Source organism: Populus alba, chromosome 1 (genome assembly GCF_005239225.2).
Source record: "Populus alba chromosome 1, ASM523922v2, whole genome shotgun sequence".
NCBI lineage: Eukaryota > Viridiplantae > Streptophyta > Magnoliopsida > Malpighiales > Salicaceae > Populus > Populus alba.
This window is the reverse complement of record NC_133284.1, coordinates 1,357,051-1,429,139: the sequence shown is the minus strand read 5'-3', so window position 1 is coordinate 1,429,139 and position 72,089 is coordinate 1,357,051. Positions and strand designations below refer to the sequence as shown.

Here is a 72,089-nt window from a genome sequence, read left to right as displayed (position 1 = left end):
AATCTGCCATTGCCCACAATGAACTTGCAATGTTTTGTGAAGACATGATGATCATCGATTTAAAGAATGTTCATAATATCCCTCTAAATTTTGGAGGGGTGCTTGTTGAAGATCAGAATCTCATTCTCAAAAGTTGGATTATACAAAGTAACAATAATGGTTTTCCATAAACCTGAACCCGAAAAGGAAAGTCTCCAAATTCATTTTAGCAACAAGGCTCTATTTTTTGACATAGGGGAGTCTACACTAAGGCCTTCTTGTTTCTTATCGCGCATCATCAGTCTCCATTGGATCTTACAAAAATATCTCTACTTGGTGCAGCCACACCATAAGAATCATCATTGGATGGAGGAAAGTAATCTACATACCCCTTTCAATATCATGAATACTAACATAAAATCAATAGATAGGGAGTTGAGAAAACTTTTGATGAGACATAGTCGCCCAACCATACTTAACAGCCTCCCTTTCCACTAATTAAGCCTTTTATAAATTTTGTCTATAACTAGTTTCCAGGTGGAGATGCGAGATGGATTGGCCCTTAGTGGCATGTTAAGATAATTGCATGGAAGAGAGTTAGGCCTTCAGAAAATAATCCTAGACAAACTCAAACATAAATGATCTTCTACATTGATGCCAATATTAGAGCTTTTATGGAAATTAATGTGAAGGCCTGAACTTAGAGCAAATCATCTCAGAATTATTTTGACTTGAATTAAATGGTCACTATCTATCGGGATGAAGATTAATGTGTCATCTTCATATTGCAACTGACTGAGGAAAGGTCTTGAAACAAACTATAGCCCTCTAAAAAAGTTTCCCATAAATGCCCTATGAAAAAGGACTAAGAGGCCTTCAGTAACTATGTCAAAAATAAAAGGAGATATCAGGTCTCCTTGATGTTGTCCTCGCAGAATAGAAAATTCTTTTGAATGAGATCCATTTATGAGAACCAAGAGTTTTGAGGAAGATAGAAATTCATAAATCATGTTCCTCTATTTCTTGCCAAACCCTATATAGCCCGTGATATCATCCAAGTAATACTAGGAGACTAAGTCGAAGGCTTTATGGAAATCAATCTTGAATATCAAACTTGAGCTTTTTGTTTATTCAAATCACAAACTAGCTCATTTGTTATTATGAAGCCATTTATCATATTGTGGTATGGTATGAAAGCTAATTAATTGGTTGATGCTATTGATGTCTTGCATAACTAACTTCAATCTGGACGCAAGAATTTTGGCAATGATTTTATAGATGCCATGAATCATATTGATAGGCCGAAATTCTTTAAACTCATAAGGTTTTTTTATCACTGATTAGCAGCCCTCCTCTTATATTTATATGTAGGGTTGTATATAGTAACATGCATATAATGCACTGCACAAAATTAGGATCTTATACAAGGTAATCCTATAATTCCTATAAAGCTCTCCATAATTAATAGGCAACTCTTCATGAAATATTAATTGATTTCTAGCCATCCAATTCCATCATTGATGTTTGAACTTACCTTTTACCATCACACTTCACGGTATAAAAGCTTTCCTACAGTTCTCGGCATGCATAATTGTAAGCCCAACCAACTGCATAATTTGTTGTTTTGTACCTATTTGTTATCCATGCTGGTCTAGTTACCAAGATGTCCTTGTGTTTCAATTGCATTATTGCTCGTGAAAAGTCAGGAAAATAATTTCATGATTGCGTGAAACAATTAAGGATGTCGGTAGATAATTAATATATATAGAATTGTGGGGGACAAAGCCTTTAACTCAACAAAATTATTATGTACTTATCATTTTTTTTTTTTTTTCTATTTGTCTCGAACTCCTTCCTATATTACGTATGCATTCAATGGATCTCTGGTGTGTTGTCAACAATTTTTTTTCTTTTTTTTTTCTTTTTTTTCCTCCTAGAAATTCATGTTTGACCCTCCAAATTGGTAAATCATCCCTTTAAATTATTTTTCTTTTGATTTTGTCCCTCATTTTTTTATTCCTAATTTTTTTATTTTAATTAATTTCTCAAATTTGATTTTGTTTTGAATTTCATCCTTCTTCAATTAAAAATTAAAAAAATTGATATTTTAATTTAAAAAAAATAAATTATTTCGATTTCATCTTTTAATGTTGGATTTTTTATGAAATAGACTTCTCAAGTGGTTTTTTTGCTTTGTATAGGGTTTTATAGTCTCGAATAAACATTTATTGTTTAGGTTGATGCTTGAAATTGCAAGTATCTATTTTTTATCATATAATTAAGTAAATAATAAAGTTATTAAACCAAATTGAGTCCATAAACCAAGTTGTGGGATGATCGAGGTCATCCAATATGTCATCATCTCAATACTTAAAAAAAAAACTTTCATCGTAATGTTTTTTTATATACTAAGTCATGCTTTCAACGGTCATTCAGATTGCCTTTAAACCTACAAAAATCAATTGATTCACATTGAGTTGGTCATAGTGCGATTTAATTGAAAACTTATGCTAGGTAAAAATTTGGGTCAAGGGGTTTCCAAATTTACTCGATTGCCCAGGTTTAATGAAATTGCTAAAAAAATCCCCCGCTCTTTATATTTTTTTTTATGTTTAAAAAACTTTGATCTGGCCGTAGCGGAGCATGGGCCAATGATACCCAAGAAAGAAGGAAATTTGTGGGTTTTGTTTTCTTTTAAAACTCAAAGATGCATCTTAATTCAAAATTGTAAATGGTTAGATAAAGTTTTACATATGATTTTATATTACTCTTTAACTCCCTTCTTCAATTGAAATTTCTTCATAGTTGAACCTTGTACAAATTAATCATTATCTTATACATAATTTTTAATTTAATTAGATAGAATGAAGATAATAATATTTAAATTAGTTTTTGGTTGATCAACTAAATTTTGATATCATATCAATAAATATTTCAATCAAAAACTTAAATTATTAAGTAATGTTATATAATGGTTCTATGTTAAATACTATAAAACAGTAAGAATGAGTCATTCATTTTAAAACTTAAATCTTTTAGATGAAATCTAATGTCAACTATCTCATTTAAGATGTTATTAGAACCACAAGAAATTTTTACTGTTTGCAAATATCTTGAAATTCAGACATTAAAGAACACCAAAAAAATGAATTGCAATTGAAAGGGACTATCATTCAATGAAAAATGACTTTTTTACTGTTGCATCTTGGTGGATGTCGCGGCAAGCTGGTTTTGTGTACAAAGGTAAAATATATGAATAAAAAGGTATTGCCAGCTAGTTTTATGTATTTGTACATTCATGAATTATCGAGTTTTTATACATTTATCTTATTTATTTGAAGTCTAGCTTAAGTGTCTTTTAGTCTATTAATAAATGAGTTTCATGTGTGGGTTAAATTCATGTATCGTGTTTTGATAAATGTATATGATTTGACTTGCGAATTTTTTTATTTTTTCCAAGATTCGATTAGCAATTGAATCATCGTGAAATGCCAAGAGGTGGAATGATGGGGGCTAAACTGTAAGGCACGATGTTTGTTGAGTGGTGGTGCTAATATTTAGTGACGGCGACATTATATTGCATTTCTTCTATATATTATTAATATAAAAGGTGCATATATCTTTTTTTTTTTTAAATCGTTATAGTAAGAGGAACTTGTGTTATACATGTCCTTATTATTTTTTTAATTACACCCTTCTAAATTAGAATTATAAAATCATGTAATACAATTTGGTAATTATATATATCGATTATTATAATTCATAAGCAAGTTCATAATTAAAGATATTGATATGGTTTTTTTTTTTTTTTAAATACCTACCCCACAGATCGCATTCAACTAGCTTAGTAATAACATCTAGCCCGATTTTGAAATTGAATATATATATATATATAAAGTCTGACAAGCAAAATTAATATGATTAAGACTGGAAATGAAAATGAACACTGAATGAAGCAGGGAAGTACAGCTGGGGATAAGCTTTTTGAAAAGTAAGGGGGAACAGATAGTTGTCCTTCTTAATCAGAACACAACTTGTGGTAAGCAATGGCTGGCCAGTTTCTAAACAATTTTCATGAATAATGCGTTTGTGTGTATTTACACGGACGTCGAATAATGCACTCTAGTCAAAAGTAGAGTACAGGTGGGCACCTTATTAGGCTACTTTTCAGAATACGGGTTGCGTCGCAGCAACGTACACGTTAGCATTTGCTCTCATTTAACTGTCCTGCGTTTATTGAAAACATATATATATTTTTTTGTGATTGATAAATATTAATATTTTTTTAGATTACATGTTAAATTTTTTATTTTATTTTTGAAAAAACAAAAAAAACACAAAAAAAAAACCCAAAAAATATGTTCTCGATGTAGTTGCATCATTTTCAGCATCTTTTCCAAAAAAATTTAAAAACAAAAACTAAAAAAAATTCATTTATTATTTTAGTGACCTATTTGTAATTGTGGAAAAGAGAAGATTAATTCTAAAATTTAAAACTCTCTCACCAAGCAACTCAATTTCTAATCAAATGGTCACCAATTAATTCTTTTAATCCGAGTGTTATTTTTTTCTTTGCTCTGCTTTCAAGTTATCAAATGAGTGATAGAGATTTATTAGAAGAAATAAATAATTATTAGAAGAAAACCAAAAAAATATATTAGTGAGAAGAGGATACCAGAACGCCAAGAAAATAGTCAATGATTGGTTGAGAAAGATCAAAAATATAAAGATTGAAATTTGACAGTCGATTTTCAACTAATAAAGATTTTATTGTTAAAGAAAATTCAATTTGAGAAAAAGAAGTTCAAAATTAGATATTTAAAGACATAATTAGATTTTGTTGAAGGTTTAATTGAATATGGAGGGCTTAATTGCAAGAAATAATGATTTTTTAAGTCAATTTAGGTTTTAATTAGAAGAAATTAAAGTTTAGGGGTCGAAATTGTAATTTGTAAGAGTTAATTTGATCAAATCAGGGGCTTAATTGCATAAATATTGAAATTCGATAGACAATTAAAGACTTGATCAAAGAAATCTAAAACCAAAGACCAAACTGAAAGGGCACATGAATGTAAGGATTGAAATTAATCGCTCAGGGACCAAAATGAAGAAATTGAATGTTGGTTGATTAATTAAGGATCAAAATACACAAATTCAAAACCAATGACAAAAAAAAAAAAAAACAGCCAACTTTAGGGCTGACATTTGAGTTGGTAGGGATGAAATTGAATTGATTCTTAAAATCAAAATCTCAATTAAAAACTTAATTGAATAAATCAAAAATTAAGAATTGATTTAGAGATAAAGACTTGTAAGGTTATTTTTAAAATACTAAAATGACATCATTTCATTTGGAACAACATGTTTTGTGTGAAACCACATCGTTTTATTTATAAAAATTAAAAAAAAAAGAGAGAGAGAGAGAAAACGAAACAACACCGTTTTGATGGTACTGTGTACCATCTTCTTCCCCTGCACTGGTTTTAGAAGCGGGGAGGATCGTTTTTCTTCCCTCCTTTGCAATCCCTCCCTATCTCCTCTACATCCCCACTCCACGACACAACTCATGTTCTTCTCATGGCCTACTCGAAAGGAGTAGAGAAACAGGTCCTTTGGGCGGCCTTCAAGCAGTTGTAAAGTGACCACCCAGCCACCCTACCCTTCGGTGTGCTTTGGACAAGCTCCATTTTAGCCTTATATATACCCCCCCCCTCACCAAGGAGGGGGGGTTAGGGAAAAAAAAAAAGAAAACAGAGAAAAGAAGGAAGAAGCAGAAAAGAAAAGAAAGAAGAGAGCAAAAAAAATATAAATAAATAAATAAAAGAAAAGGGAAAACAGAAGCCCTTGGCTCTGCCCAGAGAAGAACAATGCCCTCCCCTTAGCTATAAAATCAGCTTCTCTCCTTCAATGTTTTGGCAATGTCAGACACCCTCCAACGACCGCCAGTACTAGTTTTCTTTCCGCCAACAGCAGCAACTCATTCCTCCAAGTCACCACCATAGGCAACGCCATCGTGAGCCTTCGCCAGTGTTAGTGACCATCGACCTCTCATTCCAAGTAATCTTCTTCTTCCTTCTGTTGAGTCTGCATTTGTCTTTTGCTTCCTTTGGCTTGCATGCAGAACGTGATTAATTCACGTTTTGCAATAATTAAGTTAATTTTAATTGACTGATTACTGTGTTCAGCATACTAACTAGATAATCGGTATTTTGGGCTATGTTGGGTCCATCCCTACCCCTGAAAAAATAAGGTTTTGTTGGGCCTTTAGTTTGCCCAATTAGCTAGGCCAGATTTGGGCCCAAGCCCAACCAACCCAGCACCTTGGCTAATGGCGTGTTTAGCATACCTTTATATTTTTCCTTTAGTTTTAAAATTGCTTTTATCTTAAGATCTGGCCACACAAGCCCTTAAAAAACCTCAGAAAATTCCAAAAACATCCATGGACCATTTTAAATCTATTTGTAGGCCCCTCGAATGTTTTCTTTAATTTTATACTTCATATTAGGGTTATAAACTTATATTGTAAAATACTAACTTAATATTGAAGTATCTGCTTTTTGCTGAAATTTCAAGAAATTCCAAAAAACTTCACTAGAATTTTTCTCACTTCAAAAAAAATAAAAAATTTTGTTTTATGGGTGTGCATATGGCCAAGTCTCTCAAAAATATATATATATATAAAAATCATATTGTAGGTCCATACAAAAACTCAAAAATACGAATTTGCATGCATTTTGGATTTAGTAACCAGTTTATTATAGCCATGAGAACTAGGCCTATATTTCAAAAATACAAAAAAAAAAAATGTTTGCTATTAGTATTCAGGATTAAGAACTTATATGTAAGACGTATTCCCGATAATAAATGAAAATATAGGTTGTTTTATTTTTATATTTGTCACAAGTATGCGGCGTCGCAGCGATCGTCCTTCCTCAGGTAATATTGTGCAGGCAAATATCGAGAGACAAGGAATTCTTGTCTTTTATCAGTGAAAAATAGGAATGGGAGTCGCCACCTAGTATTACGGTCATTAGAAACCATAACTAGTCTCAGAGATCGAGCACGGGGACTGTTTGCGTAAAGGAAAGGTAAAAACAACCCAAATACGCCCTACATAAGGTAAGCTGCATTGTTTAATTGTCTGATTGAAATCTAAAGTCTTGTTGTATTTCTAATTACTGGTCCTTCTACAGTTTAAGAAAAGTTCTTATCGGCAAGGAGATTCTTATCTTGCCAGGTAAAACCAAACCGCTCTAAAGTCTATACATAAAAGAACTACATTTTTAATATCAAGATTACGTCTTATGTGTAAGTTCATAATCCTTAATATTAAAAGGAAACATAATATTTTAAAAAAATTGAAATATTGATCAAGTTCTCGTGATTTTAATAAACTGGTTATTAACACCAAAATACATGATAAAACATGTTTTTTAATTATAATTATTTTGAAAATATAATGCAATTTTTTTTTTCCTTTGAAAGACTTGGTCTATGTGTCATAACCCAATTCTGGGTTATTCCCTAAAAATCAATTTTTTTTTCAAAATTAAAATAAAAAAATAAAATAAAAGGCTGGCAATGTAGAGAAAGTAGGCCGGGAGACCAAACTGTAATTTTTGAAAAAAATACAAAGCTTAATTGTACCCCATTATGCCCAAGAATGGAGAAAAAAATGATAATTCAAGGTCAAATTAAATGATTGTTGGACGAATTTGCATAAAAATTAAGTCCAATGACATATTTAAATTTTTAATAAGCCAATTTTATTTAATCATGGGCCAAATTGAATTTTAATTATGTTTAAGAATTAATTTGGGTCCAATTGAATGATTTAATTAAGAGCAATGACTTAATTATACTTTAAATGGGTCAAATTAATTTTATTTAGGGCTTAATTGGTGAAAAATTAAGTTTGGGAGCCTAATTTAGGCTTAATTGAGAAGATTGAGATTTTAAGAGACCAAATTTAATTTTTTTTTTCCAAGTTAATTGATTCAAATCAGGGGCAAAATTATAAGAAAATTGAAGTTTTGGGGTGAATTAGAGGTTAAATTGAAGAAATTGACAGCCAAGAATGCTTTTTGTAAAATGTGCCAAACAATAGGGGTGAAATTGACAAAAACCGGGGGTGAAATTGAATAAATTGAAAGTTTAATGGTCAATTAAGGGTTAAATTGACAAAACCCGAGACCAAGGACCATATTGCAAAAGGAGCGTAAATACGAGGCTGCAATTGAAGTTCATCAGGGGCTTAATTGCATTAAATCAAACGCTTATGGTTAATTAGGGGTTTAATTAAAATAAATTGAAAGCCAGAGGACTAAGTTGCAAAACAATTAAAATCCCTGACGCCGTTTGGAAAAAGAAAAGAAAAAAGAGAGAGAGAGAGGACCCAACGACGCGTCGTTTGGTCACTGTTCATTGTCTTCCCTGTTTTACCCGAAAGAAACAGCGTGGGAGCCTTATTTACAGGTGCATTTAATGCTTGATTATTCCATCAAATCGAACAAAACTTGCACGAAACCGATCCCCTGCAATTCCTCTATAATCCCATGTGAACGATTCAGGATGAATGATAGTACGGCGACGCCGGCGACGGCATGAAGAGGCCAACTCAGGCAACCTTTTCCTGCAAATTTGACAACTCAGGGAGGCTACTTTGAACCAACGGTTGGGATCCTTCCCAACATAATCAAGGGCTTAAATTTTACCTCGATGAAGACAATATTACCCTCTCCCACCGCTTATAAATAGAGGTGGAGTTGATGGCCTAAGGGAGGAGAAAATCAAGTCTAAAGTTGACAAAAAACCAACCCCCACTAGCCTGTTTCTGTAGTTTTTCTCTCCCTCTCTCTCCCCGCCGTTCCAGCCACCAACCAGAGCCACCACCAGCTTCTCCACCATCAGCTCCACCATAGAAACCTTCCTCCTGCACCAACAGACAATTTACCAGTGGTGGAGCAGTCACCGTGAACGTCTTTCTCTCCCCAACAACGTTTTCTACTTCCCGCTATGACCAACGCCGGCTTCCACCACTGCAGCCACCAGCAAAGACACCATCCTCTCCACCAGCACAACCACAGACCCTCACCAGCTCAGGTGGTCCTCCATCCCTGCCTTGTCCCCATTGTCCACTCCTGCAGTCGATGCATGCAGAATGAACTCTGCGTGTAGCGGAAGAATAATTAACATGTCTTTGAGCTGGGCCAAAATTGGCTAGGTCTGGCCCGGCCCCCATTTTTTTTTAAAAAAAATCCAAAAAAAATCAAAAAATCATTTTAAAAAAATCATGATTTTCTCAAATATTTTTCTATCTATTTTGCATAATATTGGGTTGTATGTTTACATTGTAAAATACAAATCCGGTATTAAAATATCCAGTTTTCTCTGAAATATTTAAAAAAAAATCAAAACATTTTCAAAAAGAAAAAAATATTTATTGCATACGGCCAAATCCTAAAATTTTTCCAAGTATATTTTTCAAAAAAAATTTGCATCTTTTTCATGTTTAAAAAAAATCCAAAAATAGATATCATAACCAGTTTATGATTATCCATTAAGATTTGGCCAACATGTCAAAAAACAAAATTCAATCTTTTTTTAGGGTCTAGATGTAAATTTTAATATTTGTGGGGTGTAAAATTACAAGATAAAGTACAACCTCAAGTATTAAAGATACAAGATGTAAATAAATGCGATGTTAATATTCAGACTTTAGAACGGTTAGGATTTAACCCAATAAGGTAGAGACTTTCTCATGAAGAGAGATCTGCCTTGAACCTTAGAAAAGACCAACCTGACTTAGAAAAAAACAATCAAACAACAATGCAGCTTACTTTAGGTAAGGTGCACCGGGGGTGATGCATCTTCCCCTTGCACAACTAGTCCCTTACTCAAACTCTCGCAGACCACAGGTTCCTAGTGACCATATATAATATTAGGTGGTGACTCCTTAACCTTAATCATAATTTTACGATTAAATCCAAAAAAACATTCCCAACACACCACACCTCACACAGGAGGCATGACAAAGAGCCTTCATCGTCGCCCGATGACATCGTGACCCCCACGACGATATGCATGAAAATATAACATCTTTTTATATAATTTTTTTTGTTTTTTTCTTTTGCAATGTTTTAATGAAAACGAGTATTTTAATATTGAAGTTGTATCTTTACAGTATAAAAATGCAATCCAACATTAAGAAAAATTGATAGAAAAACACGCGGGAAAAAAAAAACACAAATTTTTCAAAAGGATTTTTTAAAAGAGAAAAAAACATTTTGGGCTAGGCCGGACCCGACCAAGTAATTTTAGGCTGGGTCGGCCTTGTCCGGCCTAGTGGATAGTGGAGCAACTCTCCACTGTTCATGCAAAACAATGGAGAACAAAGGTGATGAAGAAAAATAAGAAAGGGAAGGGGGGAAGGCTGACCTGCTGACTCTTACGGTGATGCTGGTGGCGGTGAAGAGGAAGCCAACGATGGTCCACAGTGGTTATTGATGTGGCAGGTAGTGTTTGCTGCAGTTTTTTCTTCTTCTTCCTCGTGCAAAGACACCAGCCTCTGTTTTTTTCCTTCCTCATCTGCTTTTGTTTGGTTCTTCTCCTTTTGATCTCTGGTTGGGGTGGAGTTGTTGGTCGCTTTCAGACAGTGCGGTGGAGGTGATGGTGGGGCATTGTGGTTACGAACTGGGAGCTGCTTGGCCGGTGGTTCTTCTTCCTTTCTCTATGCTTTCTGTATTTTTTTCTTCTCCCACTTCTGTGTTTCTTCTTCTATTTTTTATGATGATGGTACTGTTGTTGATGGTTGCTCACAGTGGCAGCATTGCTTCCAACGGCAGACAAAGAGATATCAAAAAAGAGGGAGGTTCTTTTCCTCTGTTTCCGCCCCGTTTTTTTCCTTCCTAGGCAACTCAAACCATTCTCTCCCTCTGTTTGCTCTCTTTCCCCTGCTATTTATAAGGTTGAAAAAATGGAGAGATGGCTACTACCCATGTCCAATCATGGCATAGGTGTAGGCTAGCCAGGCGGCCACTAGCTGTTGCCCAGAGCCATTCGCAGACTTGTCTCCTCTACATTTTCATCTTGGTAGTTCAATGGATGTGGGTCTTGTTAGGATTTAGGCAAGTGGGGAGAAAGGGAGAAAGCGAGAAAACTACAAGGGAATAAACCCCTTCTTCTCATGCCTCTGCATATGTAGGGGAAGAAGGAGAACAATGCAGTTCAAAACGGCATTGTTTCATTTTTATTTATTTATTTGGAGGTTGAGAAAAAATTGAATTTGGGGAATAACCCAAAAATGGGTTATGACAATATTGACATTAGAACGGTTAGGTTTTTAACCTCATGAGATAAAAATCTTCTTATTGAGAAAATTTTTAAACCTTAGACAAACCAACGATTAAAAAACACAACAATACTTTAATTACATCAAACAGATAAACAATGCAAATTACCTCAGGTAAGGCGTATTAAGGGTGTTAATACCTTCTTTTTATACAATTAGTCGCTTTCTCCATACTCTGAAACCAGTTAGAGTTCCTAGTAACCAAAATATTAGGTGACGAGTCTCATCCCCTCTTTCTACTAATAAAAGACAAGAATTCCTTGTCATTTCTTCCCACGGCATTCTTGACCATTCTCGATCAAGGAGGACAATCCTCGCAACGCTGCACACATACGACACCTTCCATAAAAATAACAACAAAAATCTTTCTTTTAAAAAATACTATTTTTGTATTTAAATTGTATATAGCCTAGTCTCTCAAAAATAAATTATATTTGCATATTTTATCATATTAAAAAATCATAAAAAAATAGTCTTTTATTTTCGCATGCATTTTTTTAGATTTGATAACTAGTTTATTAAAGCCATCAGAACATGGCCTACATTTCAAAAATAACAAAAAAATTATTTTGTTTATTTTTAACGTATTCCCTATATTAAATTAAAAAATATTAAAAAACATTATATTGTTTTCTGTTAGTATCTAGGATTATGAACTTATATGTAAAATGTATTTACGATATTAAATAAAAAAAATAGTTTATTTTATTGTTATATTAGCATTAAAACAGTTAGGTTTTTAACCTAATAAATAAGGATCTCCTTGCTGAGGAGGAGTTTTCTTCGACCCTGAACAAGCCAACAATTAGAAAACATAATATTTTCTTAGTTTATATCAGACAAACATATAATACAACTTACCTTATGTAAGATTTACTAAGAGTGATACGTCTTTCTATATACAATCAATCATCTTATCTGGACTCTAAGACAAAAATATTAGATGACAACTCTCATTCCTTTTTTTTATTATTATTGAGAAAGGACAAATATTCCAACTATATCATTCCCGACCATCCCGATCTGAAATAATGATCGTCGCAACACCACACACATGCGACATTGAAAATGGTAATTGTCCCATTCTTGTGATCAGAAGGATATTTAGTTTCATTAAAATCCTCGATAAAACACCATGGCTTAGAAATACTAACTTTAAATGACTTAAGATAGCTCCTAAATCTTTCTTTAAAGAATTCTAATTAGGGACATACACCACTGTCTCCATACAATCGAAATCATATTGTGCAAAATTACCTTAAACAGTAATTGCCCTGCCATTCATGGCGATAGAAGCATTATGAACATTAAAAGTAGATAAATTCTAGACACAGAACAAACCCCCAGATAAATCCTCAGAAGGAACAACATACCATAATCTAGAATTACCACTCCAAATGGGATTGACAATCTCCTCATCAACTACCACCTCACGTAATAAACCAAGTTTATTATATCTCACCGATTGTCTCAGAGCTCTCTTCTTATCTCTATTCCCAATACCACATACATTTCATGCAATAATACTACCCATAAAAAGGATATGAACACTCATACCTTAACATAAGCATCACAGATGCTCCCTCCTAAGAACACTCATACCTATAGGAAGTAGTAGTTGTCCAACCCATTCTGATTTTTTTTTCTTTTTTGGTTATTGGAGTTATGATGAGTCATGTGTTATATAATGAGAATGATTCTTCCTTCATCGCTAAATCACATCTCTTTCTACTTAAGATTTGAGTCAGAAATCTTCTAGGTTGGAGTTGTCACTTTATAGATACAGATTTGTGTAGTTGGAAAGAGTACATGTATAAATAAGGAAAAAGTAGGGTTCGGGAAATAACATCAATTTTTTATTGAAGAAAAACTATTAAGATAATTATTCGAATTATGTAGTCATAGGATGTAGCAGAGATAATAATACAGCGAATAGCTAAAGGCCTCTCTGCCTACAAAACTTATTCTTGGAAAATAAATTAAAGGAAAAAATAAGCAAACAAGCTTCTTAAACCAGCGAGAAATTTTATTGCTCATTCTTGTAAAGAACAAGTGATCATGCCTTCTTTTTCTCGAGGAAGTTCTTGAACCACCGAGCTGAGAGTTTTGGGATTCTCTTCAATCCATTTTTATAATCAATGTAGATGGTGCCAAATCTTACGGTGTAACCAGAACTCCATTCGAAGTCATCCAAAAACGACCATGCGAAGTATCCCTTCACCTTGACACCCTCACTATAAAAAAAAAAAAAAAAAAAAAAAAAAAAGATAATTTAATTAACACTGTAATGTTTACTAATTATGAACTTGGAAAAGAGACACAAATATTAATTAAGAAGTACTTACGCTATTGCTAATCTCAAGAAAGAGAGATGGCTACGGTAGTAATCGATCCTCATGGTGTCATTTAGTTGTTGCTTAAGCGTTAAATTGCCTTCATTATTTACCTCACTTATGCCTAAAACAAGAGATATATTAATTTCGTACGAAATGGGCTTTTAACAAAGATTGGATTAATGGCACATCAAGTAGTTAATTATGATAATTAAGAAGTTTAATTGATCACCATTCTCAGTGATGTAAATAACTGGATCATTGTATTTCCTCTTGGTGTAGAGCAAAAGTTTACGAATTCCTTTAGGATAAACATGGAGCCAAGTTGATCCTGCCTGCATTATTTTATAATTAAAGAAAAATATTGAATTAAGTTGTGACTTTAGAGAATTCGACTTCATTATAAGTAAATAAACGTTGTTTTATTTAGTTGATACACACCTGTGGACCAATAAGAACACCGTCACGATCACCTATAATCACAAGAAAGAAGAACAAAGATGATTGTTAACATTGAGCAATTAATCTACTCAAAAGAAGCATCAATCCTCAATCGTCTTCAAGTTTTTATTCTGTGCTTACTCCTAGAGGTGGCAAGACTATCCGTCAAGTAGCTTGGATGTGAAATATTTGATTTAGGCAGATTTTCCGCATAGAAAGCAGTGTAGTAATTCAACCCAATAAAATCAAATGATCCCTTTATAAATGCAGATTCCTCCTTGGTGAATTTGGGTAATCTTTTCCCAACAATAGACCTCATTGAGCTTGGATAATCACCGAAAACTACTGGATCCATGTACCTGTAAAAATACCATAAAAAAGTTTGGTCATTTCTTCAACAATGGGATTAAAATTTGATTTCTTAAATTTCTTATTTCTTTTTTATAATAAAAAATGTTAGAACCCTAAACTTCTTAATAGAAGAAAGGTATAGGCATTAGTTGAGCTTGTTAGGTGGTCTTGGGCCTATCTCCTTCTCAAAAACTAGCTTGTCCTCGAACTTTTGAAACTTTTCATTATCCCCTTCTACACAATAGATGTGTGATATTTTTTATCAAAACCTTTCTTGTTACTAGCTTGTGATAAATTCTTAGATGTTCTTGGACCTATCTCCCCCTCAAAAGCTAACTAGTGATAAATTCTTCACGTTCCTCCCACAACCATTGTGTGGTAACCTCAACAGAGCTATGAGCAATAAATCTAGGGAGACCTACGTCAAGAGAAAACAACCGCAACACATACCATCCATACATGAAATCCAGGGACCGTTGTGCAGCAGCTCTGTCCTGTGTAGAATTAGAGTACGGCAAAAACCATTGGGATGCTACTGTGATCCCTATTATGCCCTTTTGAGTTGCCTGCAAGCACAAAATACTTGGTAACCTCTATCATGCTCGAAAATCATTTTTGTGAAAATTAAGTTCGATCTTTTGAGTTTATAATCCAAGTTATTAGTCAACCTTCTTTGTTTGAAGATTTTAATGATTGACAAGTAGTCTTAAGTTTGTCCTTGCTTTGTTCCTAGTATTTAATTCACTCATTAATAATAACAAAAAACATGATAACGTAGGATTCTAATTAGTGTTGTACCTGGTATTTTGCCTTGTATAATCTTACAGCAGCAGCATGAGATTTAATCAGATTGTGTCCTACCACATATGGTTCTGTTGATGAATCTCCACCAGTACAATTTAAATTCTGCCAAGCTGAACATCTATTTGGTGCAGCACTACCAGAAGCATAGCCTCCCGAAGTAAAGATATTTGGTTCATTCAATGTGATCCAGTGCTTAACTCTATCTCCAAATTCTCTAAAGCAAACATCTACATAGTCCTCGAAGTCTTTCCTGTAAGATAATCAATGATAGGTTTTGGTTATTTACACTATCATACACAGAGAAACTCGGATTATTAAGTCAAAAGAACTTTAAAAAAAAACAGAGAAACAGAGAAACTTAATCAAGTTACTTACACAATCCTAGCACTTAGAAAACTCCCATACTCAGAATCTAAGGCTTGAGGAGTGTCCCAATGGAAAAGAGTCACAAGGGGTTTTAAGCCTGAACATGATATATAGCAGTGAACAAATTGAATTCACTTGTCCACATGGTGTGTAATGTAAACTTAAATCATGTAATTTATTATTATAAGATTGAATCATAATTAACCATTTGCTACGAGCTCATTAATGAGGTTGTTGTAGTATTCGATTCCTGCTTTATTCACTCCCCCACTCAGCTTTCCTTCTGAAGTAGTTAAAAACAAAAGATGCCATGTTAAAACATAACAATTTTGCAAAGAGAAATTACATGTGGATATATATATATATATATATATATATATATATATATATATATATATATAGAGAGAGAGAGAGAGAGAGAGAGAGAGGAAAAAGATAATAGTGTGGATGGATATTGCGAGTGGTTATACAGAAGATCTTACTTGGCAATATTCTAGGCCATGAGATTGAAAATCTGTAGGAGTCTAAGCCCATGTCTTTCATGATCTTAACATCTTCCTGTGACATTTAATATTGGAAAATAAATAAGAATATCACCCATCTCACTAAAAAATATTTGTTTTTTCCCAATTATATGATTTTCAATGTGCTTAACATTTAAAAAAAATATTTAGTTATTATAACATAAAAAAATTATCAAAGAGATATCAAGAACCATAATGTATGAATATGTTAAAAAAAAAATTATGCAAAGTTTTAACCCTAGATCTCATATTTAATTTGTTCCAAAAAACCACGTGTTTTTAATTATAAAGAAAATAATTTGAAAGAGAAACACCACTAATACTAGCTGGACTAACTGCAGGCAATAACCTCACTAGAAGTTTAGACAGTATTGAAAAGTATAAGAACACTAATAATCGGTGTATTGGAGTTATTCAGATTCATAGTGTTTAAATTTTTAGTGGCTAGTCATTTAATAGTTATTTGGGTTTTTTTATGTTTTTTTTTTTTCATTTTTACTCTGTTTTTATCAATCTCCAGGTGATGTAAAAAATAATTTTTCATTCTTCTGCTTTGATTATTCTCTGAATGGCTATTTTAATATATTTCTTAATTATCATTAAAAAAAAAAAAAAAAAAAAAAAAGCTAGCTAAGCTATAATTATTTAGTTACCTTGTAACGATGATATTGATCAACTGCCACGTCTCCATTGCTACGATCAGCTATTTTTTCTGCATTTCACAATACATATATTAATTTCATTGCCTTAATACTAATTAAACCGCCGGTTCGATCTATCAATAAATATCTTGATTACTACAAGGTTTTTTCAATTGAAAATTTATTAAAAATAATTTTTTTTAGATTTTATTTTTATTTTTTATATCAGAATATAAAAATCATCAATAAACACCTAAAACATTAATTTGATATTTTTAAAATAAAAAATAACTTTAAAATATTTTAAAAAAAAAAAACAAGTCTATACACAAAAGTCACTAATACAATACACGTCGATCTAAGAGTTTATCTGACAAAACCATCTAGGAAGTGACCCAGTAGTAAAAGTTTGGGATTAAGAGGTTTGCTCTCTCTGTGGTCTCATGTTCAAGCATTGTGGTTGCTCATACGATGTTAACTAGAGGCTTCCATGATCGTTAATTTCAGGATCCGTAGGATTAGTTGAGGTGCACGCAAACTGGTCTGGACACCCATATATATATATATATATATATATATATATATATATATAAAAAAATAAAGAGTTTATCCGACAAACACCATGAAGGAGAATTTCTAAGAGAGAGAGAAACCAGGAAATTTATGCGTAAATGTATCCCATATGCTAAGTCCTTTGCCATCTTGGAAAGCTGCACCTTCGTACTGAAAAAAAATGTGCAAGTTAACATAGTAGGATTTAACATTCAATGAAGTAATCAAAAAAAAAAAATCGAACTCGAGATTTCTTGAAACTGAAATAGAGGTGCCAATTCAATTATAAATCTATTGGCTCTAATGAATTAATTAAACATGAAGTAATATCACTATAATCGATGGCAAGGTAGCTAAGACTAAAAATGACCTGGTAAGCTGCTGATGCTGTCCCAAAAATGAAACCTGGTGGAAAGCTATGACGATTAAAAGAATGAATCTCATGGCTAGGTGTGGTAGGGGCTACAATATTACTGGCTACCAAGCCAAGCATGAGAATGCTCAACACATAGCTTTGAGTTGCCATGGATGTTAACAACGGTAACTGATATCTGGGTGGTGTGCAAATCAAGAGTGGCATGTGCCCTTTATATATAGAGAAGTCGAGCTCGAGGAAATGCGCCATGGGAAACTCTAAAGATAATGTACATCTAAAGTTCTTGCTTGTTGGCATGTATATTTATATTAAAAACAAGTTGTTGTCAAGTATTGTTTTCTAGTTTTTGTAGGAGATTTGTATTGCCTTTGATTAATTCAACTTAATTACGCGTTTATAAAAAATCGTACAAGTTTGTGTTATAAGATCTTATGAAGGTGCCTTGAAGGAAAGGTCAAAAACAGTAGATGGAGAGATCAATTATAAGATTTGATTTCGACAAGGTATTTGATGATGAACTTGTACAAACATCAATCAACATCACTATTCTTCTTCTATTATTTAATTATTAAACTCACCTATCTTAATTGAGTTAAAAAAAAGAAAAAAAAAAAACTAATTAAAAATCAAAATATTAAACATATCCAATGCTTATACGTGATAAAATCTTTCTTACTTTGAGATGAGAGGAAGGAGAAGTTATCAATGTTTGGTATATGATATTTTTATTGATGATTTTATTTGTATTATTTATTTTAAATTTTAAATTTAATTAAAAAGTTGTAAAAATTGTCAAATATCATCGATAATTTTTTAATTAGTTGGTGACTCTATCTGTAATATTTAATTTAAATTTTTAATTTAAGCTAAATTTTTCAGAAAACCACCAAATAATACCGATAATTTTTCAATCAGTCAATGATTTTGCTTGTAAAGAATAGTAATTAATAGTACAATTGGGAAGTGAATTGTTCCTAAGCTCTTTGTAAAATACCAACGAAAGTTTATGTCGATGATTTTCTTTGTAATTGACATGATAAATAGTGTTTATAGTTTACCAATGATTTTACCGATAAAATTTATTATGTTGGTAAAAATAGCACTTCATCATTTTTTTTACTTTGTTATAATTTTTTTTTCACTATAATTCCCTCGTAAATACCGAAAGAAATATTTTTGTCAGTAAAATCCGTCGATAATTTACCAATGAAAATATTCTTTCGTTATTTTCATTTATATTTATCAATTTTTTGATAGAGAAGCCATGCACTTTAATAACATCCAATATAGTAATTATAAAGAGAAAATATAGAAAAAAAATAAAAATTATATATCAAAAATATGTTAAATTGAAAGGTAGCATCATCTTGTTTTGAAAATCTCGATGCTCATGTCACAAAAAGTTGCAAGACTAGAAGCTTCATGAGAATGAGTTTTTTTTTTTTTTTAATGAAAGCGTAAATCATGGTCTAATTAATATCTTCCATTTAGTACTCGAATGAAAAATTAAAAACTGATCAAGCGATGAAACATTAAAAATTTTTAAATGAAAGAAATAGCCGTAACCAATTTATTTACAAATTAATGTGATTGTACTAGTAGCTTTTAAGATCCACTAATGGGGGTACCCCCAGCAATTTAAATATTTGTTTTTGATTTATTTTTTCTAGAATAACAATTCTCAGGTTTCTCTTTTTTAAGATATTTACAAGGTTTTAAATAGGTCAGAAACTCTATTTCAACTAAAAAACAAGAAAAAAATCTAAAATTATAAAGGAAAGAAATATGAAATCTTAAAATAACAAGAAAAATCATAAAAACTACCACAATCAAGGTCTCGGATTGAGATTTTTAAAATCTAAAGATCTGATAATTGAAATACCAATTTCATGGTTAATTTTAGGAAATCAGCCTTTAGAAACTCCTATAAACATTTGAGCGTGATCCAATGATCAGATCAAAAATTATGGTCTTTTCTAGCTATTATTCTGGTTTAGTACAATCAGACCTCCTCTTGGACCTAGACCAGTTTCAATTGTCTATAAATATATTTGTTAGGCCCTCCACATAATATGTCTAGAACATGTTTTCATCTAGTTGTGACAGACTCACACTTAATTGCTCAGAATCATCCATTATTGCAAACTTAACCCCAACTACATCATTATAGTTGGGCTTACCTAGTATACAACAGGCTATGTATTTTATTTTTGTTGTTATTGACAAATTCTCAAAAACAAGTTCTCTCCAACCTAAATTAAATATTGGTGCATTAAATTGGGCTGAATTGAATTAATTAAAAAATTAAATTAAAGAAACAACTGGACCTAAAGTGAAATTATATAAATAGTCAAGTGGTTCTTGGAATATTTTCCTCTTTTCATTACAGTCCTTGATTTTTGAATTTTTTTTCAATTTAATTAAATTAGGGCTTTAAATCTTGAATTCTCTCTCAATTTAATCCCTAAATCAAATCTTTCCAATTTAGTCTCTTTAATTTAGTCCTTATTTCTCAATCTCTTGTGGCTTCAACTGAATTTTATCTAAATCCCTTTTTTCTATTCAATTATACCCTTACTTTGTTCAATTGAGACCTCTAAATCTAATCACTTGCTGCAAATTCATCCTTAATTCTCAAACAAAAATTCTCAAACTCAATTTGTTTACTCATGATACTCGATTATCAACCCAATTTCAAAACCTGGTTGTTTTTGTATTATTCTTAATTGTTTATTGTATTTTTGTATTTTGTATTTTTTTTTTATGATTTTCAAGATGTTTGGACTCACAAAAAAATAATAAAAATGAAGAAAATAGAAAAATGATTAAAATAGCTTAAATTATTGAAAAGACATATTTTTTGGATTTTTTTAATTTTCTCAAAAAAATATATAAAAAATAGAAATCAAGAATTAGATTACATTAGTGCTAATAGTGTGTAAAGTTGTGACTACGTTTGTGGTGGTGCCTAGTGTAGAGTTGGATAATTCCTTATTACTAGTTTTTCTTTTCATGTTCTCTGTTGCTTTTTGCCTCGAATAAAGAAACAGAAACGTCATGCAAACTCTTGCCATGGCTAACTTTTTTTTTCTTCATTCCTTATTTTTGTTATTCTCAAGTGCAATCTAAAGTAGCAACAAAGACAATGACTTGAATATTTTTGTTTCTTCTCTCACCAATCGTTGCATTTAAATTAATGGTGTAGATAACTCTCTGGTATTTTTTATTAGATCTAATTTAGTAGGTCAGTTTTCAAAAAATTTAGTTTGACTTTTAGGCTAGCTTGAATTTAAATTTAAACTATGAAGATGTTTGGTATTTGTTATTAAATTTAATTTAGCAGGTTAGTTGTCAAACATTTTAGTTTGACTTTTAGACTAGCTTGAACTAAAATTTAAACTGTGGAGAAGCTATCCTAACATGAATCATACTCAATCAACCTGTCAAAAAAATTTAAAAATAAAATTAACAAGAAAAAACCCTCTCAACCCAATTTTTTTTCAATTTAAGTTTAAATTTAAATGGTATAAAAGTTGTTTTGAAGTGATGTAGACGACTTGATCAACCTAAAAATAACTTGGACGCCTGTTAAAAAGAGTTAAGGGGAAATTACAAATAAAAAAAAAAATAAAAAAAAAAAAACCTTAAGTGTTCCACAAAGAATCCAGTTTATTTATTATAGAAAGTAATACCGAGATGTTTTAATTTTCATGCATAACAGAAGAATATGGACGAACAAATAACTAATTCAATTTTTTTTTTAGGAAAGAAATATTTTTTTTATGATACCATATTCTTACAATGGGTGGCTAACTAAGAGAAATGTTGAGGGAAAAAGAAGAAAAAAAACCCTTGTGCACCTTTTCCTGCCAAAGTTTAGACTTTATTCTTTAGGGCAGAGCCTAAGATTTCAAATCGTACTCGCCCTGTGTGGTAAGATTATATAAATATATCTTAGTCTATTCATATATTATATGAAATAACATTTCTTTTAAATCAATCAATGAGCTTAAACTTTGATATTCTTGACTGTATGTCGACGGGGACTGATACCGCGTGCTTGAATTACCAAATAAAATAATGTTTTTAATCCATCTTCAAATTAAAGTGAGACGTATACTAAATTATCATGACGTGCATAGAAATCAGGGAAAAATCACTGGGCAATTGGTCATTTCATGCATATTAAAATGTTACATCACGGGACTATTATGGCTGCATTGAAAATTCAAATAGACAAATTTCCAATAAAATATAAGCAAACCATGAGATCTGAACTTGCATTTAATTTATGAATTAAGTTGTACGCTAAACTATTTTTTAAATTTGTATATCCCTTTAAGAATTGTGTGTTTATACAACTCAAGTGGCTTAAATTAAATATAAGTTCCGCTAATCGCATGAGATTGCTTGATAACCATGCATGTGTTAGGATATTACAAGTTCATTGGTGGAGTGGGAAAAAAAAAAAATTAAAATGTAAATAAGTTATTGGGAAAGAGGGGGGAAATATTAGTGTAAGGTGTAGAGACAAAGACAGTTGTCCTAAAATAAAAAAAGAAAGAAATTAAAACGTGCAGACTAGCAGGAGAAACTTTCTTGTCGTATACATGAGGGTTGATCTCCAGAAGATTTTTTTGGATGGATTCGCATTATTACATTCTTCTAAGAAAAATTAAGCCTTCAATTTCTATAGGACAGTCAATAGCTTACGGGGTTAGCAGGTTGGATCAAGAAATTTATGGAACTAAAAAAAAATATCTAAGTTATACCAACCATTTGATTATTAAATCTGGTTAAGCAAATCAATCTAGAAATCTTCCAATCTATTTTTTATCTAATCTGAATTTAAAATTAAATTATATAAAAATTATCTTAATATATTCCAATTGACTTGACAAATTCAAAAACAAACTGAATGACTTTTTTAAAAGTTATTTTTAGTTTAATTATATGATAATAAAAGTAGATGCTTGTAAGATTAAGAGCAAATTAAATATCAAACTATTTATTTGAGACTGCAATAAATTTATATAAAACAAATCGGAACAAATTATAAAGATTAATTCAAAACCAATTAAATATAAATAATAAAATTTTAAAAAAAATTGAATATAAATGTAATATTGAATTATAAATTAAAAAAAAATCCTTCGTTGTTAGTATGAACAGTAAAAAAGGGGTATAAAGTAGAATTATAAATGCACATAGACTAATTAATAATATTTGTGGCTCCTAGTATTTCATCAATTTCATATCCAAGACTTGAAGACATTTCATGTAACAACCTGGCTTTCCAAGCCCAAATCAATAGTAAATTTTTTTTTATATATATTTAAAACACATGGTGTCGGTAATTAGGGAACTTGAAGCTTCACATCATCAAACTACAATCCATACAAATCCACATTTCATTTAAAAGTGAATCTTACACAAATACATAATATCAAAGTTGCATGATTTGAAGATCATATTAAAAGAATATATACATAGTCATAAGTTTGCATTCCTATCCCACTAATAGACATCACATTTTTAAACAAAAAGGATCTAGTAAAAGTTATACATTCAGTACATTGATCCATACAAAATACATTGTGATATAGAATGCATCTACATGATTCCTTGCAAAAGTAGGTTCCCGTGTATCGGGTTTCCTAAACATCTCGTTGGTGTGACGTCCCTGCAGTAGTATAAAACATTTAAGAGGATGAAAATACTTAATAATAATAATAATGGTACTAACGGTTTGGCCATTAAATAAAGTATTAACATTTATAATTTATTCATGTAGTTGATATAACAACTAGTAATACAATTAGATGCACAAGTCTTCGAATTGTAACTAGCCGAAGCTAATCATTCTTTTCTCCCAACCATCCACTCGGACGCCATTAGCCGAAGCTAATCATTCTTTGTTCCGGCCATCCGTTCGGATGCCATTAGCCGAAGCTAATCAGTCCATCATCCCGGCCATCCATACGGATGCCATTAGCCGAAGCTAATCATTCTTTGTTTCGGCCATCCGTTCGGATGCCATTAGCCGAAGCTAATCATTCATTTGTCCCGGCCATCCACTCGGATGCCATTAGCCGAAGCTAATCAGTCCATTATCCCGGCCATCCATAAGGATGCCATTAGCAGAAGCTAATCAACCTTTAATCAACATTTAAGCATTCGACAATCTAATATCGATTCTAACAATATGGTAATACTCAAGTTAAATATTTCAATATTCAATGTATGAAAAGGGAAGGTGCAAGTCACCTACCTGAAATAGAAGCTCTATTTGTACTCCCCTGCTGCTGCTGCTGTTGTTGCCCCACGCCTGTGGTCCCTCCTGAAATTCACAGGTTTATCCCATAAGTTCCTCTCACTCACGAATATGTTTTATTATAAACATATCAACAACCAGTAAGTCTTTCTTTCAGTCATCATTTCTATATACATATATTTGAACTATTTCTACATAAAATTCGAACTGTCTCATTTTTGAACTGTTACTGTCTTGAACTGTTACTGTCTTATTTTTGAACTGTTACTGTCTCGAACTGTTACTGTCTCATTTTTGAACTGTTACTGTCTCGAACTGTTACTGTCTTATTTTTTTTTTGAACTGTTACTGTCTCATTTCATTTTTTACTGTTACTGTCTCATTTTTGAACTGTTACTATCTAGACATTTTTGAACTGTCACTGTCTCATTTTTGAATTGTTACTATCTAGACATTTTTGAACTGTCACTGTCTCATTTGGTGACCCATGACGGGAGTTTTATAACTCTAAATTGAGCAAGACCAATTTCATTAATTAGCCAACATTCAAAACTACAATTTCTATAAGGAATATGATCCTAATTCTTTCATCCTCCTACCCGAAATCTCTTGAAAATCAAGAGACGAAACTGTTCAGATTCGTTAGCCTTTCTATTTACACACAACACAAGAAGTTCTTTAATTTAGTAACTCATAATTTTTCCTCAATTTAAGTCTAAGAACTAAAATCTATGATTTAACATTCAGTCATCAATTCAAAATCAACTTGCAAAGACTCATAAAAACAGGTTTAGAATTCCTTACTTTCAGCACACAACATCACAGCAGAACATATTAATTCCAGCACAACAACATCACAGCAGAACACATTAATTTCTGCATAAAATCTTTCAATAAATTCCAGCAGAACACATATACATGCATGCTGGCCCACCCCATAGTTAGAGCCAGCCCTCTATCATGATTTGTTATTTCCATTTTATTTATTTGTTAGATGTTCTAAAATTGGCTTTATTTCACTTTTGTTTGCTTGTTCTCTTATTTAATTTCAACTTCCTTCACAGCTGGCTTGATTCACGTTTCTGTTATAAAAGGGGAAGGAAGGAATGACATGCAGCTGCTGGTTTGGGAAGAAGATGGATCATTCACTCTCCTCTCCTTGTATTTATACTCCCCATCAAAAGAAATGGGTTGTTTGGGGGTTGGTTTAGATGTATCCTTATCCTTGTTTTGGTTTATCTAAAACCGGTTTTTTTTTTCTTTGGTGATTACATTTCAAATTTATATTTACAAGTCCAATAGATCATATTAAAATGCTAGTTTAATTACTTGCTATAAGTGTTAAATAATATATTTATTTTATTATATTTATTAAGGGTAAAATAATATTTTTAGTTTAAAATATATATAATTGTTTTGTATTTAAATTAAAACAAACACTTAAAAATAAACAAATTAACGAGAACTCTAGCTTTTTTCTCTTTTATATTTGTATTTTTTTGTGTTAATTTAGATTACTTTAACAAAAAACTAAATGTAATTCATATGGTATTGTTTTGATCTACCATATACGTATTATAAGTCGGTGCTCTGGCTAGGAAATCAAGAAAATGAATAATATAACTAATGGAATTTATATGATTACATTATACTTTTTAGAGGGATGACTAACTTGGAGTAATCTTGAATAAAAGAAAAATCTCTTGCACGTGTTTCCTGGCTTATAATTTCCAGGCCATTAATAAAAAAATTATATTGGATACAAAATAATAGACTTTTTAACTGATCGAAAATTTTAATTCCACTTGCCCCATCGATGAAGCTTAGATTCTATAGAAATTAATCATTCCCGAGTAATTGCATATTTAACTCTTGGAAGCTTATCCAAGTTCATGCAATTAAGTGGATATGTACCCGGCTAAATTTGTAGTGTTAATAAGGTTTCTAGTTTTTTCTATATAAAAATTGTAGTAGTTTTATGGAAAATTGAGATTTTAATAAATAAAAATTAAATATTTAAATATCTCTTCATAATTTTTTATTTCATAATAAAATTCATTACTTTGTTATGTTGGCTAAGTGTGTGTTTGATATCGTGGTGTAATTTACTTTTTAAAAATACGTTTTAATTAAAAATATATTAAAATAATATTTTTTTGAAATTTTTTTATATTTTATATTAGCACATCAAAATCATATAAAAAAAAATATTAATTTAATAATTTTTAAGTGAAAATGAAATTTTAAAAGTACTATATAGTGTCAAACTCAATAATACAGGGCAATGCAACAAGACTATTATTATTAGGGATGTTTGTGAGTAATTTTGTTTTTAGATTCTTTTCAAAACTGTTTTTAGCTTAAAAAAAATATTGCAATAGTGTTTTTTTATTTTTTTTTTTTTAATAATTTTGATTAACTAATATTAGAAATAAAAAAATCTAAAAAAAATTATTTAAATAAAAAAATATATTACACTTTAATCTAAACACACAGAATCATCGTTATTCGTGACTGGAAGTGTTTAGAAGGGAGAGAAAAAAAGTCATTTCGACATTAGCCATTGTACTCATAAACAATCGTTTTATTACCTTATTAAAAAATCAACATAATAAATATACCAACCATTATTAAGGGCAGGATTTTGGGATAGCCCATAAAACTTTTTGTACTATAGCCCTATTGATGTAATGGACTATCGGCCTGTTTATTTTTATATATTAAATATATTTAAAAAAGAATTAAAAATTTTTATTTATTATTTATTTTAAATTAATATTTTTTAGTGTTTTTAGATCATTTTGATATGTTGATATCAAAAATAATTTTAAAAAAAAAATCATTTTAATACATTTCTAAATAAAAAGAAACTTCAACTACACTTCTAAAAAAATTGTAAAGGGTTAGCTTTATGTTGAGTTCACATCATGTATCTATGTGTTTTATGGCATTGAAAATTTTTGATTTAATTTTGATGTAAAAAATTAATTTAAAATACCATTAATTATATATATATAAAAAAATTGATTTAATGGGACGATACACATCCCATTTAGACCAAAAAGAATCTGTTTAACAAATGCTTCTCCATATCCACTGCATGTATTTAGACCAAAACCCTATGGTCCAACGTCCCCATCGGTTCCATGCCCCCTCCACCTGATTAACGGTCAAAAAATTGAAATAATATGCTCATAGTTCATTCACCTATTAAAATTTAAACAAATTTAAACCAATATACAAAAAGAAAATAATGTATCATGAATTGCATCTGATATTAATCTAAAAGTATCTTATCAAACATAGCACAATTTATTTTTGCATTTAAAAATGTATTTTAATATGTTTTAAAATATATTTAATTTGAAAAAATATTAAATTTATGTGATTTTATAGTTTTGATGGATTGATGTTAAAAATAAAAAAAAATCAAAAAAATTATTTTAATATATTTCAAAATAAAAAATACATTATAATATAATATCTAATACACAAATAAACACGGAAATATATCTTTACCAAATACAAAACACTGCATAATTAAAGAGAAGGGTTCGGTTATTAGGGACAACACTCGGATAAATTTATTAAATGTTTTAAATCACCAAATCACTGTGAGATTTACGATCATAAAATTGTTTAAGAAAAGATTTAATCTTTTTTAACACACAAGTTCACCTAAAAATACCCTTTAACAAAAATGGCAGAGGCAAGCATCGAAATACCGCTCGAAATCTTTTCTTTTTTGGGTAGAAAATAGGTTAATTGAATGCCGTCCACAGATTTATAAGGATTTCATCCATGTTGAAGTCCAAGCTTATAAAGATATATTCACAAATATATATTACTTGGATAATTCAAAATGTATTAATTAATCATTTTTTTTACATATCACAATACAAGATCCCTTTTTTTTTATCATGTTGCTTTTATGTAAAGATATGTAAAAAAAACTGATTAATTAATACATTTTGAATTATCCAAGTAATTTCTATATATATGTGTGTGTGTGTATGTATGTGACATTGATAGCAAATCCATACACAAATGTCTAATTATTATATGGTTGTTATAATAAATTTATTAAAAATGAAGTAGGATGGGAACGTGTATATACACAAGTTTTTTTTTACAATAAATATATTATCACGCTAGTTTATGCATTAATTAATAAAATTAAATTTTTATCATTTATGTTTGCATTTGAAATTGTGTTTAAAAAGACATCAACTTAATATTTTTTTTCAATATTTTCTAATGATTCTGATATAATGATGTAAAAAATAGATAAATAAATAAATTATTTTAATATATTTTTAAGTGAAAAATATTTTTAAAAAGTAATTTGCACCACAACACTAAACACATATTTATTCTCAAACAATTTTAAAGTTGCATTCTTCGTATTTATAAACTATGCTTCCAAAGAATTTTCATAAATTTTTCTGAAAGCTAGTCTTAAATATAAAAATATATACACACACACAAAGAAAAGAAAGAGAAGAAATAAATTTGTAACCAAAAGGGAATTCAAATAAGATCCTAAATATCATTGGGCAGACTTCCCCGGGAGAAGATGGATTTATTCCTTTTAGAGTAACACGTTGGATCTTTACCCCACGTATCAAGGCCCAGAGTGATAAATTACAGCGCATCATTAAAGTATAAAGATAATGTACTTGTCGATTATTTATAGTATCGAAAATACTTTGATGGATAATTAAAATGTTTTTTTTTCCCTACTCTCTAGACGTATCAGATCTTGCTGAGGCATCCTTTCACATTGAGTTAATATATATCTTTTACAAAAAATCAAATTGATAATGCACCCAATATGTAAGAGGTTTTCTTAAAATAAAATAAAATAAATAAATAACTCAGTATATAAGAGTTGATAAACCAAATTAGCCTTTATTTTTATTAAACTGGAATTGTTTTTCTAAAAAAATACTGAAAGAATCTCTACAAGTAAACATATTAATTCTTTTTAGATGATAAGAGCATTAATTGTGATTAAATCTTTTATTAATTTGATACATTGAGATGAATTTAATAAGTTTCTCTCGAGATTCAAGCATAAAATGTTAAGAAAAAAGAATCTCCTTGCTGCCGGGACAATTCTTAAATGTGACAGTTTTTTTCATGGATTGAAGATTTTATGTGCTCTGATCTATAGATAAGATAAACAAGGACACTTACAAGAGATCAAACCCAATCCTATGAGCGCAGCCAACCAGTTCGTTCACCCCATTTGTGATATTAATGCCTTGTTTGTTTCTAGGAATTCATTTTCCCAGAAACCACTTTTCCATATTTGGCAAGCATTTGAAAAATTGATCAAAGAAAACTCAATTCCAGTCAATAGAAAAATTAAAACTTTAGAGGAGGAAAGTATTTTCCTTTCTTTATTTTAAGGAAAACACTTTCCTTTTCTTTACTAACAAAAATTGTTCTGGGTCTCAAAAAACCAAATCCTAAAAACTCTCTCCCAAATAATTTACGCAAATCAACTGCAAGCATCTCATCTTCCAGGTTTTTTTTTTCTCAAATGTCTTTTTATTTATCTTGTTTTCATCCTCTTTATTTTTAATTTGTTGTTATTATTATGGCATACAGGTAATTTGTTGCTATCACAGCGAAGAATTTGTTGAAAGGGCTGTAATTTCTTGGCGTGCTCTGAGGAAAACACAACATCTTTTGTCATTGTTGCTATCACAACGAAGAATTAACAGAGTCACAGCAAACTGAAACCCATGGGAAGGCAACCCATTCAACCATAGCAAACCGAAGGTGCCCTTCAGGCCCGTTTCTTTCCCAATCTCTTCGCCAGGCAACCCATCCATAGAAAACCATAACCCCTGCATTTTTCCCATAAACCAAACACTGCCAACCCATACACAGCAAACCCAAACCCATTTTTCCCAGAAATTGGGTTTACTGTGTTTTTTTTCACAGAAACCAAACAAAACAATTTGTTTGGTTTCTGTGAAAAAAACACAGCAAACCCATGCTCTGTTTCTCCACCCAATGTGATTTTCCTTCTTTGCTGCTGATATGCGTTCCCTGTGTTTTGTGCATTTCCTGTGCTTTGTTGGCGTGATGTGTGTGCGTTGATGATGTTGTGTTGATGATGAAAGGGGGAATTGATTTCGGTCGAAATCTTGACTGTGAAGAGGCTGATTGATGTTGATGAGTGTGTAGTAAAATGGTTTGGGTAGAAAATAGAAATAGGCAGTGGTCTTATTAGTGGCTATAAGATGGATGTTAATTAAATATGCTTTATTGAATGGTAGATGATGTCCAGTATATTGGTTTCGGTAGAAATCACAGTAATTGTTCAATAATTGATATGGGTAGAAATATTAGACAATGAAATATTATCTACGTTGATAATGATGATTATACACAGTTAAAAAAAAATTGATTTCGGTAGAAAACTTGAGTCCTTTAATATTTATCCAAAAAACCCATAAAAATATTTTTGTATGTATTTATCTTTTAAAAAAAATTATACCAAAAAAAAACCCAAATAATAAAAAAAATTCATCATTATACTTTTTCGATTTTTTTTTTTTATTGTAAGTGATTAAATATTTTATATATATTAGATAAACTTGAAAAAAAAATTAATTCATTAATAAATTATTTTCCAGTTCATTTTCCATAACACAACCAAACACTGGAAAGTGTTTTCTAGTTCATTTTTCATAACACTACCAAACATCGGAAAACACTTTCCCGGAATTCACTTTCCTCGGAATTCATTTTTCAAAAGGAAACCACTTTCCTGCAAACAAACAGAGCCTAAGGTTTTTGTCATTTTTTTTAGGTTGACAAATATACCCTAAATATAGTTTTAAAACTCAATTTAGCTTGACAAGTTAATCTGTTGATTCAGGGTTAGAACCAAGTTAAGTTTAAAAAAATAAAAGAAGTAAAAAACTTAGGTGACTTGGTTGACTAAGCAAATCCGATAAAAAATCTGATTACAACTCATTGATTTTTTTTTTAACTAGAACGATATCGTTTTGATTTATAAAAAAAAATTAGAATTTACTCGAATGACCCTATCAAAACCTGTTAACCTTGGTCTTAAACTGAATCGATCAACAAGTCGGGTTTAAAAATTATGTAGCTCCATGCATAGAATTACATAAAAAATACACACACACAGCACACAGGCATCAATATCCACCCTCATTTGTCACGCTTACAATGGCACATCAGCAATTTCTTGGTTCAGAAGTTCTATTTTTATTTTTTTTTTAATTAGCACCGGGTATCTAGGCCGCTGGGCCTGACTAATCCCGGGGGTGCACAGGCCCTCGACAAGGAGTTTCCCGCAAATGCACCACTGTTAAATCATGGGCTTCGCCCAAGTCCGATGGCCCCATGGAATTGATCACCAGGCAAGATTCGAACCTGGGAGCGTGGGAGGAGCACACTCCCCCGTCCCAGACCGCATCCCGCTAGGCCAACCCCATGGGGTTTTCAGAAGTTCTATTGTTCTTCAGTTATTGCTAATAGCTGTATCTTATACCAGCTAGCCTAAGAATTTGTTAGGCATGTTGAATTAAAGAAAGAAAGAAAGAAAGAATTAATTAATGAAGAACATGAAAGAATGAAAATATGAAAAATAGCTAGAAAAACAGAAGAAGAAGAAAGGCTTCATAAGATAATAATAATAAGGGCTCTTGAAAGTTCTAGGAGAGGTAAAGAACTTGAATTAAGATTGTCACAATACAGAATTGACTCGTAGAAATACGAGTTCATATTTAACAGGATTATAATTCATTAAAAACTTAATTTCTACATGAAATTTTTTTTTTATGGTTTATCAAAATCTAAGAAAACTACAAGATGAGATTTCAAATTTTCAACTTGTAATTAATCCATCCATTTTTCTTTTTATATATTAGGTTTATTTCATAATGTGTTCCAAAGCTTTAAAATTAATTAATTATGTCCTTATATATATATATATATATATATATATATATATATATTATTCAATAGGTTCCTTTTCACATTTTCTCACATAAATGACAATGAATCCATGAAGCCCAAATGACTATGAGTTTATAAGACTTCAAAAATAATAATCATAACTGGCCCATAATATATATAAAAAAAATATATATATGTAAAAAACAAGAAGCTCTTGGCCCATAATGCCAAGCTTCTTTTGCTCCTCTTTTACTTTAGAGTTTCCGTACCATTTCTCGATGGATGCCATTTCTCTAGCTAAAATCACCATCACATATCTATTAACAGAGAACCAAATACTTTTGAGATGTATTCAAAGTACTGTTATGAAATCTAGCTTGGCTTGATAAGTCAAGCAGGTAATTCATTGATTTAAGACTTAATTTGTTATAACTTTTAAATTAAATTATGTAGGAATTGAATTAGTCAAAACCTGGTTTAATTTAAATAAAAAAATCAAAATAATATTGTTATAATTTTTTAAAAAAAAACTTGAAACAATATTATTTAATAATAATTTAAGTCAATTCACGTTAATTTGTCCAACTTATGACTTAAATATGTGTTGATTTAATAACTTTGCTAGAAACAACTATTTAACAATTATAAAAACATATTAAAAATCAATTTATAAAAAAATCACATAATCTCCATCAAACTAGAGGTCACTTGACCACATGTACCGTTTAAAGAGGAAGAGAATGTCGAAACAAATCAAATGATAAAGCAGAACAACAGTTTCTACTAACAGAGTTAGTTGGACGTGTTATCTATTGACAACAAAGCGATCAACATACGCATCAATAATTTTCTTTTATTTATTTATTAAAATATCACATTGCCTCTGTAACTGAATTATTATTATAAAAAAATCATTGTGAGAGTACAAATAAGTTCTTGGAGTCAAGTTTTGAGGATTCTGATTTTAATTATATTATGCTTAAAAAGGTGAAATATAAAAAATAGCCCTGAATTATATTAAAGTATTTATTTTATTTTATTTTATTGTTTTTAAAAACAAAGCAATTTAATTTTGCAAAAAAAATACAAAAAGACTGAAATGTCCCTAAACAATTCTAGAATGAGAAATTGACCCTCTAAAAAGACCATTTTAGGCTTTATGTTTTTTTTAATGGAAAACCCATGTACCCAACATTCCAATCCACAGTGATTCACAGCATTTATACTATGGCTTTCCCACATGTGTTAATTGATATTATTTTGCACAATTAATCATTTTAATTGATGTAAAAGAGGATGGTAAATGGGCTGTTGAAAGCAGTTGGCAGTCAGAACATCTGCTCTTTGTATTGGTAGCTCCTCCACAAAAGTCTACGAAGGGCGACCCACCCACCCACCTAAATAGCATGCTTGGAGTTTCTTGCAGGTTGCAATTGTATAAGCCAGAAAAGAATGCAATATCTTACATTCACATGGACTCCAATGAAACATGAGTTACGCAAGAAATCTACAACAACGACAAATTATATCACCAACAATATTGGTTCAATAAACAACAAAATACATTATTTACAATGTCATTATTAAACCTTTGAACGTAGCTTGGATTGTGTTTCAAAATAAATTAGGTTTGGTTTAACTTCATCAGATTAAAATACAATTTTATTTATTTTTTAAAATAACATTGGTTTTAAAAAAAAAAATCTTAAAATAATAATTTTTAGATTGATCTGACTTGAACCGAGTCAACTTATCCAATCTCATCTAATATATAACTAAGATCTTGGATTGAATTATAAGTTTGATTAAGTTTAATAACATTAATAGTCTAGACCATGATGTAATTTTTTTATAAAACAATATTATTTTAATATTTTTTTAAATCTTAAAATAATATATTTTTTTAAGATTAACTCGATCGATTCAAACCCAACCCATTACCAAGGCCTTCAACCGATTCATAGACCGGACGTGGCTTAATAACATATATAAATATTAATAGGATTTTCAAGCCGATTGCAACAAAACAAGATGAATCTCAACGAAAGAAACAAGCCTGACAGGAGCTAGGAATCGCAGGATCCAAGCCATAAGGCTGCTCAGTAAAGATTTCTTTCTAGCTTCATCTTCTGCAACCTACAGACTTCTACAACTTATGAATCATAAGTGCAGGTCAGAATTCATTGAACATGAGGCAAAATTATTGGTATTAGCTCTATCATGCTGTGCTTCTCTTCAAGATGATAGTGTTTTTAAATGGGAGTAATGGCAATCGATAGGAAGTTCAAAACTTTGGTCAGCTGCTTTTAGGGTTTTCAAGGGATCCATTCAAACTTCTCGCATTCACTGTCACTGAAAACTGACTTTCGAGGAAGCTTCTCATGGACAATCTCTAACCTTTTGTCTTTAACCAACACTACTGCATAAAGTAATCTTCCACTAAGGACAAACTTGAGCTGATTCCTGAAGACAAAAGCCGACGACCAACAGTCATATCTACATCATCTCTTTTGCTGAGGCAAGGTAATGAAACGTAATTAAGAAGCTATAGACCTGGTAAAGTAAACACAACCGCACAACTGACCTAGAAGGCAAGGAAAGAAATACAAAATACATATGCAAAGCATGTGAGCCTACCATTCGAGACCACAATAGAAGGCAGATGCAAAACTCGGCTACTCGCCACAATCTGATACGCTATTCCAGTGACAGTAGTACTCTTAACTCCAACCAGCTAAATCATATGCATAACAATTAAGAACTAAGAAAGAACAGCATAAATTTTATATGAACAGACTTCACTGTTGTTGCAACTTCTCGACAGAGTTTGACCAGCAGCAGTGTGATTACATGTGTTATGATGATGTCCAAATTACAAGTCGCAAGAAGGAAGATACTGTTGTAGAAAGAAATCACGACAGTTTGAAGGAATGAAGAGGACATTTCAACAGGCCAAGCAGGTTTGCAAATCATATGATAGATGAACCAAGTGATGGTATGAAACATAATAGCATTATAAAAATTACAGAAGTACAAAACTCCCAATTAAAGTGAAAAGGGGATTGGCAAAAAGATTACCAAAATGATAAACCAAAAAATTCAAATGAAACTGGAGATCTTACTAGGCCTCATTTCCTATATAATTTATCTGGAAAGTCATCAAAAGAAGAGACCCGCTGCAAAAGCCAACGATTGCCTTCACTTACATTCCACACCTGCTTCGGCAGCACGACGAGGCTTGTTTTTCCGCCTACTTCTGTTATGCCGAAAACCATTAGACTTGGTTGAGTCATCAGTGCTTGATCTGGTTCCGACACCATTTTCTTCCTTTACAGAATCAGGTTTCTCCTTTGCCTGTGAATATCGCTTCCTCTTCTTTCCATTTTCGGCTGCCGTTGGACTTTTTGTCTCTTTGCTTGTGATGCCAGTTTTTCCATTCTCTACCTCTTCATCTTCAATTTTTTCAACTTCTTCCTCATCAATGTCATCTTTCAGTGGTTTTTGTGGCCGTCCCCTTCTCTTCTGCGCTGGAATTTTCTCTTCCTCACCACTTCCAGTATCATCATGATTGCTCACAGTCAACTTCTTTCCCTTACCTCTGCCTCTACCCATAATTCTAAAACTCCGTAAAAGAAAAACTCATACAGATGAAGAATCTTTCTGCAAACAAAAGAAACAAAAGTTAAGCTTTTCATCACAAAAATTCAAAGGCAAGCAGCACAACCCACGATTTCACAAGAATGAACCATCTGAGCAGAGTTCACATATCGTGCTAACCAGAAGCATAAATTACAAAGCTTAAAAAGATTTCTATTCTCAGACAGTGGTGCTTGATAAATGAATAATTTTAAGACGAACTAGCCCACCTTCACAGTTGTGTCACTAAAAGAAAACATCGAGTCTATATCCAGAGATGTTTCTAAAGATGACTTCACACTACCTTCCAAATACTTCAAGTAATAAATGCATGACATCATTTTTAAGATTCCAAATGCTTAAATGGTTTCACTTATCTTAATGCATAGGCTACTATGATAGCTGCCTTTCCATCAATGACCTGTTATACAAAATGGATCACTCAAAGAGCCCAAATGCCATTTTCTCAGCTCAGAACCCCCAAACAAGAACAGAACTACAGATATGAAGCTGAAAATTCATTTCATGATAAAAACATATACTTTACCCCGAGCAACACAATTACAAATCAGTTTTTCTTCCTATCAAATGTCTGTTCAATAGCTGAAACAATCAAATTCTTAAAGATACTCTAAAGAATCAATTGAGTAACTAACAGCCTAGTTTTTTCATGCCCATTAATAATAAATCATATGACTCTCTCTTTTTTCCTATATTTCCACAGCAGCTAAATGCAGCATCAGGAAACATCCATCTCTAAATCCAAATCAGAAATATGCAAAAGCAAATAAAACTTGAGGTATTTAAGACAAAAAGATTGAAACAGATACCGCATAGCTTGCAATAGCTAGAAACGCAATAACATAAACAACAGTGAAAGTGAAATCAAGAAAAAAAGACACATCTATGTAGTATTAACTCAAAATTAAGGGTCACTAATTTGATACCTTGAAAAGTGATCAATCAAAGAATCCAAACACAGTAATTCACAATACTTTCAAAAAACCACATAAATCTCCTTAAACCATTTCAAAGTAAGATCCATCAGAAGCATAAAAATCTAAACTTTCACAATATATAGACATAGTAGAGCTGAACTAATCATCAAAAACAATCTCTAAGTAGCCCCCCAAAGCCCACAAACATCAAAAACTAAAAAACCAATACCGGAAAGCAAGCATGTCCAAGAAAACAAAAGAGCTAAACGAAACTAACCTGATATTGAACAAACCTTATTTGCACCTTTTTCAAGAAACCCATCACTTCGAATCTGTTAAAGAAAGCAAAGGCGCACAAAAAAGACCAAAACCCAGATGGGTTTTTCTCTTATAGAGACAAAAGCAAAAAATTTAACACTAAACTATGATCTAAAGAAGAAATACTTGATACCCAGATCAAGAAACATTGAGATTCCAAGATTTGCAAAACAAAAGTACAACTATAAGTGCTGTGTCTCAAAAACAAACGTGGCCCAAATGGAAGACAGGGAGAAGGGGAGATAGAGAAGAGTTGATAGATATTTGTTGATTGGTTCCTTAGTCTGTGTGTGATAATCTGTGTATAGGGAGGTGAGTGTAAGAAAATTGAATGGCAAAGGGTATTGTGGTAAAGGTGGATCAAATGCTGCTATGTTAGTGGCATACTTTCGTGTACTTTTTTACTATACTATGAAACTTCTGTCTGTCGTTTTTAGTAGTTCAAACTTTGAAAACATGAAGCTTTTGTCCATGTTACCCATCTCTTTGCATGTGTTTGTTTCCAAAGAAATCTAAACATTTTACATTTCAAATTCTTTTGATTCTCCGTCCTTTTTTTACATTTTAAAAAATTAGTGTATGGATACTGAACAAATACAGTAAAAGCAAATAATGTATTCGTACACTTTCTGTTTTTAAATACAAGATTCTGATATCCATGACGGAAACAGAGAAGAGACTACATTGCAGGAAAGTGAATTCCTGGAATTCACTTTCCTGCTTTTCCAGTGTTTGCAAAAAATGAATTCAGTCAATGGAAAATAAATCAGTGTTGCCAAAGGAAAGTGTTTATTAAACAAAGAAAACACTTTCCGACAGTGGCCAGTGCTGAATTAATTGTTCATGTTAATTGCACTGTTCAATGAATAGTGCAATTAACATGAACAGTGTATTGCGTACACTGTTTGCTGAAAAATAGTTGCAGTTCTCTTGCACTGTTCACTTGCCTGTAGGATTCTTTTTTTTTTTTTTTTAAGTGTGCTATTTTTTTTAACATTAAAAATACTTTAATATTTTATCTTTTATTACATGCTAAAAATATTATTAAAACTATAGTTTTTGTCGGATATATTTCGTACTTAATGTTATAAATAGTTTCATGGAATAGTAAAAAAACATTTCACAAGCGAGAGCGGAAAATACTTTTTCACTTTCCAGGAATTCACAATTCACTTTCCAAAAGGAATTCACTTTCCTGCAAACAAACGTACATGATCTTTTGTATTTCGTGTTTTAAAAATGTAACCTAAAAAGAATTTCATATTGTTAGGAGAAGATTTATTTAGCATTAATATCTTAATGTACATGTATATGATAATTTTTGTGACTGTGATTTAAAAAATAATCTTAAAAAATTACAAATTATAGTTTTTATTTAACCAATACTTTGAAAGAGTTTTCAGTGGTACCATGCAAAATTATAATGTATGTTAATTAACCAAATACTTTAAAAATTACAATTAGAACAAAGCACAAATGGCACTGTAAAAACAAATAGGACTTTAAGTCTCTGATTTTTTTAGTAAATGATATATTTATAATTTTTATTGGTCTTATTACTTACAAAGATATTTTAAATTTTGATATTAATATAAAATAAAATAAAATGTTTTTCAATTATTATAGAAATTCGACTAATATCATTGTCACCCGTGGTATAAAATAAAACATGGAATTTTTAGAAATAATTCAAACAATATCGATTTAAGTGTTTTTTTTTAAATTTTAACATGGATTTATCAAGGTAAACGGCTTTACTTGTGATTATATTTTATATTGACTTTCATATCATATGCTATAATTATGATTATCACTATTATAGCCTGACCAAGAAAGAAAAAAGAATCGAGAAATAAAATTAAAGGTAAGAATGAGATATAATGATGTTTATAAAATGTATAAAACTTTTTTTTAATATTTGCTTAAAGATGAAGTCAAAATTATTAAAGCCTTTTTGATAGATTAAGAAACCAAGATGATTGTTATCCCTTACAAACTATCTCTCATTCTCCCCATCAATGCAACTTCAAGTAATTTAATTCTATAAGCAATATTCAGTGAGCAAATGTTTTAAGGGATTATTTATTGGTCAATATTGTTCTGGTGAGATAACAATAATATATCAAATTAATTATGCGATGCTATGTTTTCAAGGGGATTAAAATATAAATTTTTTTAAAAAAAACCTATTTATTTTTGTGTTTAAAAAACATTTTAAGAAAAATTAATTTTTTTTATTTTAAATTAAATTTTTTTATATTTTTAGATCATTTTAATATATATATTTTTTAAAAAAAATAACACTTTTTTTAAAATAATATTACTGCAATCTAAAAAATCCCCGACAAGTCTTGGGTTTAAACTATAGGAGGATGAGGTGAAATTTCGTGAAAGGGGAAAGAGATGTATCTCTTAAAAAGTTGTGTATTTTGATTTTAAATAAGATTAACGTTAAAGTCATCTCCGAATCAAGCTGATATATATTCCTGTTTTTTTACACGTATGGCAACCTCAAGATTAAAATGGAAGAAAATTAAAGAAATGAGTAAATCTTTTTAACCAAATTTTATCCATCTCGAATGCAGGCAACCAACATGAAAACACCATATTAATGTATGGTGACTGCAAGTTACCACAAGAACCTTAAGAACTAAAATCATCAATCCCAAGGGAAGATTAATTTGTCAAAATTGAGGAATCCAAAACCACAGAACGTAATTAGAGCCACAAATTTTAGTCGTGTTTAGCAGACAAAGTCTGAACCTAGCTAGCTTGACATTTCATGTAATGGATGACAACCGAATTGATGAAGAAAGTCATAAATCTTGACAACCTTTTCACATTACGTAGCAGGGGGGCATGCACTCCCTATCTCATACTAATTTCATTATGGATTCTTACTCAAGCTTGACTTTCTTTTAGGCACTAAAAAATGATTACTTATCTTGTAAAACATGCCTGCGATCTCTAAATTCAATTCAATTTTGAAGTTTTAATAAGATTTCACGTTTAAGATTATATCAAGTGTCGGTGATTGAATTTTAAATCTCTAAAACTTGTATAAAAATAAATAAGATTTCATCTATCCATTTGTTTTTTCAGAGAGTTCTTAAAAAATAAGATGAGAATAATATATAAAAAAAAATGAATTCAATTCTATCTATTTTAAATATGTGAATTGAACTTATTTATAAATTGAACGCTATAGTTAAATTTAATTACAACAAGGAATTGATTTCAAATAAATTGTATAGAATCAAGGATGACAAGTTATTTAAGAAAACTCAGTGTGGAGAAAATGAGAAAAATATGTCTTGGGTAGATCAGTGAGGACCAAATGCAATAACTCGAAACACTACATTGAAAGTAATAAAAATTTGGAATTGCGTTAACAAAAAGCAAGAATCCACATTTTCCTTCAACCAAAAAAGGAAAATGAAAAATATACTTTGGTTATTTGTCTACACAACATCAAGTCATCATAAATATTGAAATTTCATCAATAAAATGTCATTTTTTCTTCTATAGTAAGGACAATAAATTTTGGGAACATTTTATGCTTGTGGACCTCACTACAAGAAATAATGCACATACTATAAAATGGTCCAAGGAAAACCACTAATATATGGACCCCTACTGCCTTAGAGGACATTGATAAAACATGATCTCAAAGTCTAAATTTGACTACACAAGCTGTGTTTTGTCAAATAATCCTTTTTTTTAAAAAAAAAAAAAAATTGATTCATATAAATCATGGGTATGATTGCAAGATGAATGCCAATATGATGCTACAGCTTTTTCATATATGATATATTGTATAGTATTTTTACTAAAACATCATAACATTAATTGTTGGAGTGATAGGTTAGGGATTGTTAATCCGGATTAATATAAGATATGTTATTAAAAAAAATCTAAAATAACATGATTTTGATTTTTTTTAAAATAAAATTAAATTAAGTTTTGAACGGATTGATTACTTTACCCACTTGATCATCTAAATTTAACCAAGTCAACTCTCATTTATATTTTTAATAAAACTTGAATAAAATCTGATTGTTTAATTTAAAAAAGTTTATTCCCTTCTAGGTTTTTTTTTTTATATATATTTTAATAACATTAGTTAGAACTATACAAGATGCTTGTACCATTTTTCAGTCCATATTTCTCTTTCAATTTCTTCTTTTTCCCCGTGTCTTTTGTCTAACAATTCGTTACCAACAAATCGTGTTAAATTTCTTGAACCCTACCTGACCATGACTTCACACAAATAACAACCATATTTTTTCCTTTTCTACTTTATAGCATATTCGGTGAAAAGTGGCATGCTTTACAAAGTGACACAAATATTTTGTTCGATTGATTTAACAATATAATTATTGAGGGATTTAGAAATAGTATATGAATATGTGCCTCATAAAAAAAAAAAAAAATATTAAACCTAGTCCAATACATAACTTGAATAGGATAGATAAATTATATCAAATAATATTATTTTAAAAAAAAAATTCTATTCGAGTTGAAAGGTAAGAGCAGCTCGACGTCGTGAATCATGGCTGTAAAAATAAGGGGAAAAAAAGAAAAAGATTGATCGATATTAAATGGATGGTCGCTGGTCAATCTGTCATTGATTAAACACTCTGGTTTATGTACCAAATACAACCAGAGTTAATTGCTCAATGAGTGTTTGGAATTGAATTTTAATTTTTTTTATTAAAATTTAAATTTTTTAATTTTAAATGTTTTTGATAGTTTTAATATCTTAATATTAAAAATAAATTTTAAAAATAAAAAAATATTATTTTAATATATTTCAAAACAAAAAATATTTTGAAGAATAACCTTTATTCCCTTAATCTATTTTCAATTCTAGTTCTATAACCCAACCGACCTGCAGCCTTGGCTTTAAGCTTGAGTTAGACCCCTAACCAGGTATTATAACTATGGATTTTATTATTAGCGAGTATTTGGTATTGAAATGTATTATGATATTTATTTAAAAATACATTAAAATAATTTATTTTTTATATTAATATATCAAAATCATTAAAAATATTAAAAAAAATTAATTAAGTTAATTTGATATTTTTTCAAGTAAAAATAAAAGCCCAAAACACTCTCCAGTATTATTTGCACGACCAGCTTTTGCTTATCAAGACTAATTCTACCTCTGTAGTCTAGTAAAAATTACCAGGTATTTTTGGCTGGTAAAAACTGAACTACATGAAAGATTACAATAAAACATTCAAGGCCTTCCTGATCAGATGTTCAAAGGAAAGATTACAAACTGCAAGGCATATGAAATTTCAAGTAATTAAAGAATCATGAGAAATACAAAACCCTAAAAAAAAAAGCTTTGGTTAGTAGTTATGGCTCAGTAGTTTCTAGAAAGATTTGTTACTTACAAAGGCTACATTTGGATGTTCAGAAACACTGACCCTATTTGGTAACTTCCACCAAACATTATGAATCAATGCCAGTATATATCCCAACTCCATCTCTGTGTACTTCTTTAGAGTCTTCATCAGCTCCCTCTGCTCCTCTAACCTGCTCCGCACACGAGGAACATGTATCAGAACTACACAAGGTTCAGGCGCAAAGTCTCAGAAACTGTTAGATGAATGTGAGATCAACAATGTGTTTTCCTTTTTTAGATAAGCTGCTCTTTAGTCAACTACATGTATTGAAATTAGAGTTTGTTCAGTTTCTTGATATTCAGTTGAATCTGTACTTTAAATTCAAGTGATTGACCAAAAAAACTGGAACTCAGAAGTTACCACCATCTGTATTAAGCTGAAATGCTGAATTCGAAAAATTTTCGTGTGTGTGATCAAGTTACTGGCCACAAACAACATGAATTTATAAGAAGATACTTCAGAAAGTCTAGCTTTACACTTGAGTTGAATGCTACTTTGAAAGCTGTCTGTGAAAAGGGTTACCAGGTACAATGATTAAGAAACTTAATCCTAACGCGATAGAGTTGTATTCGATGACTATTATATACTATATAACATTGGAGAAAATACCTGCTTTAATGCTCACTTCTTTGTTTTCTTTCTCTATTTCAACTCCAACAAACTCATCCTTCTCCTCAACCTGACTACAGGCAGGCTCCTTCTGCGCTTTCCGTTCTTTCACGATCTTCTTCATGTTATTGCGAACCTCTTTCCTTTCTCCACTGGTAGCATAAATAGCTGACAGCATCGCAAATGATCCAGGTTTTTTCAAGTCCCCTCTTGTAACATCATCTATCATCTTTTCAGCCAAATCTCTTCTTCCATGGATCATGCATCCATTGAAGAAAGCTCCAACAATTGATTTTGTGACTTCTATTGGCATTTCCTTCACTAATTCATAGGCATCTACCAGCCTCCCGGAACGAGACAACATATCAACAACACAAGCATAATGCTCTTTCTTGCGATCAACCTTGTACCTCTCTTTCACGGACCAAAAAATTTCCAACCCTTTCTCAACATAACCACTGTGGCTACAAGCAGAAAGAACACAAAGCAAAGTCACATCATTTGCCTGAATTCCTTCTCCATACATTCTCTCAAACAACTGTATTGACGTGTTCACCATGCCATGCTTGCCGTAGCATCCAATCATAGCATTCCATGATGCAACATTTTTGTTATGTATCTTCTCAAATACAGTTCTAGCTTCTTTGAAACTGCCACACTCTGAGTACATGTCAATAAGAGCACTGGCAATAAATGCATTCCTAATATCAAACTCCAATCTATATACCAGTCCATGAATCGCTCTACCTCTTTGTATTGAACTAGTCAGCCCACATGCTGGTAGCAATCCTGCAACGGTCACAAGATTAGGCTTAACCCCTAAAACCAACATGTCCTGAAACAACTTAAAAGCATCACCAGCTCTCTCCCCCTGAACAAAACCTGCAATCATTGCATTCCAAGTAACCAAATCAGGAACCAACCCTTCTCTAGTCATCTTCGACAAAAGTGAAAATGCTCCATCACTGTCTCCTCTCCTAGCATAACCGGAAATCAAAGCATTCCACGTGAAATCATTCGGTTCCAATCCCTCCAGCTTCATTCTCTCAAACAAAACAAGAGCTTCCTCAATCTTCCCTACATTACAATAACCAGAAATCATCGAAGTCCAAGAAACAATATCTCTCCTCGCCATTCTATCAAACACTGTACGTGCATAACCAATGCACCCACATTTACTATACATATCCACCAAAGCATTAGCCACACAAGCATCACTTTCGAAACCCAATTGTTTGACCATACAATGAACCTCCTTTCCTTTATTCAAATCCAATAAACCAACAAAAGCTTTCAAAACAATAGAGAAAGTATACTTATTGTAAATAAAAACTGAATCTTTCATTGAACAAAAGTACCCTATAGCCTCTTTGTAATACCCTTCAAATGCAGAGGCTAAAACCATCCAATTCAATGCAAAAACATTTGGGTTTCGGATCCTCTTAAAGACTAAAGTTGCAGACTTTACGTCTCCACAACTTGCATACATGCCAACAAGCTTTGAATTCAGTGACAATATTCTCAAATCAGTCCCTCTAGTAACTAACCAAGCATGAACTTGCTTCCCGCCTCTTAAAGCTTTAAACTTTAAGCACCTTTTTAGCAAACCAGCAATAGGGTCTAATGAAGTGTTGCTTCTTGACACCAAAAATGGGGTTTGCATTATCATGTATAATCTTTGATTAATCCCCATTTTAAGACCAAACCCATGAATCTATTTAGCAAGTGAAAACATAGTATGATCAACATAAGACAGAGGGCAATGTATACACTAATTTAAACTACAACTTGTGTCTTAAAGAGGCACACCGTTGACGAAGTGCTTTCATGAAAGCAATAGCTAAGTTCTTTGATGGTGAGGGGTTAGTTGATTGGTAGTGGTCAGGATTTGGAAAATCGTACTGTGGGTAAACTTTATTTTTACCTTTATAGTTTTACCAATGTTTCAATTCTATCTCTATAAGTTAAAATGTCACAATCCTACCCCTGTATTTTTTTTTTTTTGAAAAAAGTTTAGAATTTTCCATTTATTGTTGATTAATTACTAATAAAAGCTAGCGTTTATTCATATTGATTTTAAATTTTATTAGTTTTATTTAATAATTTCCTTTTAAAAGCCATATATAAACACACTTAACATTTTTTCAAAAACATAATTCAAAAGGTAGGCTGTATGATGGAAAGGGTAACGATTGAATCTTTTATAAAAAGAAGGCTGAAATTGGGAATTTCTAAGGTAAGGGGTATAATTGGAATATCAACGCATCCTAAGGGACAGCACAGCAGTAAAGCTTACCCTATTGCTATCTACTATAGGGACATTGGTACCCGAAATCAGCCCTCGATTCTGGATGATATAGACCGGTTTGGATTATATATATATATATATATATATATATATATATATATATTAACTTTTTTTTAAAAAAAAAAAACAACTCTAAATTCATTAAATTTTCTGGTTATGGGCCAAATACAACAATTGGTGTTAATTGCTCAAGCTTAATCAAAACTTGGTCCTTACAGGCTTAGGTACATCTCCAATCCAGTTCTGTGCCCCAACACAAGCAAGTGTCAAAGCACTTGGGTTCTTGAAGCTATAGTTATGAACTTATGAGAACCAAAGCTTGAATTTGCAGATTGGTTAGATCAATCAAGTTTATTTTTTTTAATTAAAATAATATTATTTTAATTTTTTTTTGAAAAAAAACCACATTATTTTAGTTAAAAAAATTAAAAGATACTTTGATTTTATGTATTATTGTGGAATATTTATTAATGAATTTGTGTATTCTTGATAATTTTCTTTCTTTGGTGTTTTTTAAGATTAAAATATGAATAATAATATAGATAAAACCTTAAAAATTATTATTATTATTTGTATAAATAGATGATACTTTGATTTTATGCATCATTGTGGAATATTGGGACTTTTGTATTGGATTATAAATGAATGTGTGTTATTCTTGAGATTTTTCTTAATTTCTATGGTGTTTTTTAAGACTCAAATATGAATAATAATATAAATAAAAAAAATCTATACATTGCCTTAAAAATTATTATTATTATTTGAGATCGTGTTAGTCATGTAATGATTTATTAAACACTTATTTTTATAAATAAATCTAATTTTACTTATTATATGTTTATTAAAAATAAAATTTGAATTAGAGTTTTTGATGATTTTTTTTAACATAATTATATGTTTTTTCTTGAATTATTTCCGTATGCATCACCTTAACAACTCCTAACATTATTTTAGATCTTCTCGAATGCACCAAATTACTACCATCACAAACCTCTCCACCCTTTTCCTCTCCGGCCTTTTCATGTCTTCCATTGCCTCTTCATCTTGTTCTACTAAAAGGTGACATTTCCTTCTTTTAAGCAATCACATGCCTAGTCTGCAAGCACTGTCTGATCTTCTTCCATTACATCAAGCTCAAAGTTCTTTCTACAGCAAACTAGTTCTAGCAGTAGAATGCCAAAGCTGTAAATATCTACTATGGTTGTTACAGGCAGGTTTTTGAACCATCCAGGTGCTACATAACCTTTGGTTCCTCTGATTGCTTTAGCTGTTTTTGTGTGGTCTGTCTTCAACAGCCTGGCTAGTCCAAAATAAAAAATTCTTGCCTTTAGTAAGACCCAAACCCAAACCCAATCTAAGTTAATCTAGGTATATAAGAAAAAGTTGCAAGAGAATTACTGTTCTCTCTTCTAAGTCTTGTGGCTGCCGTAACCCTCTCTTCATCAAACTAAGGATTTCGTTTTTGATATCAAGTTTTGGGTTTAAAAAAAGTGGAAGTAGCAAGTAAGTGATTCCCTCTTATGTTACTTTTAATTATGATTTGTTTATGGAAGGAAAGAGAGAGAGAGAGAGAGAGAGAAAGAGAGAGAGAGAAATTAGGGTTTATAAGGCTTAGAAGTTTGTATTGTTAAGATTGATTTATGATTATTAAGGGTTTAATGTTAGGTGATTAATTAATTAGTATGTTGTTGAAAATAAGGATTTATGAGTTGATTTGTTTAAATTAATTTTTTATGGGTTAAGAAATTCAATTTTACCTTGCTGTAAAATCTGGACAGAATTGTCTTGAGGTTGAAGATGACTAAATTTTGTTTTGGTCCTTGATTTATGAGAATTACAGTTTAGTCCCTAAACTTTGGGAAAATTATAATTTGACCCCTAAATGTATTTTGAGATTCTGAACAGTGTTATTATGAGATTAAGGATGATGAATCTCAGTTTGATAGTTGATTTAGAATATTTTCAGTTTGGTCACTCAATTTTGGGAATTTACATTTTAGTCCCTGAACTTTATGAAAATTTCAATTCGGTCCCTGGTACATTCTAGACATAATTTAGGATGGTTTATGAGTGAAAATTCAGTATGGTTATGTATTTCCAGACTGGTCCTCCAAATTTGATAAAATTACGTTTTGATCCCTGTTTTGGAAAATTGTCATTTTAGTCCATGAACTTAGGAGACTAAACCTGGTTTTATTTTATGCATTGGGATCTTTTGTTTGAGTTGTTTTTGAGTATATTTCATATATTGTTGTAGGTTCTCCTAACAATCCTCAATAGGATTTTCGGGTCTTTCACCTGACATTCCTTTTAGTTCTATATTTTCCGAGTGAGTGGGATAATCATTAATATGCATATATTATAAATAAATATGTATGTTGATTATACGATGAGTACAACTAATTAATTTCTTGAATATCTATATATGTTGCTTTATTTTCCGAGTACACATTTATTCTTAAATTTGCACTCGCAATCTATTGAACTAAATTATATTCGATATGATATATATTTCTTTGATGATTATATGAGTACTTATTATGTCTTGATATAGGACTTGTTAATAACTCCATGCTAACGGAGAGTAGTTAGCCTATGTGCAAATAATATTCTGTATACCTAGCTAGTGAGAGAGGCATCAGCCTGTGGCGACTGATCATCCCACAGTGGTCACTTTCGGGTGTCATTTGGTCACCTTTGGGTGTCATTTGGTCACCTTTGGGTTGCATCTGATCTCTGACATGTATTCCACTACATTATGATAATATGTTTAATATGTATATGTATATCAAGATAAATCATCTTGCAAACTATTAATATCTAAAATCTATATAAAATATTATTCCCTCACTGAGTTGATTGAACTCACCCCTTATTCTTAACATTATTTCAGATTCTTAGTTTTTGATAGCAGTTGGACTTTGTTAGGTGTTTCCGCTTCTTCAATTTTGGTAGGTGTGCCTTGCTTGTTTTGCGAAGCTTTCCTTTTAATTTTGATTCGATGTCTTAAACGCTTCACTAGTACCTTGTTTTAATTAAGTTTGGATTTTGACAATGTAATGAGTATTATGGATTATTGTTGTTGTTTTAATTACTAATAAGGAGTTTTAAACTATCTTTTGGTTTTATCAGTTTTGAATAATATAAAATTTTTGAAGATTATAAAATGTTGCGTATTTTTGAATAAATTGTTCTTTTGATATGTCTGTTCTGAGGCTTAGCATAGGTGAGGTATTCTTTCGACACCACTCTTACGTTGCCGGTCATGGAGCTGAGATTCAGGTCATAACATTTAGAGTTTTGTCGAGGAGGATATTTTGAGGCTTGATATCACAACGGATTATCTGGGAGCTGCATTCCTCATGGTGGTAAAGGAGCCCTCTGGCTACGCCGAAAGCAATTTGCATTATTTGGTATCAGTTGGACCTCGAGTCTCCAAATTTACAGAAAGTTTGCCAAGGAGCCATTGCTCATGTATTCGTAGACTAGAAGGAGATGTTACAGAATCCAATAAGTTGGACCGAGTTCTTGTGATTTGTTCTGCCAGTAACTCTCACTTCTGTTTTGAATTCCTGTTCGCCTTCTCTGGCTATCTTTCCTAACTTCTTTACTGCAATGAGGGGTGTATCTTCATTGGCTAGAACCCCTTTGTACACAGTTCCAAAAGCACCACCTCCCAGTTCTTCCTTGAAGCCTCCTGTCCTGCAGCTGTTTCGTGTTCGTTGCAAGTAAACAATTACCGGATTCATGTCTAGCATGGCATTGTGTAGATGAATTATTATTTTTTGTTTTTATTTGTTCAATCCAGAAAAGATAACATAGATTCCTAGCAGTGAGAGAACATTCAGAGAAATGGAGCTACCTAAAAGCACTGAGCCTGTTATGATCGAAGTTGATCGATCATTCGTCTTTAAGATTGAACCAGCAGTAGTCGAGGTTCCTTTCTTTACTTTTATCTTTGATCATCTCCTAATCTGCAATAACTCCTGTAACCACAACCTCCACTGCCTGCGTCTCCCCGTCCCTTAACACTCAAGGCAGTTATTTGATGGTATGACAGACAAATTATTGCAGTCCATAGCCCAGTTTCTGCTACCAGAAGCATTCTTTGGGTAGAGATAGTGCCTAAAAACTCCACCATAGTCTAGGGTTGCCCTCTGGTAGAAATCTTGCATTGATGCTGAATCAGAGAATACAGAATTAAGTATGGTACCATTTCTTGATATAAGATACATATAGACAGACTGTTTAAAGATCACTTGATAACCAAAGCCTACAGAACCTTGGGTGGATCAATAAGGAGAATAATTGGTAGTTGATGGATAATTTGTGGTGTATAGGAGGAGATTCCCATCAGGTTGTAGAACAAACATGAATCTTCTATCTGAATAGTTCTTTTCCAGGCAGGGAGCAATTAGCTGACCACCGTTATTCAGATTCTGTGTGGACAACATTGTATCTGTCGGTTGATCAAAACTCTGCCACAAATTGACACCAGCTGGGCTTGCTAGCACAAAGTTTCCTGCGTCAAGCATAGCTACATAGGCAGCTCCACATCCACCAGAATTGGTGCTCCTCTATATTTGTCTGTCTGACTGGTCATTTAGGACCAACTGACCATCCGTAGTAGGTTGTACTCTTGATCCCCTCTGAACTAGATTATTTCTGTTAGCTGATCAGACTATGGTTCTTTCAGGTATTTTGTTGAACCATATAGCTAGCAAGAAGCCAGCACCACCAACTTGTTGGAATCCAAAAGCAAAATGCCCAGACGGCGAAGACCAAGAAGAGCTATTATTAACAGCAGTGAGAGACGAGCCCAGATATATGTTTTTGTAAGTCTGACCATCCGTGGGAAATGGCAGCAGCAGAAGAAGAAAAAAAGGAAAAACTGTTAAAGATATGGCACCAAAACTGAAATTATGTTAGTCAGCCATAGGTATCTTTTATTAATATCTTTATCTGTTAATAACATTATTATCTTTATATTATTTAGTTTGTTTTTACTTTTTTAGATTTAAAACTTATTCAGAATAAGTATAGCTGGTTGCATAACTCCTTAAATGAAGGAGATTATGGTAGTGGAAAATTCCAACTAGCATTGAATCTTCTGCAGGCTCGGCTAATCAAATTCTAAAATACCACCCTTAAAAACTCTATCAGGTTAACTAGATTTGGCCAGCTCAATATCTTATCCAATTCAACTAGATTCTCTACCAGAGTTAGGCTTCAAGTGTTGGATTTCCTGGATCAACCAGTTTAACAACTATGTTCTGTTGTCTTACTTTAGGTGCTTGTAAATTTCAGTTGTCATAATTTTCCTATCTTGATTTGAAAAGCATTTGAGAAAGATTTCTCTACAAAGTCAACTTAATTTTGTCCATGTCTTCGGCTACCTCTTTAATTAAAGTGTGATCAGTTTTGGTCAGGTTTGCATCTGGGTCTTCTTTTTTCTTCATGCCAAGTCATATTGCCTCCACCTTATCATTAATTTTATGTCTTGCATGTCAGAGCAGGTGCAACAAATGATTAAAATAAAGAAGAAGATTACTTAATTGTTTTGATCCCTGCATTTGGTAAGACATTAAACTGCAAAAATAGGTTGTCAGCATGCACACTTGCCTCGTGACTGATGTCTTAAAGTTAAGGATACACTTATTTTCTTAAGCATTATACTGTCTAACTAGATTACTATAGCAGTACAACTAATTTAAAAACTGGAGATCAATGATGTACACCTATCTCAAAACGATTCGATTGAGCTAATAAACGAGGATGGATCCGGAGGAGCAGAAACTTCAACAGTTCCTTCCAGCATCAGAGTGACTTTCTTCATAGTAGGTCTCAGTGATGGATCCTCCTGAATGCACCATATTGCAATCATCACAAACTTCACCACTCTCTTCATGTCAAGCACTGCATCTTCATCATTTGCCACGAGCAGGCCTACTTTCCCATCCCTGTAGCAATCATATGCCCAGTAAGCCAGAACCATCTGATCTTCATCCTTCACTTCTGGTTCAAAATTTTTCCTGCAACAAATGAGCTCTAGCAACAAAATTCCAAAGCTGTAGACATCTACCTTGACAGTAACAGGCAGGTTCTTAAACCATTCGGGGGCCACATATCCTTTAGTTCCTCTAATCGCAGTCGAAGTTCGAGTCTGGTCTGCCTTCAATAGCTTGGCTATTCCAAAGTCAGAAATTATTGCTCTGAAAGATTCATCAAGAAGAATGTTTTGAGGTTTTATATCACAATGTATGATCTGTGTGCTGCATTCTTCATGCAAGTAAAAGAGTCCTCTTGCAACTCCAAAAGCAATCTGCATTCTTTTGAACCAATTAAGTCTTGGATTTCCAAATAGGAAATTTGCCAAGTTGCCATTTCTTATGAGCTCATAAACCAGAAGGCGATGCTCCCCTTCGTTGCAGAATCCTAGTAGTTTCACCAAATTCTTGTGATTTGTTCTCCCAATTGCGTTCACCTCAGCTTTGAATTCTTTCTCACAGTCTCTCACCATCTTGTCCAAATTCTTAACCGCGACGAAAGTTCTTTCGTCGAAATCTAGAGTCCCTTTGTAAACTGTTGCAAAAGCTCCACTACCAAGTTCTTCCTTGAAATTACCTGTGGCCTTTTCTAGTTCACTGAAAGTGAAACTTCGAAGAGTTACACCTGGATCGGTTGGCTCTAAGTAAAGCCTCTTTGTTTTCCCGTAGCCAAATTGGAGAACATCCAGAAAAGCTCTTAGGATGAAGAGAAAGTTAAGAGACACAGAACTAATTACCAACAGTGATCCAATGATGATTATAGTCGAACGGCTTTTGTTTTTTGGGACATCATCATCTGCAGGGTTCAAATTATCTTTCCGTATTTTTATCAGCGCTTTTCCTCTAACGCTGGGATCAAACCTCCCATTAGACAACGGAATTTTCTTCTTCCAACAATCCCCATCTCTGAAAATTGCAACAGCACAAAAACAATCACTCAAGCAAGCCTTCCTGCACCACTCCTCAGTTACTATTCTAAAGTGCTCAGAATCAGACAGTGGCCAGTCTGTATTTTCCTTCTGCTCCAAGTAGAAAAGTTCTGTTTCTTGTGACGCTTCTTCACAATTCTGCGAAACAAAGTTTTGCTTGCATCCCTTCATCACATCATTCGGATCCAAGAAGGTATACCCCGGTGGACAGCTGCACTTTGGTTTCTGGTCATTTCCAAGATTGCAGTAGCTGTTGAATCCGCAAGCTCCACAACCATCATTTTCTAGAATACTCATGCAGATGTTTGGAGGTATGAAGGAGGAGGTCAGGGGAGACCATCTCAGAGGCCAGCCAGCGGCACCAGGATTCATGCTCTTCGGGTAGACATAATGCCTAAAAACCCCATCATACTCAAGAATTGCTCTATGATAAAAGTCACTAGTTGTTAGAGCATCTGATGAAAGCATGACTAGCATGTTTCCATTTTTTGCTTCAAGGTAAATGTTGCCAGACTGGTTGAAGCTCAAAAGAAACCCATTGCCTACAGTTTCAGATGACCAGTAGGGAGAATTAACAGAATCTAGTGGGAAAGCTAGGTTGTAAAGCACAAGATTCCCATCAGATTGTAGAGTGAACTGATATCTTCCAGTTGAGCTATTCATGCTGGAGTAACCAGCAACAAGCTTGCTCCCTTGACTGAAAGTTTGTGTAGGCAATAGAGTGTCAGTCGGTTCCCGGAAGCTCTCCCACAAATTGACTGAATCGTGTCTAGCCAGGACAAAGTTTCCACTGTCAAGCATAGCTGCATAGGCCACCCTGCTGCCAGCAGTATCAGCACGCCATATCTGTTTGCCTTTTCGGTCATTATAAAGCACTAATTGGCCATCTTCCATGAGCTTAACTTTATCCCCTCTTTGCACTACATTATTCCTGTTGGCTGACCAAACGATGGTTTTTTCAGGTATTTTGTTGAACCAGATTGCTAGTAAGAAGCCATCATCTGCCACCTGCTGGAAACCGAACGCAAATTCACCAGATGGCGATTGCCAGGAATCGTTGCTCGATGCAGTGAGAGATAAGCCTGGAGTTATTTTCTTGTAAGATTCAGCAGTGGCTGGAAATGGTTGTGCCAGTATAACAAGAAACAAAAGACAGGAAGAATATGGTACCAGTAAAGCCATCACATGAAAGACAACTTTCATTGAAACCTTAAAAATTGACGTAAGAACTTAATAAAAAAAATTAACCTGCCCTTCCAACACGCGGTTTAAACCTCGAGTCAATTCTCAATTTGAATTTTATGATTATAATTTTGATTTATAAAAAAAAACAATTAAGATAATCATATACCTTCTACGATATGCCATTCAGATTCCAAGATGCTTAGTCAAGGATCAGCACAAATTTTAATTTCAGTGGAAAGACTTGGAGTCAGCTCCTTGCTAAAAAGGAAAAGGGAAAAGTCTAATGTTAATTTCCTTAGGGTGTGGATGAAAATATGTTAGATTATGGTGAGTGGTGGATGGGCTGGGCAAGAAGACAATGCAGATCATCATCATCTTGAAGCAACTTTACCTGTGAGGATCTTGATGCTGACATTACCGGTAATCTGAAGGGTTTGGTAGGCCATTGATGAGCAACTGGCACCGTATCTTTTGTATGCTAAGAGCAATGCGCAGCCAATCAATTCAAAAAAAGTTAATGGCAAAGAGCAGCAACAGGTGGTTTTTATTTTGACAATTAAGCAGGTTTTTTAAACCCGGTCTGATAATTGATCCGGTCTAAAATCTAGTGGTTAATCTGGTTTAAAACTTGTCATGTTTTAATTAGGTCATTCGCGTTAACTCTATATTTTTTTATAAATCAAAATGATATTATTTTGATTTTTGAAAATATCAATGGGTTGGAACTAGATTTTACTAGGTCAACCCATCAATTCTATTAGGTTTTTGAAATTTTTTTTAACCAAGTTTTGTTTCAATTATAAATTAATTGGATTTCAAATCCATCCATTAAACCAAATCGAATCCCGTTTCAAAAATATACATGGAAGCACCAAAACTGAGTTTTTTTTAATCTTATTCATCACATGTGCCAGTGCCACACCTACAATCGCCTAATAATTTTAAGTAAATACACGATAGGTTTTGCTAACATCTGCGAGCTGAGGACTGAGAGAGCAGCCAAATCCATCGAATATGGTCCAATTCCAGTTCATTAGGGACCTAGCTAGGTCTCAGCCCAAAATATTAAAGTACTTAAATAGGGCCATTTAAAACTAAAATGCTCGAGCATATCACCTCAATAATAAAATTTCTAATATAATCACCATAACCAAGACATACTATACCTCTTACTAGCCAATTAGCCCTTCTATGCCGTGTCGTGGGTGAGATTCTAAGTTAATTTTTAATGAAAAATAAGAATGTGATAGTATTGAAAATGAATTTTCTTGTATAATAAAAAAAATTAATTAAGACTTGGAAAGTTATTGTATATGTTTAATGAAAAATACATGAAATAACAGGTCGTTAAAATAGTTATAAACACTAACAGAAAATCAAAATAGAAAATCAAATGACATGCACAAAATGATTTTTTTTTTTTTTTTATCTCATGATGCAAGGTGTTTGTAGAAGTTTTCTTCCATTTAATATATATACATACACCCCCCCAGGTTAAGCCCATCCCAAAAATGAACCCCGCCAATCACCTCTTTTCTTCTCTTTTTATATAATTATTAATTTTTAAGCCTATAAAAATAGACGATGTACTTCAAGGTAAAGTTTGACTTTTTAACTATGTTAGATTTTAAATAGGTGTGGATGAAAATATTTTATTTAATATATAATTGAATTGATTATTTATTTTATCAATGACCAGTCAATCATTATTTAATTATATTATCTTCTTAGCAATGAATTATTTAATTATATTATCTTCTTAGCAAACGATGGTTTTTTCAGGTATTTTGTTGAACCAGATTGCTAGTAAGAAGCCATCATCTGCCACCTGCTGGAAACCGAACGCAAATTCACCAGATGGAGATTGCCAGGAATCGTTGCTCGATGCAGTGAGAGATAAGCCTGGAGTTATTTTCTTGTAAGATTCAGCAGTGGCTGGAAATGGTTGTGCCAGTACAACAAGAAACAAAAGACAGGAAGAATATGGTACCAGAAAAGCCATCACATGAAAGACAACTTTCATTGAAACCTTAAAAATTGACATAAGAACTTAATTGAGACCACACATATCAATGGAACCAGGGTTTTATAATTATGATAGAACACAGTAATCAACCTGCATTCCTGACGGGGCAATCTATAAAAGTCATGTCTCGGCCGTTTACAAGGAAACTGCTGAAGGTTTCTGGTGTGTGGAAAGACATGGAGTCAATTCTCGATTTGAAAATTAACCTGCCCTTCCAACACGAATCAGGAATCTCAACTTTTTCTTTTGATATATCGGTGCTGATTTGTACAATAATTATGAATGCATTTCGGCTTGATCAACTTAATTTTTGATTTAATATGTGTTTGTTTTGCTTGACTTAATAGTAGGGTTATAGGTTTTCTTGTACTTCTTTTTTGTAATTAGGTTGATGCCTAAGTTATAATCTATGTAGCTAAAACTCTGCTTACACTACTCATGTTTTTTTATTATTATTATTATTATATATCCGTTATCAATTTCACCAAAAAAAAAAAACCTGCCCTTCCAACACGAAACCACGAGTCAATTCTCGATTTGAATTTTATGATTATACTTTTGATTTATTTAAAAGAAAAACAATTAAGATAGTCATATACCTTCTAAGATATGCCATTCAGATTCCAAGATGCTTAGTCAAGGATCATCACAAATTCTTAAAGTGTTAATAAGTTGGAGATGATTGCGGAATAACTTGTTAGAGGGATGGAACTTCACGTTGCTTGGGTCAATTTCCGTGTGTGGAAAGGCATGGAGTCATCTCCTTGCTGAAAAATGAAAAGGGAATAGTCTATAATGTTAATTTCTATACATTTAGGGTAGAAATTTCTTTCTTTCTTTCTTTGGAACATGGAAGCTTCGAAAACATGTTGCTTGGGTCAATTTCTGTGGAAAGACATGGAGTCAGCTCCTTGCTAAAAAGGAAAAGGGAAAAGTCTAATATTGTTAATTTCCATACATTGGATTTAACGATGAAGATGTGGAGAGTGAAAGATAATCAAAATTATGAATTTATGAAATTATTATCTTGACTTTTTAACCATGTTAGATTTTAAATAGGTGTGGAAGAAAATATCTTATTTAATATGTAATTGAATTGATTATTTATTTTATTATTGATCAGTGATCAATTATTATTTAATTATATTATCTTCTTAGCAATGAATTATATTTTTTACAATTAATGACTACAAATACTTTATTAACGTGATTTTGATGAGCAAGAAATTATCATTTTAAATTAGTTAAAAATATTAAATTTATTATAAATTAAAATGAAAATAATGATATCTATTTATTATTTTAAACATGTTAAAATAGATTTTTATACATGTTGTTATGTCTTGTTCCTCGTTGACTATATTAAAAATATATAAAAATATGCATCCTATCTTATATATAATTAGTACCGAACACAACTCGTCTCAACTTTTGTTGCATCGTGTCTCTTTCTTCCCAATTATCTCCATCAAGGTTGTTAAAATCGCGATTTTAACACGGCACGGAAAGCCGCTCACAAAATCGGATTGTAAAATCGTAAAAAAATCGTAAGGAATTTTAAAATACATTAAAAAAAAATTCATGCTTCAAATAAAAATTCATACATAGTTCAAGCACCTTAAAAATAATGCTTAAAATAAAAATTCATACATAGTTCAAACATCTTAAAATACATGGTTCAAATAAAAATCATCCTGATACATAATTTAAAATAACTTGTCATTAACTAATAATTAACAAATTTAAAATAAACAATCTGCTGGTGTGTCATGTAAACTAAAATCAGCTTCATTCCCTTCATCTCCCTTATCATTCCTCAAGCATTCATCAATATCATTAGCATCAAAAGGATTATTAGTATCACTACTAGTACCAACACCAATATTATGAACATTAGTGCTACTACTACTACCAACATTTATCCCATGCTGCCATCCCACATCAAGCCTATTACCAGAAGCATTTTTTCTAGATGCCATAAGTTCAACAATTCAAGAATCAATTCAAATCAGCCCTGTAATCAATTGAAACATTTTATAACAGGTTACAAACTTGATTTTAATACACACTACAAAAAAATAACAGCCAACAACCCATCTTCTATATTATTATCCATTACAGGTTACAAACTTACAAGTTACAACCCTTTACAACTCAGCAAAGGCAGCATAAAAACAATCAATCAGCACTCTAAATTACAATTTACAACCCAAATCCATTCATCACAAGTTACAACTCAGCAGCAGCAGCAGCAGCACTCTAAAATAAATTACAATCAATCCATTATCACAACTCAGCAGCAGCAGCACTCTAAAATAAATTACAATCAATCCATTATCACAACTCAGCAGCAGCAGCACTCTAAAATAAATTACAATCAATCCATTATCACAACTCAGCAGCATTATCATTCTAAATTACAATTTGAGAGCATTATCATCCATCATCACAATTCACACACACACAGACTGAGCATTATCATCCATCACAATTCACACACAGCAGCATTATCATTCTAAATTACAATTTGAGAGCATTATCATCCATCACAATTCACACACACACATACTGAGCATTATCATTATCATTTAGACACTAAAACACGGTTTAGACAAAACAGAGTCTCTCCAATTTGACGATTTTACACACACACACAGTCACACACTAAAACACGGTGACTGTGAGCAGTGAGCAGTGGCCGCTTTGTTTTGAATATTAACATGTCTCAGATTCTCAATAATAGACTAGAAATCATTAAACTATAAAGAAACGGAATGGTAAGAAACTAAGAAGCTTACCTCTGTTCTGAGCAGTGAGCACCGAGGCTGAGAGACGCCGTGAGCAGTGAGCAGTTCTCAATCAAACTAACATTAACATCAGTGATCAGATTCAGACTAATAAACGGACAGGGACAAAACATAAACCCACTTGAAGACTAGAGAAACAAGATAAATGGACAGTGTAACTTACCTCGTGAAGACTGGAGAGACGCCGTTGACCGTTGTTGTTGTGTGGAGCGTGGACTGTGGGCTGTGATTCTCACAGTGGCCGGTGGAAAGAACTGAGACAGTGAGACTGAGACTGAAAAATAATGCAGATGAGGGACAACTAACGAACGAGGGCTGTGACGGTGGGTTGATTGTTGATGCCTTGAGGGTTGACGAGGGCTGTGACTGATTCGGGATGTTAATTTGGGATTTTCAAGAGAAGAGTAGATTCAGTAGAAGACTGAGCGAGAGAAGACTGTGAAGGCGTGAATTCAATTGCCTTCGATCTGTGCCATCCAACAGGCGGAAGACACGTGGCCGAAACAGTGGAATTTTATATCCTGCGGGCAAACTCGTACAATCGGGTATGAAATCGCGATTTTATGCGATTTCACCCGATTTTAACGATTTTAACTGTTCAAGACCCGATTTTACTCATTTCCGAGTTTTATGAACGATTTAGCACGTAAAGTCTATACTGACTCGTAAAAACGTACGATTTTACGAGTTGATTCGCGATTTTAACAACCTTGATCTCCATCTCTCCCGTAAAAAAGAGACAGAAAATTAACTCAAAATCATTCCCGAGACAGAGACAAAAATCTCCACAACACAACATCCCAGGATACTAAACAAACGCTAGTACCTTAAGGACTTGTATTTTTTTTCCTGCAATTTAAGGACTTGGTCTTTTTCTTTGCTGCAATCCTGTTTACGACCTCCACTTTTAAGATCATACTTTGCTGGAAATCCACATATAGTTTTTCCTTATACTGAAATATTAGGAAAACTTGTTTGCATTTTCTTGGAATCTTTCAACAGCTTGTTGAGAGTCCTTTAAAACTCTGAAACCACATACATTCTAATTTTGATGCAAAAAGGCAACAAATTGAAATTACAAATACGTTGTCGGATTATTGAAATTAAAAATATTTTTTCCGAACAATAAAACTTGGTTTTCAGCTTATTGTGCCACTGAATGAACATGGACATGGTGGGATGGCAACTTGAACAATTCCTTCCAGCATCAGCATAACCTTTTTCATGGTAGGCCTCAGAGAGGGGTCTTCCTGGATGCACCAAAGGGCAATCATCACATATTTCTCTAGTCTTTTCATATCACTTGTGGCCTCTGGATCATCATCAACTAAAGCATCAAGTGTGCCTCTGCGAAAGCAATCATAAGCCCAGTCTGTCAGAATTTCTCCATCATTCTCGCCTGTTTCAATAACAACACTTCTTCGGCAAGAAATGATCTCGAGCAGCATGACTCCGAAACTGTACACGTCAACCTTTACAGTGATTGGTTTAGACCTGAACCATTCAGGTGCAACATACCCTTTTGTGCCTCTAATGTTGGTTTTCGTATGTGTCTGATTGATCATCAAAAGCTTTGCCAACCCAAAGTCAGAAATTCGAGCATTGTAGGAGTCATCAAGAAGGATGTTTTGTGGCTTTATGTCGCAGTGGATGATTTGGGTGCTGCATTCTTCATGCAAGTACAAGAGGCCTTTCCCAGTCCCCAAGGCGATTTGAGTCCTCTGGTACCAGCTGGGTTTCAAGTCTCCAAAGAGTAAGCTTGCCAAAGTACCATTGCTCAAGAACTCATAAACCAGCAACCTGTTCTGTCCTTCATTACAATACCCTAGCAGTTGAACAAGATTCTTGTGATGTGTTTGGCCAATCACTTTGACTTCAGTTTTGAATTCCTCGTCGCCGTCTTTAACTAATCTGTCTAACTTCTTGACTGCAATGGAAATAGGGACTGTCGAACCAGTTTCTATGACCCCTTTATAGACAATTCCGAAAGATCCTCTTCCCAGCTCTTCATCGAATCCATTTGTAGCATCCTCTAGCTCCTTGTAGGTTAAACACCGCAAATTCATTCCCATGGAACTTTCTTGTTGGTGCTTTTCTGTGTGCTTCTTGTGATAGAAGAAAGAACCTGAACATAAGAGGCCAGCCAATACGAACACGACAATCACCGAGCCACCTAAAAGCACCGACACGATAACGATCAAACTGTCCTGGTTTTTCTCTGCATTTGGAGGCGGACAAAGAGGGTTCTGCAATGTGGAATTAGCTTTACTTACTTTAAGATAAGCCACAGAACTAACTGCAATATCTTTTCTCCCATTGGAGAGAGGTAACTTCTTCTTCCTACAGTTATCATATTTTGACACAGCCGCAGCACAAAAACAATCCTGCATACAAGATTTTCTGCAGTCTTCTTGACTACAAGGCTTCATCAACTCGTAATCAGATGGTGCCCAGTCGGTGTTTCGAAGTTCCACCGAGGTGTATAAATCTTCCTGAGGTCTCTGCCCATCTACTTCACAGCCTTGAAGGAAATCAGGTTTGCAGCTTCCATATTTATCGTCTGGATCGACTAATGAGTAACCAGGTGGGCATTCACATGTTGGCCTTTGATCATCCTTGAGTTTGCAGACATTGTTGAAGCCGCAAATCCCACTTCCCTGTGGTCCGTTGAGTCCTAAGCAAATGTTTGACGGTATGGTCGTAATGACTGTCCAGGTCTCATTACTCGAGGAACTCTTTGGATGATGAGATATTGTGAAGACTCCATCAAAATTGAGGGTTGCCTTGTGATAATAACCCGTTACTGGAACCATCTCATCTGGTGTAAGATTGAACCTTTCATCATTTCTTTTTCGTACGTACAAGTAGCCTAACTCATCAAAGACCACTTGGATACCAGCATTTGATGAATTTGCAGCGTCCCGAGTACCTGTGGTATAGTATTGATCATATGGGTATTTGGTGGGCAGGTTTATTGGATTGAGGACTGCACTTCCAGTTCTTAGCAAACGGAACTGGAACCTTCCTTGAGAGAAGTTGGTTTCTGATCTCCTAGAAGAAAGCATCCCTTCTATCTTCATTATCTGAGTAGGCAACAAAGTGTCAGTAGGATTGCTAAAGCTCTGCCATAATGCTTGAGATCCAGAGTTGACATTGAAAAGCACAAAGTTTCCTGTATCATTCATTACACCATGGGTGACTGTGCCTACGCTGAAACCTGATCTCCATATCTCTGAGTCTCGAGGATCTTTAAGCACTAGCCCACGGTCTGCAGTTAGCTCAACCTTCGATCCTCTCGGTGCAGGATTTCCTCCGTTAGCATACCAAACTACGGTTCTGTCAGGAATTTTATAATACCATATGGCAAGCAAGAAGAAATCATCATTCTCGCTTATTTGGCGGAATCCAAATGCAAAATCATTGGAAGGAGAAAGCCACGGAGGATTCTGACCCATGGCAGTGAGGGATTCGCCCACATTAACAGTACCGCTCGTTTGACTTATGACAGAATGTAGGGACACGAGGACGCAGAACAGAAGACATGAGAAGGCAAATTTAGAGTCCATTGCTAGTAACAATTGGATGGATTTAGCTGAATGAACAAGAAACATGGTAATATATACATATAGGAGTGAGGCTAGTTCCGCGTAATGGAAATTAGACGTTTACGATTCCAAGCTGTTAAGATTTCTAGTCACCGAAACTTGATCAACACTCCAGACATGTTATGGAAATTAGAAATTAAGAAGGTGGTCATACTTTTTCCACAAGGGTTTTGAAATTGCACGCCTCATTGTTTCTAACCCTAACCTAGCAAAGCCTGATGCGCTGTTCTGTCCCTTAGGAGTAGAGGCTACTTGATTTAAGCAATGATCAATGCATCTCATTCTCATAGATCAGAAGAAAAATTTCAGCTGTCTTGGAGAATAATGTGTAACGAAAAAGAATAATTGAAAGGAAAGCAGAATGTATTAAAAAAACAGTGTTTTTATTAGGTATACGGTGTGAATTGTATCAAAGTTTCAACGAAAGGTTTCATAACCCAAATTTTGACGCTAAGTTCCAAAAACAAATAAAACAATCCAAAAAATGCATAAAATTCCAAAATAACATGTTTTTAGCCAAAGGCGAGTATGGAAATTCTGTCGAGATTTAACAGTAACATATTTCTTAGGGAGTCTTGGTGGACTCGGTGATCTTGCTTGTTCATTAGCAAGAGATTAATTCTGTCAAGATTCTAACAGAGACAACCTTCCAATGAACCATTTTTATTACTTCCACGAAGTTTCGAGTATTACACATATTTCCAGAGAGTATAAAGGATGAATACATGATTTTTAATACCTTTTATAAGGCATTTATAATTGAAATAGACCTGCAACAGAACCTGCTTTAATTTAATTTCCCCTTTCCCTTCATGAAACTAAGAACTTATCTGCAATAGGAATCAGCTAAACTCACTTTTCATGCATCAAACCCGCGTTTTGGAAATTAAACTAGCATAGTTAATTAATTGGCCGACGATGGGAATGCCTTTAAATTCTTAAAGTGTTATAAGTTGGAGATGATTGCGGAAACACTTGTTAGAGGAATGGAATTATACTTCACGTTGCTTGGGTCAATTTCTGTGTGTGGAAAGACATGGATTCATCTCCTTGCTGAAAAATGAAAAAGGGAATGGTCTCATTGTGTAGGGTAGAAATTCCTTTCTTTCTTTGAAACATGGAAGCTTCATTGTGTCCTTTTCCATGTGAGAGAAAGGGAGAACAATATTTAAATGACATATTATGGTGGAATTAAAATGTTTTTTAATCATATATTTAGATAGCATTCGGTTACTATTTCTTAATAAAAAAAACAGAAAAAAAAATTAGGATATAAATATGTTTTGTCGTTAAAACAAAGCATAAAAATAGATTTTAGTCTTTATCTTCCAAATGTTTTTTAGCCAATTTTTTTGACTTTTTAGAAAAGAAGTTAGATGTGATATAGACAAAATAAAGTTTTTTTTTTTTTCATGAATGTCTATTTAAACATTTTACAATCTCAATCTTTACCTTTGTATCAGATATATCTTGACCATTTATTTTAATTAAATTAATTTTTACTATTAGATCTGAGAACTAGAAAATATAAATGAAAAAATCATTAAAATTATATGAAAAATGTAAATAAAATAGATAAAATGTTGACAATACAGAATCTAGCTAAATTATCGAACAAGCCTAGTAGTGATTGGCTTGGTTCCCAACCTATATATTTATTTATTTTTAATTTACTCATTTTAAAATATTTTTTTATGGATGTAAATGTATTAAAATTAAGTTTGGTTTTTTCATTTCATCAAAATTAATATGAAAATATTATTTATTCAAAATAAACAATACATTATTTTGTACAATTTTTTAATATTTCGTAAAATTAAAAAAATAGATTAATTAGAGTAAGTTAATTTTTATATAAATTAAATAAAACAATGAATGATAAATTATTTTTAATAAGAGTAAATTAATTTTTATATAAATTAATTAAAATTATTAATGACAACTATTACAAATACTTTATTAACATGATTTTGATGAGTGGAGAAATTATCATTTTAAATTAGTAAAAAAAATTAATATTCATTACAAATTAAAGTAAAAAATAATATATATTTATTATTTTAAACATTAAAATAGATCTCTCTACATGTTGTTACAAATTAAAGTGAAAATAATGATATTATTAACATGATTTTGATGTGTGAAGGTAGCCGGGTGCTGCTGGTCAATGGTTGGTGGCTACTGGACCTTTTGAATTGAATTTACTATAATAACTTTAAGAAACTGAAACAAAAGCTCGAGATGTTTTTAGTAGAATGATGAAGGACAAAACCTGAAATCAGTTTGTCGCACCGGATATCATGACAGTATTAAAAATTCATAAAAAAATTAAATTTTTGGTACCTTGTTTTTTTTTATGGAAAAATGTTTTATTTAAAGAGTCCTCACCTAGTATTATAGTCAATAAAAACCCTAACTGATCAACAGAGATTCTATGGTACGAGACTGATTACGTCAAAGAGAAGATATTATCACCTCGTAAACATCCTGCTTATGGTGGGCTGTATTGCTGATTTTGTCTTAAATTTCTAAAAGTTTGTTAGTGTATGCTATGATAGTTTGTTTGTAATATTCCTGACTCTAGTATCAGTAATATTCAATTATGGATACTTTCAACTCTGGCATAGGTAAATATTACGTAGCTAAAAAAATTAAATAAATTTAAATCAGTATTTTTATTCCTGACTCTAGTGTCAGTGAATAAACCAATAAAATAAATTTATTTTTAATGCATGCACATATTTTTTATATTTTATATTTTATATTTTTATTTGTTTATAAAAAAAACAAGATTTACATTTTACAATAAAAATCCACAGATTAATTACACAGTGAAATACTTAAAAAAAATTAAAAGAGACTTACAAATAAATTCAAAAGGATTGATGAATATTTTTGAAATTTTATGATATTAAAAAAAAAAACTTATTTTGTCAAATATCAAAACAAAAGAGAGTAAAATAAATGGAATTGAGCCTTTTCTCTTTTTTTTGGGTTGGGTCTAGCCCAGTGCTAATGGGCTAGGCTAGACCCAACAACTTAGCCCGGTCATTGGTTTAAGATAATGACCTGGCTAGTTACTATGCATGCATACATGAATTACTCATGCATGCTTTATGCAATAACAGGGTAATTAATTTGCCTTTGTAACAGCTAAATTTGCAAAGTAGAGAAAAGAAAGAAAAGAGTACCCGGGCGGAGACAGGGGGGCTGGCAGGCCTAGACCCTGCAAGGAAATGTTTTTCTCAGCCCCTTTCTTATAAATATTTATAAAAAAAAAAATTAAAATAAAAAAGTTAATTAGAGCAGGAGCTGTGGGGGAAAACAATTTGTAGACTCCTGGCAACCAAAGACATATTTACACAACAATGTTACCCGGGAATTTCCCTACAAAGAAATGTTTTTAATTCCACCCCCCCTATTTTTTTTTTTTTCTTGCTCCGCCCTAGAGCTGCTGCCTGAAGATGAAGACGAAGTTGAGGGTGATCAGTGCTCTGATCGGGCGACGTTTCTAAGATCCTTCTGCTATTGTTTTCGTTTCTGATTCTCCTTTCTGTTCAATTCTTGTATGTACTCTTCTTCTTCTTCGTCTCTGGTTTTTGAAATGACGAAGACGATGGCAACGCTGGTTCTGGTCTCAATGATTTCCTCTGCTTACATTCTTTCCTTCTGCTCGTTTTTGTCTCCCTCTCGTGCTCGCTTTCTCTGGTTATATCCTCCTATTTTTGTTCTTTCATCTGTTGTCTCTCCTCCTAGTTTCGTGTTTTCCTTGTTCTGTCGCCTCTGTTTCTGGAGGCTGATATTGAAGAAAGATGAAGCCGATGGTGATGCGGAGGTTTGGTTCTCTCTGTATGCTCCCTGTTTCCCCCCCTGCTCGAGACGAAGACGATGGTAATAAAGGCATGAGGTGTTACTAGTTGAATGGAAGCTCTCTCCTCTGTGTTTTCTCGTTTTCGTCTGTGTGTTAGGCTCGTTTGCCTTTCTTGGTTCTGTTTTTCATCCCCCCCCCCTTCCTCTGTGAATCCCTTCCCTGGCTTTTATATTCAGAGAATGCCATGCGTTTTCCCTGGTAATGAAGGCATTCAGGATTGTTATTGCAGGAGAAATGATGGCAAGGGCGTTCGTTTCTCTGGTGGGTGAGCGGAAGAAGACGAGTGGTTCTATATGAAACGGCGTTGTTCGATGTTAATGGCCATTTGCATTTTGGTCTTTGAAGTCTTGAAAGTTTTGTAATCAAGCTCCCTGAATAAACTTCAATTGGACCCCTGTATTTTAGCATCATTTACAGAATGATCGTTAAACTTTAATTTCTTGCTGTTTTAAACCGAATCAACCCTAAACATTGATATTTCTTCAATTAAACCCCTTGTTTCATTCTCCAATTTATGTTACCTTACCCAAATTTAATTCATTCTTTATTTATTATTTATTTCTTCATATTTTTTTTCATCATTTTTATTTTCATCTTTTGTCATCATTTTTTAGCATCATTTTTCAGGAAATACAGTAAAAAAAGAGAAGAAGAAGAATAAAAGGGTCGGGTTATGACACACTGTATTCTGAGGTTTTGAGCAAAACCTAGCAATGCTTATTCTGTAATATTGCTGGTTGTTAGATACTAGCTGCAACCTGCTTTCTGCAGGGAATCAGCTGGTGTAATCTGCAGAGCTTTAGAGGTAGTAATATCTAACATAGAAAATTAGGATGACCTGGAAAATTACTTATATTCAGAGCATAGCTCCTGAGTTTTAGATCATTGGGGAAACATTTATGTTGAAGTTACAGTTCTACAAGCAGCTCTTTAACTTCATACAGCAAAAAGAAAACATCTTCTCGAACCGAGAAGCGTAAACTAACCTGAAAAGGGTGTGAAAGCACAAGGAAGTTGCAATCTATTATAATGAATTGATGATAATGGCTGTGATTCTGAGGAGCTGGTTTCAACTAGCTATACTAAACGGGCTTGGACATGGTGGAACAGGAACTTGAATTATGGCTTCGAGCATCAGCATAACCATCTTCATGGTTGGTCTCAGATTGGGGTCTTCCTGAATGCACCAAATTGCAACCATCACAAACCTCTCGAGCTTCTTCATATCATTCAAGGCCTCCTCGTCGTTTTCAACCAAAGCATGCATCATGCCTTGTTGATAGCAATCATAAGCCCAGTCTGTTAGAATTGCTCTCTCCTCTCCTACTTCTGTATCTACACTTCTTCGACAGCAGATAATCTCCAACAACAAGACACCAAAACTGTACACATCCACCTTCACTGTGATCAGCTTGTTCCTAAACCATTCTGGTGCCACGTACCCTTTAGTTCCTCTAATGGCAGTAAATGTTTGGCTCTGATCTAGAGACAAGAGTTTTGCCAATCCAAAATCAGCAATCCTGGCATCGTAATGTTCATCGAGCAGAATGTTTTGAGGCTTTATATCGCAATGGATGATCTGGGTACTGCACTCGTCATGAAGGTACAGAAGTCCTCTTGCAATTCCGAATGCTATTTGGGTCCTCTGGTTCCAACTGAGTTTTACATCTCCAAAGAGGAAGCTTGCTAGGGCACCATTGCTCAAGAACTCGTATACCAACATACGGTGCTGTCCTTCATCACAAAATCCAATCAGCCGAACTAGATTCTTGTGGTGTGTCTGGGCAATCGCATCAACTTCAGTCTTGAATTCCTTGTCACTTTCTTTAACAAACCTGTCTACCTTCTTAATAGCAACAGGAACACCAGAACCTATTTGTATTAGCCCTTTGTAAACGATGCCAAAAGCTCCCCTTCCTACTTCTTCCTTGAATCCATTTGTTGCTTCCATAAGCTCTTTGTAACTAAAGCAGCGCACATTGGATTTCACAGCTCTTTCAACTTGATTAGTCCTAGTGAAACTGTTGTGATAGATGAAGAAAAAAGCAAAACTAACCACACCAACCAATACGAGGTTCAAAAACACTGAACCACCCAAGAGCACTGAGACTACTAGGACTAAACGATCACTGTTCTTCTTCGGGATTGGAGGAGGTCCTGGTAGTGTGTAATTACCTTTACTCACTTTCATAAATGACGCTCCATTTACACTCTCATCTTGCCTCCCATTTGAGAGTGGGAGCTTCTTCTTCCAACAGGTTCCTTCTCTAAACACAATTACATTACAGAAGCAATCTTGTAGGCAAGCCTTTTTACAGTCTTCAATATTATAAGGAGTGTACATCTCATAATCTGATTCTGGCCAATCAATATTGGTGAGCTGTACCAATTCATAATCTTCTGGGGCATTTAGCACATCTTCTGCACAGACCTGTGTCGGAAAATCTGGTTTGCAGCCTCCGTATGGATCATCAGGATCAAGTAGAGAAAATCTCTGTGGACAACTGCAGATTGCCCTCTGATCTGTACTGATTGTGCAGACACCATTAAATCCGCAAGGTCCTGTACCTTTCAGTCCACGAACAGCAGTGCAAATATTTACTGGCATGGTGCGAACGACAGACCAGCTTTCATTACCAGGAGAATTCTTCGGGTGAGAGTACAGGACGAAAACTCCATCAAAATGTAAAGTTGCTCTATGATAATTTTCAGTAGCTGGGACTACTCTTCCTGGTGTCAATACCTCTCTCTTATTGCTTGCTCTCAAAACATACAAGTATCCGGACTCATTGAAGACAACTTGATATCCAGCATTTGATGAGTTAGAATCTACTGTGTTGCTCCAAAAGTAGGCTTCATATGCAAACCCAGTTGGCAAATTGTTGGTATTAAGCACAGCATTTCCGTCCTGAATCAAACGGAACTGGAACCTGCCTTGTGAAAAGTTGGTCTCTGATAGTCTAGAAGAAAGAATTCCCCCCTTTTCCATTATCTGTGTAGGCAACAGGGTATCAGTAAGCAACTCAAAACTCTGCCACAACTTTTCTCCATTTGCATTTGCAACCAGGAAGTTGCCTGTGTCATTCATGAAACCATACGCTGCCTCACCGTTACCAAGATCAGATTTCCAGATTTCTCCACCTTGAGGATTGTTAAGCACTACTCCAAGTTCAGTTAACTTCACCGTGGACTTTTTTGACGCAGGTCTATCTCCATTTGCATACCAAACTATGGTTTTGTCTGGGATTTTGTTGTACCATATGGCAAGCAAGTAGAGATCCTTTTTGTCTAGCTGACGAAACCCAAAAGCGAAATCCTCAGCAGGAGAAAGCCACAGTGTTGCCTCATCGCCTGCAGTGAGGGAGTCTCCCACCGTTACATTTCCATTCCTTTGAGCTACCAAAGAACTTGGGAACAGCAAAAAGAAGAAGTATAGAATACAAGGAAGATCAAATGCCATTTCTTTCAAAAACTTGTACAGACTATACCATGGAAAGAAGAACCCATATTAACAATATCTAAATGGTGTGGGGGAATAATATCTAAATGATATGGGGGAATCACTGTTCCCCCAGTGCTTTCCTTCTTCTTCTTTTTTTTTTTTTTTTTTTTTTTTTGCATTTTGTCATTTTTTTTTCAACTTTCCCTCTTCTTTTTTTTTTTTTTTTTTTTCTCTCTTTTTTTTTTTCGAAATTTCTTTCCTTTTTCTTTTTTTCCAACTTTGTTTTTTTCTTTTTTTCCATTTAATTTTCTTTTAAAATGTTTTCTTTATTGATTTTACTTTTTTAAATATTGAACTGGTTAAAAATTCTGCTTTGTAATTTTTTTTTAAAAAATATTGTGGATTGTTACGGTGTTTTTTCAATTAGTTTTCTATTTTATTTTTTTATTTTTTCAAAATTATATTTGTTAAATTTTTTATATTAAGCTGATTAATAATTTAGTTTTATAATTTTTTTTCTTTAAAACATTGTTGATTGCTACAGTGTTTCTCTGCATGGTTTTCTTTGTTTTTGTTTTTATTTTCTCCAAAATTATCTTTTTTATTTTATTTTTTTAATATTGAGTTGATTAAAAATTACAGTTACAATATGTGAAGAAAGCACTATAACTTTCCTTGCAAATTACTGTGGATTGCTACAGTGTTTTTTTCTTATGTGGTTTTTTTTCTGTTTTGTTATGTTTTTTTTTTTCTAAAATTGTCTTTGTCAATTTTATTCTTTAAATATTAAGTTGTTTAATAATTGCAATTACAAATAAATACAAGTTTTTCCTCACAAAACACTATGGATTGATACAATTTTTCCTTACATGGTTTTTTTTCCAATTTCTTTTGTGTTTTTCTTTTTTGTAATATTTTTTTTAAATTATCTTCGTCGATTTTATTTTTTTTAATATCGAGTTGGTTAGAATTTAACTTTGTAATAAAGCTTAATCATGTGGAGAAAACACTGTAGATTTCCTCACAAAACATTGTTGAAAATTACTATTAAAAGTCATTATAAATAATGTTAAATCATGTGGGGAAGCACTGTAGCTTTCATTACAAAATATAGTGAATTGCTACAGTGTTTCCAACATGATTTTTTTTCCTTTTTTGTGTTTTCTTTTAATATTTTTTTTTTCTAAAATTATCTTTGTTGATTTAATATTGAGCCGATTAAGAATTTAGCTTTATAATTTTTTTCTTTAAAACACTGTGAATTATTGCAGTGTTTTTCCATATGATTTTTTTATTATTTTTTCCAAAATTATCTTTGTTTATTTTTAAAAAATATTAAGTTGGTTAAGAATTATAATTACAATAAAGTTAAATCATATAGGAAAGCGTTATAGTTTTTCTTACAATACAATAAGGATTGCTACAGTATTTATCTAAATGGTTTTTTATTTTATTTTATTGGGGAAAGCACTGTAGTTTTCCTCATAAAACATTATCAATTGCTACAATGTTTTTTCTTATAGGTTTTTTTCCTTCTAAAATTATCTTTGTTGGTTTTTTTTAATATTAAGTTGGTAGAAAATTTAGCTTTGTAATTTTATTTTCTTTTTATTAACAGAAAAGCTAAATCATGTGGCGAAAGCAATGTATCTTTCCTCCCAAAACATTATGGATTGCTACAAATCATTTTGTTCAGTCTCTAAGTTTTGATCACCAACACAACTTTTTTTCCCGTCATGAAATATTAGCTCTATCATATCTTTAGTTTCTATTACTTATCTAGCGTTGGTTCACAATTATAACACTATTAAATATATTTATTTTATAAGCCCGCGGCAGCGCGTGGGCATGCATCTCGTAGACATATAAAAGGAGACCCCGAGACTGTTAAAACTCATGAGAGTTTGCCTTTGAAGTTTGAAAAAGTCTTAGTTAGACTTAGTCTTTGTTATTGTTTCATGTCAGATTCTTGCTCTGTAATTAATTTTCTCTTTTCAGTTGGTAGAAATATGTTGGGAAAGTTGGATAAAGTGTGGTAGCTATTTATAAAAATAAATACAAGAATAAAGTTAAAGAACAAGAAGAATAATATGAGAAATGATTTTTTTTTAAGAGTTTTCTTAAAAGATATATATTTTTAGGTCTTTTTTATATCTTTTTATATTTATGTATTATATTTCTGATTACAAATATATTTATAGGCCTCAACTCCTAGATAATCAAGGAATTAAATTATTCAAAAAAAATTCTAATTTAATAAGGAATCTAACATTCTAATTAAACAAAGATTTTAATAAACTAGTCTATTATAAATTCTTTTTCATCAAGGATATCTATGTTAACTATGATTCCTTTTTTAACTAATATTAAAAATCTTACAAACTCTAATTCCTAGTAATTTAAATCCTAGTTGATATTGAATTTCAACACTACCTCTCAATATCAATTGTCATCATTCTTTTATCTTTTCTTTCTCTTCACGATATCCTATCTTAATAGCGTTTACATTTAGGGTAGAAATTTCTTTCTTTCTTTGAAACATGGAAGCTTCATTGTGTCCTTTTCCATGTGAGAGAAACGGAGAACCATATTTAAATGACATATTGACATAGAATAATCAAACCCGCGTTTTGGAAATTCTACTAGCACAGCTAATTGGCCGACGATGGACTGCCTTTAAATTAGGCCTAAAAAATTTTATATTTTTCAGTTTTAGTTTATTTTTCCTTTTTAATTTTGGAATTTAACACTTTTGTTTTTTCTATCTAATTGGGATCTTGATGTACTTTCTTGTAATGGTCGGTTTTATACTTATTTAAACAGTAATAGTGCTTTTGTTCAGGGGATTTTTTTGGCAGAATAATCATTTAAACAAGAATAGAACCGCTAGGGTTCTTGTTTAACCCTTCTCGCGATTTCTTGTTATCTTCTTGTTCTTTGATTCGTCATCTGACTAAAAGTTATGCGTCGTCACCAAAACTGAATCAACACTCCAGACATATTATGGAAATTA

At 32.5% G+C, this 72,089-nt stretch overlaps 6 protein-coding genes and 1 long non-coding RNA gene across 9 annotated transcripts; 1 reads left to right on the top strand and 6 right to left on the bottom strand.

The window, feature by feature from the left end:
• Positions 1–13,163: 13,163 nt before the first annotated feature.
• On the bottom strand, positions 13,164–17,996 carry LOC118049750 (beta-glucosidase 24). The gene is made up of 13 exons (XM_035059833.2): positions 17,712–17,996; positions 17,443–17,512; positions 16,802–16,860; positions 16,107–16,182; positions 15,830–15,907; positions 15,634–15,721; positions 15,253–15,508; positions 14,905–15,020; positions 14,245–14,462; positions 14,104–14,135; positions 13,895–13,997; positions 13,675–13,786; positions 13,164–13,563 (listed from the first exon to the last, which is right to left on the bottom strand). The coding sequence occupies exons 1-13, from the start codon at positions 17,964–17,966 to the stop codon at positions 13,386–13,388; spliced, it is 1,641 nt and encodes a 546-aa protein (XP_034915724.1). The 5' UTR covers positions 17,967–17,996; the 3' UTR covers positions 13,164–13,385.
• Positions 17,997–34,931: 16,935 nt separating this feature from the next.
• On the bottom strand, positions 34,932–37,194 carry LOC118049780 (uncharacterized). The gene is made up of 2 exons (XM_035059892.2): positions 36,790–37,194; positions 34,932–35,598 (listed from the first exon to the last, which is right to left on the bottom strand). Exon 2 carries the CDS (start codon positions 35,548–35,550, stop codon positions 35,137–35,139), a length of 414 nt encoding a protein of 137 aa, XP_034915783.1. The 5' UTR covers positions 35,551–35,598; positions 36,790–37,194; the 3' UTR covers positions 34,932–35,136.
• Positions 37,195–41,956: 4,762 nt separating this feature from the next.
• On the bottom strand, positions 41,957–44,735 carry LOC118049787 (pentatricopeptide repeat-containing protein At5g59600). 2 transcript variants are annotated; one of them, XM_073410885.1, is made up of 2 exons: positions 42,857–44,735; positions 41,957–42,408 (listed from the first exon to the last, which is right to left on the bottom strand). In XM_073410885.1, the coding sequence occupies exons 1-2, from the start codon at positions 44,547–44,549 to the stop codon at positions 42,215–42,217; spliced, it is 1,887 nt and encodes a 628-aa protein (XP_073266986.1). In that variant the 5' UTR covers positions 44,550–44,735; the 3' UTR covers positions 41,957–42,214. The 2 variants fall into 2 exon arrangements, with proteins under 2 accessions (XP_073266986.1, XP_034915790.1); XM_035059899.2 differs by having other exon boundaries at positions 42,175–42,377.
• A 1,494-nt stretch (positions 44,736–46,229) lies between these two features.
• On the top strand, positions 46,230–50,170 carry LOC118049788 (uncharacterized). Its single transcript, XR_004687759.2, has 2 exons — positions 46,230–46,667; positions 48,447–50,170. It is a non-coding gene; the product is annotated as an uncharacterized lncRNA (long non-coding RNA).
• A 523-nt stretch (positions 50,171–50,693) lies between these two features.
• Positions 50,694–53,661, bottom strand: LOC118049789 (G-type lectin S-receptor-like serine/threonine-protein kinase LECRK3). Of its 2 annotated transcripts, XM_035059901.2 has the most exons (2): positions 53,492–53,661; positions 50,694–53,222 (listed from the first exon to the last, which is right to left on the bottom strand). In XM_035059901.2, exon 2 carries the CDS (start codon positions 53,032–53,034, stop codon positions 50,908–50,910), a length of 2,127 nt encoding a protein of 708 aa, XP_034915792.1. In that variant the 5' UTR covers positions 53,035–53,222; positions 53,492–53,661; the 3' UTR covers positions 50,694–50,907. The 2 variants fall into 2 exon arrangements, with proteins under 2 accessions (XP_034915792.1, XP_034915791.1); XM_035059900.2 differs by lacking the exon at positions 53,492–53,661 and having other exon boundaries at positions 50,694–53,470.
• Positions 53,662–59,252: 5,591 nt separating this feature from the next.
• On the bottom strand, positions 59,253–61,728 carry LOC118049791 (G-type lectin S-receptor-like serine/threonine-protein kinase RLK1). The gene has a single exon (XM_035059902.2). It carries the CDS (start codon positions 61,722–61,724, stop codon positions 59,298–59,300), a length of 2,427 nt encoding a protein of 808 aa, XP_034915793.2. The 5' UTR covers positions 61,725–61,728; the 3' UTR covers positions 59,253–59,297.
• A 4,742-nt stretch (positions 61,729–66,470) lies between these two features.
• Positions 66,471–69,167, bottom strand: LOC118049792 (G-type lectin S-receptor-like serine/threonine-protein kinase LECRK3). The gene has a single exon (XM_035059903.2). The coding sequence runs from the start codon at positions 69,092–69,094 to the stop codon at positions 66,704–66,706; it is 2,391 nt and encodes a 796-aa protein (XP_034915794.1). The 5' UTR covers positions 69,095–69,167; the 3' UTR covers positions 66,471–66,703.
• Between the last annotated feature and the right edge of the window lie 2,922 nt (positions 69,168–72,089).

Coding starts and splice junctions, on each gene's coding strand:
- LOC118049750 (XM_035059833.2), bottom strand. CDS start 17,966: ATGGCGCATTTCCTCGAGCTCGACTTCTCTATATATAAAGGGCACATG. Junction 15,509..15,633: donor TTTCTAAGTGCTAGGATTGT/GTAAGTAACTTG, acceptor ATTATCTTACAG/GAAAGACTTCGAGGACTATG. Junction 13,998..14,103: donor GTGTTCTTATTGGTCCACAG/GTGTGTATCAAC, acceptor AAAATAATGCAG/GCAGGATCAACTTGGCTCCA.
- LOC118049780 (XM_035059892.2), bottom strand. CDS start 35,550: ATGGGTAGAGGCAGAGGTAAGGGAAAGAAGTTGACTGTGAGCAATCAT.
- LOC118049787 (XM_073410885.1), bottom strand. CDS start 44,549: ATGGGGATTAATCAAAGATTATACATGATAATGCAAACCCCATTTTTG. Junction 42,409..42,856: donor AGAAGTGAGCATTAAAGCAG/GTATTTTCTCCA, acceptor AACCTTGTGTAG/TTCTGATACATGTTCCTCGT.
- LOC118049789 (XM_035059900.2), bottom strand. CDS start 53,343: ATGAAAGTTGTCTTTCATGTGATGGCTTTACTGGTACCATATTCTTCC.
- LOC118049791 (XM_035059902.2), bottom strand. CDS start 61,724: ATGGACTCTAAATTTGCCTTCTCATGTCTTCTGTTCTGCGTCCTCGTG.
- LOC118049792 (XM_035059903.2), bottom strand. CDS start 69,094: ATGGCATTTGATCTTCCTTGTATTCTATACTTCTTCTTTTTGCTGTTC.